The 70530-nt window shown below is 61.0% G+C and overlaps 3 protein-coding genes across 5 annotated transcripts; 1 reads left to right on the forward strand and 2 right to left on the reverse strand.

The window, feature by feature from the left end:
* Nucleotides 1-792: 792 nt before the first annotated feature.
* Nucleotides 793-5946, forward strand: LRRC61 (leucine rich repeat containing 61). 3 transcript variants are annotated; one of them, XM_054058471.1, is made up of 2 exons: nt 793-851; nt 4612-5941. In XM_054058471.1, exon 2 carries the CDS (start codon nt 4687-4689, stop codon nt 5497-5499), a length of 813 nt encoding a protein of 270 aa, XP_053914446.1. In that variant the 5' UTR covers nt 793-851; nt 4612-4686; the 3' UTR covers nt 5500-5941. The 3 variants fall into 3 exon arrangements, with proteins under 3 accessions (XP_053914446.1, XP_053914447.1, XP_053914445.1); XM_054058472.1 differs by lacking the exon at nt 793-851 and adding an exon at nt 1061-1177; XM_054058470.1 differs by lacking the exon at nt 793-851 and adding an exon at nt 3361-3661 and having other exon boundaries at nt 4612-5946.
* A 3347-nt stretch (nt 5947-9293) lies between these two features.
* Nucleotides 9294-19729, reverse strand: RARRES2 (retinoic acid receptor responder 2). The gene is made up of 7 exons (XM_054058479.1): nt 19264-19729; nt 14553-14657; nt 13023-13127; nt 11697-11824; nt 9850-9950; nt 9760-9797; nt 9294-9530 (listed from the first exon to the last, which is right to left on the reverse strand). Exons 1-4 carry the CDS (start codon nt 19429-19431, stop codon nt 11711-11713), a joined length of 492 nt encoding a protein of 163 aa, XP_053914454.1. The 5' UTR covers nt 19432-19729; the 3' UTR covers nt 9294-9530; nt 9760-9797; nt 9850-9950; nt 11697-11710.
* Nucleotides 19730-23377: 3648 nt separating this feature from the next.
* On the reverse strand, nt 23378-31873 carry ZNF467 (zinc finger protein 467). The gene is made up of 4 exons (XM_054058457.1): nt 31483-31873; nt 28397-28496; nt 25619-25876; nt 23378-24691 (listed from the first exon to the last, which is right to left on the reverse strand). Exons 2-4 carry the CDS (start codon nt 28473-28475, stop codon nt 23661-23663), a joined length of 1368 nt encoding a protein of 455 aa, XP_053914432.1. The 5' UTR covers nt 28476-28496; nt 31483-31873; the 3' UTR covers nt 23378-23660.
* Nucleotides 31874-70530: the final 38657 nt, after the last annotated feature.

Here is a 70530-nt window from a genome sequence, read left to right on the forward strand (position 1 = left end):
GGCGGGAAGGAAGGGGTTAAAACGGAGGGAAGGGGTTAAAAGGCGGGAAAGGGGGAGGAAGGGGATAAAAGGTGAAGGTGGGGTGGGAGAGAAGGGGTTAAAATGGAGGGGTAAAGGGGGGTTAAAGGGGGTGGGGCGGGAAGGAAGGGGTTAAAAGGCGGGAAAGGGTTAAAAGGGTGGGGGTGGAGTGGATAGGAAGGGGTTAAAAGGCGGGAAAGGGGTTAAAAGGCAGGAGTTGAGCGGGAGGGAAGGGGTTAAAAGGCGGGAGGGGAGTGGATAGGAAGGGGTTAAAGTGCGGGAAGGGGTTAAAAGGGGTTGAAGGGGAGGAAGGGGTTAAAATGAAGGGGTAAAGGAGGGGTTAAAAGGCGGGGGCGGGGCGGGAGGGAAGGGGTTAAAAGGCGGGAAAGGGGTTAAAAGGGATTAAAAGGGGTTAAAAGGTGGGGGTGGAGCGGGAAGGAAGGGGTTAAAAGGCGGGAAAGGGGTTAAAAGGGATTAAAAGGGGTTAAAAGGTGGGGGCGGGGCGGGAAGGAAGGGGTTAAAAGGCGGGAAAGGGGTTAAAAGGGATTAAAAGGGGTTAAAAGGTGGGGTGGGGCGGGAGGGAAGGGGTTAAAGGGCGGGAAAGGGTTAAAAGGCGGGAGCGGGGCGGGAGGGAAGGGGTTAAAGGGGGGAGAAGGGGTTAACGGGGGCTGAAGGGGCGGGAAGGAAGGGGTTAACGGGCGGGGGGGGGCACCCGCTCCTCCCCCCTCCCCCCTCCCTTTTCCCCCCTCATTCCCCCCTCCCCTCCCCCCCCTCCGGTGACACTCACGGCGCTCTGGCGGTGTCGCCGCCGCCTCCGTCCCCGTCTCTTCCCGGTGGGTGTGCGGTGTCCCCCGTCCCGTCCCGGGCTGTCCCTCTCCCCTCCCCCCCCTACGTCCCGCTGTCGCTGTCGCTGTCGCTGTCGCTGTCGCTGTCGCTGTCGCTGTCGCTGTCGCTGTCGCTGCGATCGCGGCCCCGCAGGAGCCCCTCCCCTCCCTTCCCCCCCCCCCTCGTCTTCTGCCCCTTCCGGCGCCACTTCCGGGTCGGCACCATCGAGACGGCGGTGCGGGGATAGAGCGGCGCCATTGAGACGGCGGTGCGGGGACAGAGCGGCGCCACTGAGACGGCGGTGCGGGGATAGAGCGGCGCCATCGAGACGGCGGTGCGGGGATAGAGCGGCGCCACCGCGGAGGGAGGGGGAGGGAGTGGGGCGGTCTGGGCTCGATCCGGATCAACGAGGCGCGGGCGGACCCTGTCCCCATCCGGGCGTGATCCGGATTGAGGTCCCGGTTGGATCCGGATCCCCATCGGGGGCTGATTCGGATCAGAGTCCCTGTTCAATACGGATCCCGATCTGGGTTTGATCCGGATCACAGTCCCGGTTCACTCTGGATCCCGATCTGAGTTTGATTTGGATCGTGGTCCCAATTGAATCTGGATCCCAATCTGGGTTTGATCCGGATCCTGATTTGGACTTGATTCGGATCATGGTCCCGGTTTGATCCAGATCCGGATCTGAGTTTGACTTGGATCACGGTCCTGGTTCAATCCAGATCCCAATCTGGGCTTGATTTGGATCACAGTCCGGGTTTGATCCAGATTGAGGCCCAGGTTCAATCTGGATCCTCATCTGGGTTTGATTTGGATCATGGTCCTGGTTCAGTCTGGATCTCAATTTGGGTTTGATTTGGATCACAGTCCCGGTTCAATCTGGATCCCAATCCGGGTTTGATCCGGATCCTGATTTGGACTTGATTCGGATCATGGTCCCGGTTCAATACAGATCCCGATCTGGGTTTGATCCAGATCACGGTCCAGGTTTGCTCTGGGTCCTGATCGGGGTTTGATTTGGACCACGGTCCCGGTTCAATCCGGATCCCAATCTGGTCTTGATTTGGATCACAGTCTGGGTTTGATCCGGATCATGGTCCCAGTGCAATCCAGATCCCAATCTGAGTTTGATCCAGATTGAGGTCCAGGTTCACTCTGGATCCTGATCTGGGTTTGATTCAGATCACAGTCCTGGTTTGATCCAGATCCCAATCTGGGTTTGATCCAGATCCCAGTCTGGGATTGATCTGGATCACAGTCCCGGTTCGCTCTGGATCCTGATCTGGGTTTGATTCGGATCACAGTCCCGGTTCAATGTGGATCTCAATTTGGGTTTGATCCGGATCCTGATTTGGACTTGATTCGGATCATGGTCCCGGTTCAATACAGATCCCGATCTGGACTTGATTTGGATCACAGTCCGGGTTTGATCCAGATCCCAATCTGGGTTTGATCCGGATCACAGTCCCGGTTTGCTCTGGATCCTGATCTGAGTTTGATTTGGATCATGGTCCCAATTCAATCTGGATCCCAATCTGGGTTTGATCCTGATCACAGTCCCGGTTCGATCCGAATCGCTCTGGGTTTGATCCGGATCACAGTCCTGGTTCGATCCGAATCGCTCTGGGTTTGATCCGGATCACAGTCCCGGTTTGATCCGAATCGCTCTGGGTTTGATCCGGATCACAGTCCCGGTTTGATCCGAATCGCTCTGGGTTTGATCCGGATCACAGTCCTGGTTTGATCTGAATCGCTCTGGGTTTGATCCGGATCACAGTCCCGGTTTGATCCGAATCGCTCTGGGTTTGATCCGGATCACAGTCCCGGTTCGATCCGAATCGCTCTGGGTTTGATCCGGATCACAGTCCCGGTTTGATCCGAATCGCTCTGGGTTTGATCCGGATCACAGTCCTGGTTTGATCCGAATCGCTCTGGGTTTGATCCGGATCACAGTCCTGGTTTGATCCGAATCGCTCTGGGTTTGATCCGGATCACAGTCCCGGTTCGATCCGAATCGCTCTGGGTTTGATCCGGATCACAGTCCCGGTTTGATCCGAATCGCTCTGGGTTTGATCCGGATCACAGTCCCGGTTCGATCCGAATCGCTCTGGGTTTGATCCGGATCACAGTCCCGGTTCGATCCGAATCGCTCTGGGTTTGATCCGGATCACAGTCCCGGTTTGATCCGAATCGCTCTGGGTTTGATCCGGATCACAGTCCCGGTTCGATCCGAATCGCTCTGGGTTTGATCCGGATCACAGTCCCGGTTTGATCCGAATCGCTCTGGGTTTGATCCGGATCACAGTCCCGGTTTGATCCGAATCGCTCTGGGTTTGATCCGGATCACAGTCCCGGTTCGATCCGAATCGCTCTGGGTTTGATCCGGATCACAGTGCCGGTTCGATCCGAATCGCTCTGGGTTTGATCCGGATCACAGTCCCGGTTTGATCCGAATCGCTCTGGGTTTGATCCGGATCACAGTCCCGGTTCGATCCGAATCGCTCTGGGTTTGATCCGGATCACAGTCCCGGTTCGATCCGAATCGCTCTGGGTTTGATCCGGATCACAGTCCTGGTTTGATCCGAATCGCTCTGGGTTTGATCCGGATCACAGTCCCGGTTCGATCCGGATCCCCATCTGCCTTTAATCCGGATTGAGGTCCCGCTTCGCTCTGGATTCGCTCTGAATTCGCTCCGCATTCCGCTCCGCTTTGGCTGTTGATTTGGGGTCGATTCCCCTTTAAGAGGGGGGGGCGGACTATTATGGGATGGCGGCTCGGCGGGGGCGGAGCCTGAGGGGCCGCCGGGACCGGGACGTGAGTGGGGGGGGAGGGGAGGAGGGACCCCCGACCCACAGCGCCCTCTGCCCCACAGCGCCCTCTGCCCCACATCACCCTCTGCCCCACAGCCCCCTCTGCCCCACAGCGCCCTCTGCCCCACATCATCCTCTGCCCCACAGCGCCCTCTGCCCCACAGCGCCCTCTGCCCCACATCACCCTCTGCCCCACAGCATCTTCTGCCCCACAGCTCCCCATGGTTGGGGGGTGGTGGGACCCCATGGCCACGTCCCCCACGTGTCCCCCACCCCAGAGGTCCCCATGGATAGGGGGTGGTGGGACCCCATGGGCACATAGAGGTGGTGGTGGGTCCCCATGGCCACGTCCCCCACGTGTCCCCACACCCCACAGCTCCCCATGGCCACATAGAGATGGTGGTGGGACTCCATATCCATGTAGAGGTGGTGGTGGGTCCCCATGGTCACATCCCACATATGTCCCCACACCCCAGAGGTCCCCATGGATGGGGGGTGGTGGGACCCCATGGCCACATCCCCCACGTGTCCCCACACCCCAGAGGTCCCCATGGCGACGGGGGTTGGTGGGACCCTATGGCCACGTAGAGGGGGTGGTGGGTCCCCATGGCCACATCCCATGTGTGTCCCCACACCCCAGAGGTCCCCATGGCCACGTAGAGGAGGTGGTGGTGGGTCCCCATGGCCACGTCCCCCATGTGTCCCCACACCCCAGAGGTCCCCATGGCCACATAGAGGTGGTGGTGGGTCCCCATGGCCACATCCCCCACCCCAGAGGTCCCCATGGCCACGTAGGGGTGGTGGTGGGACTCCATATCCACGTAGAGGAGGTGGTGGTGGGTCCCCATGGCCACATCCCCCACGTGTCCCCACACCCCGATCTCCTCGCGCTCTCCCACCCCACAGCCGATGCTCCACGAAGGCCCAACCCTGTGTCCATCTCCTCCCCTCAAGGTGTGGAAGCCGAGGAGATCCGTGTCCATCTCCTCCCCTCAAGGTGTGGAAGCCGAGGAGATCCATCCACCAGGAATGGAGCCCCACGGCGACACCGCCGAGGAGAAGGAGAAGGAGGAGGACGAGGAGGAGGAAGAAGAAGGGGTGACCATCACAGCTGAGCTCCTCAAGGCCACCACGGGCGACTTCACCCTGGAGTCCATCCTCCTCCTGAAGCTCCGCGCCCGCGGCATCGTCCGCTTGGGCTCTTTGGGCCATTGCACCAACCTGGAATGGTTGGACCTCTCCAGGAACTCCATTGTCCGCTTGGACCCTTTGGCCACCCTCAAGTCCCTCTCGGTCCTCAACGTGGCCCACAACCGCGTGGTCAACCTGGAACCCCTACGATGGTGTCCCAACCTGCAGAGCCTCAACGTGGCCGGGAACCCCCTGAAGGACCTCCAGCAGCTTCGGTGCTTGATGGGACTCCAACGCTTGGAGAACCTTCGCCTTCGTGACCCCACGGCGCCTCTGGAGAACCCTCTTTGCTCGGCGTCCACCTATCGGTCCACCTTGGTGGAGATGTTCCCCAACCTCAAAGCCATCGATGGAGAACGCATCTCTGGACGTGGAGAAGAGCTCTTGGGGCTCTGGGAAGATCTGGAGAGCTTCTCGGGATCTTCTGGAGGAGATGAGGTGGAACGTTGCGGTGGGGTTGAACCGTGGGTGGAAGCGGAGTTCTGGGAGCCGCGGCTGAGCCGGAGGAGGTCCATCGTGGAAGAAGCCTACAGGCAGTTTGGAGAAGTGGTGGAGGAGTGCCGGGAGCTGAGCAGAAGCGCCGAGGACACCATCGCGCGCGCCCGGAGGGCACTGAGCGGCTCCTCAGAGCCCAACTCCTACGTCTTCTGAGCTCCGGGAGAGGGGGAGAGTCACCACCATCATCATCAGCGTCAGCGTCATCGTCATCTTGACCTGGGCCTGCCTGGAGGGACCATGAGGGACCATGAGGGACACTGAGGGACACTGAGGGACCACAAGGAACCATGAGGAACCATGAGGGACACTGAGGAACCATGAGGGACCATGAGGGACACTGAGGAACCATGAGGAACCATGAGGGACACTGAGGAACCATGAGGGACACTGAGGAACCATGAGGGACCATGAGGGACACTGAGGAACCATGAGGGACACTGAGGAACCATGAGGGACCATGAGGGACACTGAGGAACCATGAGGGACACTGAGGAACCATGAGGGACCATGAGGGACACTGAGGAACCATGAGGGACCATGAGGGACCATGAGGGACACTGAGGAACCGTGAGGGACACTGAGGAACCATGAGGGACCATGAGGAACCATGAGGAACACTGAGGAACCATGAGGGACACTGAGGAACCATGAGGGACCATGAGGGACACTGAGGAACCATGAGGGACCATGAGGAACCATGAGGAACCGTGAGGAACCCTGAGGAACCACGAGGAACCATGAGGAACCATGAAGAACCATGAGGGACACTGAGGGACCATGAGGAACCATGAGGAACCACGAGGAACCATGAGGAACCACGAGGAACCATGAGGAACCATGAAGAACCATGAGGGACACTGAGGGACCATGAGGAACCATGAGGAACCACGAGGAACCATGAGGAACCATGAGGGACCATGAGGAACCCTGAGGAACCATGAGGAACCATGAGGGACACTGAGGAACCACGAGGAACCATGAGGAACCGTGAGGAACCACAAGGAACCTTGAGGAACCCAACCTCTCCTGCAGGCTGGAGGAACCCTGAGGGACATTGAGGAACCACGAAGAACCATGAGGAATCATGAGGGACACTGAGGAACCACAAGGAACCATGAGGAACCGTGAGGAACCACAAGGAACCTTGAGGAACCCAACCTCTCCTGCAGGCTGGAGGGACACTGAGGAACCATGAAGGACTGTGAGGAACCATGAAGAACCACGAGGAACCACGAGGAACCCTGAGGGACACTGAGGAACTGTGAGGAACCATGAAGAACCCTGAGGAACCATGAGGAACCATGAGGGACACTGAGGAACCACAAGGAACCTTGAGGAACCACGAGGAACCCAACCTCTCCTGCAGGCTGGAGGAACCCTGAGGGACATTGAGGAACCACGAGGAACCATGAAGAACCCTGAGGAGCCACGAGGAACTGTGAGGGACACTGAAGAACCATGAGGAACCACGAGGAACCATGAGGAACCCTGAGGAACTGTGAGGAACCTTGAGGAACCCAACCTCTCCTGCAGGCCGGAGGAACCCTGAGGGACATTGAGGAACCATGAAGGACTGTGAGGAACCATGAAGAACCATGAGGAACCACGAGGAACCATGAGGGACACTGAGGAACCGTGAGGAACCCAACCTCTCCTGCAGGCTGGAGGAACCCTGAGGAACCATGAAGAACCCTGAGAAACTGTGAGGAACCACAAGGAACCATGAGGGACACTGAGGAACCACGAGGAACCATGAGGAACCCTGAGGAACTGTGAGGAACCATGAAGAACTGTGAGGGACTCTGAGGAACCCTGAGGAACTCTGAGGACCCCAACATCTCCTGGAGGCTCTGGGCTGCTGGAGGAGCCGTGAGGAACCCTGAGGAACCATGAAGAACTGTGAGGGACTGTGAGGAACTGTGAGGAACCACGAGGAACTGTGATGAACCTTGAGGAACCCAACCTCTCCTGCAGGCTGGAGGAACCCTGAGGAATCACGAGGAACCCTCCATCTCCCGGAGGCTCTGGGATGCTGGAGGAACCGTGAGGAACTGTGAGGAACCCTGAGGAACTGTGAGGAACCCTGAGGAACTACAAGGAACCATGAAGAACCATGTGGAACTGTGATGAACCCTGAGGAACCCAACCTCTTCTGCAGGCTGGAGGAACCCTGAGGAACCCTGAGGGACCATGAGGAACCCAACATCTCCTGGAGGCTCTGGGATGCTGGAGGAACCCTGAGGAACCCTGAGGAACCCTGAGGACCCCAACATCTCCTGGCGGCTCTGGGCTGCTGGAGGAACCCTGAGGAACCACGAGGAACCCTGAGGACCCCAACATCTCCTGGTGGCTCTGGGCTGCTGGAGGAACCCTGAGGAACCCTGAGGAACCCTGAGGAACCCTGAGGACCCCAACATCTCCTGGCGGCTCTGGGCTGCTGGAGGAACCCTGAGGAACCCTGAGGAACCCTGAGGACCCCAACATCTCCTGGCGGCTCTGGGCTGCTGGAGGAACCCCGAGGAACCCTGAGGACCCCAACATCTCCTGGAGGCTCTGCGCTGCTGGAGGAACTCTGAGGAACCCTGAGGAACCCTGAGGACCCCAACATCTCCTGGTGGCTCTGGGCTGCTGGAGAAGCCGTGAGGAACCCTGAGGAACCCTGAGGAACCCTGAGGAACCCCGAGGACCCCAACATCTCCTGGTGGCTCTGGGCTGCTGGAGGAGCCCTGAGGAACACTGAAGAACCCCGAGGAACCCTGAGGAACCCTGAGGACCCCAACATCTCCTGGCGGCTCTGGGCTGCTGGAGGAGCCCTGAGGAACCCTGAGGAACCCTGAGGACCCCAACATCTCCTGGCGGCTCTGGGCTGCTGGAGGAGCCCTGAGGAACCATCCTGAAGGTCACTCTCCTTTGCTCCATCGCTCTGAAGGCTCCAAGATGGAAATGGGTCCTCCGAGTCCCCTCTGGAGCCGCAGTGGGAGCGGAGATGTCCTTTGGAGGACACCTCGAGCGCAGGAGAAGAGAGTGGAGCTGAGGGACCTTCGTGAGGACCTGGGGGTGCGGTGGGGACCCGGTGCGGTGGGGCAGTAAAGATGTGTTGTCCTCCAAACCCCTCTCAGATGTGTCCTCCTGAGCAAGCGGGGAGGGTCTCGGCTCCACCCGTGGTCCCGGTGTCCTCTTCTCCTGGGGGGGTGGAGGTGACCTCCAGAGGTGGAGGAACGTAGGGACGGAACCCACCACAGATGTCCCAACCCCGGGGTGAGAAGAACCGAGGAGACAACAGCGGCCACAGCTGAGCTTTACTGGGGGGGGGGGGGGGGCAGTGGGGGAGGAGCATCTCCAGGAACGTCCCAGGAGGAGCATCTCCAGGGGCTTCTCCAGGAGCATCCCATGAGGAGCATCTCCAGGAACGTCCTGAGAGGAGCATCTCCAGGAGCTTCTCCAGGAGCATCCTGGGAGGAGCATCTCCAGGAGCTTCTCCAGGAGCATCCTGAGAGGAGCATCTCCAGGAGCATCCTGAGAGGAGCACCTCCAGGACCATCCCATGAGGAGCACCTCCAGGAGCTTCTCCAGGACCGTCCTGGGAGGAGCATCTCCAGGATCGTCCCATGAGGAGCATCTCCAGGAGCACCTCCAGGACCATCCCATGAGGAGCACCTCCAGGACCATCCTGTGAGGAGCACCTCCAGGACATCCTGTGAGGAGCATCTCCAGGACTGTCCTGAGAGGATCATCTCCAGGAGCACCTCCAGGACCATCCCGTGAGGAGCACCTCCAGGACTGTCCCATGAGGAGCACCTTCAGGACCATCCTGTGAGGAGCATCTCCAGGATTGTCCCAGGAGGAGCATCTCCAGGACCATCCTGAGAGGATCATGTCCAGGAGCTTCTCCAGGACCATCCCATGAGGAGCATCTCCAGGACCATCCTGAGAGGATCACCTCCAGGAGCACCTCCAGGAGCATCCCATGAGGAGCACCTCCAGGAGCATCCCGTGAGGAGCACCTCCAGGACCATCCTGGGAGGAGAACCTCCAGGAGCTTCACCAGGACCATCCTGAGAGGAGCATCTCCAGGAACGTCCTGAGAGGAGCACCTCCAGGACCATCCCATGAGGAGCACCTCCAGGACCATCCCATGAGGAGCACCTCCAGGACCATCCCGTGAGGAGCACCTCCAGGAGCTTCTCCAGGACCGTCCTGGGAGGAGCATCTCCAGGATCGTCCCATGAGGAGCATCTCCAGGAGCTTCTCCAGGACCATCCTGAGAGGATCATCTCCAGGAGCACCTCCTGAGAGGATCATCTCCAGGACCTCCAGGAGCACCTCCAGGACCATCCCGGGAGGAGCATCTCCAGGAGCATCCTGAGAGGATCATCTCCAGGAGCTTCTCCAGGACCATCCCATGAGGAGGACCTCCAGGACCATCCTGAGAGGATCATCTCCAGGAGCTTCTCCAGGACCATCCCGTGAGGAGCACCTCCAGGACCATCCCGTGAGGAGCACCTCCAGGACCATCCCGGGAGGACGTGGAGTTGGGGGGCAGTAAGCGGTGGGGCCGGATGGGTCCCCTGAGGCCGCGTCCATCTCCTGACGCTGGTGGTGACCTGGAGAGAAGAGAGGACACAGCGAAGGGTTGGAGGTCCCACAGCTTTGGGTGGCGTTGGGTTGGGTTGGAGGGACCTCCAAAGCCATTGAGCTCCAAGCAGGGCCACCTCTGAGGTTGCTCCACCTCCATCCAACGTGGCCTTCAGCCCCACCAGGAGTGGGCTCTGGAGGTTCTCCTGGATGACCACTTGGAAGGGTGGAACCGTGGGGTGGGGTTGGGTTGGAGAAGACCTCAAAGCCCCCCCCCAACCCCACCGCGTCCTCGAGGACCACAACCACACGGCTTTTGGAGTCCTCCAGGGTTGGAGACTCCACCACCACCACCACCACCACCCTGGACGGTGATGGACAACGCCTTCCATGAAGAAACCTTTCCTGATGTCCCACCTGAAGCTCCCCCGGTGCCACCTGAGGTCCTTTCTTCTCATCCCACCCCTCCTCGTTCCTCGGAGAAGACCCAACGCCCACCTCCCCACAACCTCCTTTCCAGACGGAGGAGGTCCCCCCTCAAGGTCCTCTTCTCCAGGGTGGACACCTCTGAGATCCCTCAGCTGCTCCTCAGAACCTCAGAAGGTTCTCTTCTCCAGAACCTTCTCCAGAACCTTCTCCAGAACCTTCTCGGGACATTTGGTCCTCTTCTCCAGAGTGGACACCTCTGAGGTTCCTCAGCTGCTCCTCAGAACCCCTCTTCTCCAGAACCTTCTCCAGAACCTTCTCCAGAACCTTCTCCAGAACCTTCTCTGGACATTCGGTCCTCTTCTCCAGAGTGGACACCTCTGAGGTCCCTCAGCTGCTCCTCAGAACCCCTCTTCTCCAGAACCTTCTCCCAAACCTTCTCCAGAACCTTCTCCAGAACCTTCTCTGGACGTTCAGTCCTCTTCTCCAGGGTGGACACCTCTGAGGTCCCTCAGCTGCTCCTCAGAACCCCTCTTCTCCAGAACCTTCTCCAGAACCTTCTCCAGAACCTTTTCTGGACATTGGGTCCTCTTCTCCAGGGTGGACACCCCTGAGGTCCCTCAGCTGCTCCTCAGAACCCCTCTTCTCCAGAACCTTCTCCAGAACCTTCTCCAGAACCTTCTCCTGAACCTTCTCTGGACATTCGGTCCTCTTCTCCAGAGTGGACACCTCTGAGGTCCCTCAGCTGCTCCTCATAACCCCTCTTCTCCTGAACCTTTCCAGAACCTTCTCCAGAACCTTCTCCTGAACCTTCTCTGGACATTCAGTCCTCTTCTCCAGAGTGGACACCTCTGAGGTCCCTCAGCTGCTCCTCAGAACCCCTCTTCTCCAGAACCTTCTCCAGAACCTTCTCCAGAACCTTTTGTGGACATTTGGTCCTCTTCTCCAGAGTGGACACCTCTGAGGTCCCTCAGCTGCTCCTCAGAACCCCTCTTCTCCAGAACCTTCTCCAGAACCTTCTCCGGACGTTCTCCACCCCCTCAGAGTCCATCTTGGAGTGAGGGATCCAAAACTCAACCCAAGATTTGAGGTTGGACACCACTGAAGTCCACAGAGGACAATCCCTCCTCTGCTCTTGGTGGTCACTCCGAGCCAAGAAGTCCTCGGCCCCCTTTGACCACCTGGACCGGAGGTTCCTCGGTGGTTCTTGAGGTTGAGGAGAGTCCTCGGAGAGGCCCCGAGGAGACGCTCTGCCCTTAAGTGGAGGTCCATCTCCATCCCACCAGGACCTTTGGCTCTGGGTCTCCACCCAACCCCACCGGTGGTGGTGGTGGTGGTGGTCCACCTACCGGGAGGTCCTCTTCTAGGCCGGGAGCCCTTTGGAGAAGGCGAACATTCCGGGCAGGTAGAGCGACTCCGAGGCTTTGCCGGCGTCCTCCACCGCGCGGCACTCGGCCTCATCGCGCTGCCGCAGCTCCTGAGGGACCACCAGGAGGTCCCACCACCACCCCAGGAAGGTTCCAGCACCCACCATGAGGTCCCACCACCCCACCAGGACCTCCCACCACCTCACGAGGTCCCAACACCCACCATGAGGGTCCCACCACCCACCATGAAGGTTCCACCACCCCATGAAGGTCCCCACACCCACCACGAGGTCCCACCACCACCCCATGAAGGTTCCACCACCCACCATGAGGTCCCACCACCCCACCAGGACCTCCCACTGCCCCACCAGGACCTCCCACCACCTCACAAGGTCCCAACACCCACCATGAGGGTCTCAGCACCACCCCATGAAGGTCCCACCATCCACCACAAGGTCCCAATACCCACCACGAGGTCCCACCACCACCCCATGAAGGTTCCAGCACCCACCACGAGGTCCCACCACCCCACCAGGACCTCCCACCGCCCCACCAGGAGGTCCCACCACCTCACGAGGTCCCAACACCCACCATGAGGGTCCCACCACCACCCCATGAGGGTCCCACCACCACCCCATGAAGGTCCCACCACCCACCATGAAGGTCCCACCACCACCCCATGAAGGCCCCACCACCCCATGAAGGTCCCCGCACCCACCGCAAGGTCCCACCACCACCCCATGAAGGTCTCCATACCCACCACGAGGTCCCACCACCCACCATGAGGTCCCCACCACCCACCGTGAGGTCCCACCACCACCCCATGAAGGTCCCAGCACCCACAATGAGGTCCCACCACCCACCACGAGGTCCCACCACCACCCCATGAAGGTCCCACCATCCACCATGAGGGTCCCAGCACCACCCCATGAAGGTTCCACCACCCACCATGAGGTCCCACCACCCACCACGAGGTCCCACCACCACCCCATGAGGGTCCCATCACCCACCATGAGGTCCCACCACCCCACGAGGACCTCCCATCACCCCATGAGGACCTCCCACCGCCCCACGAGGACCTCCCACCACCCCATGAGGTCCCAACACCCACCATGAGGGTCCCACCATCCACCATGAAGGTTCCAGCACCCACCAAAGGTCCCACCACCACCCCATGAAGGCTCCCGCATCCACCATGAGGTCCCACCACCCACTATGAGGTCCCACCACCACCGCCGCCCCATGGAGGTCCCCCCGAGGTGGCGGTGGGCGCTGAGGTCCCCCGTGGGGCGCTGAGGTCCATCTCACCTTGACGGCCAAGTGGTGGCTTGGGCCACAGTTGTGGTATTTGTCCACCACTTTGGGGACATCGCTGGGGTCAAACTTGTAGCAGACCAGGCAGGACGGCTTCCTCTGGGGACACCGGGGACCTTCACCACCACCACCACCACGAGGTCCCAACCTCGGGGGCACCAAAGACCTCCAACCAGGGCCACCTCCCATGGGATGGAGCTCTGAGCTCCGTCCATCCTGACCTTCAGCACCCACCAGGAGGTCCCACCACCACCCCATGAAGGTTCCAGCAACCACCACGAGGTCCCACCACCACCCCATGAAGGTTCCACCACCCCATGAGGTCCCACCACCCACCATGAGGGTTCCAGCACCCACCACGAGGTCCCATCACCACTCCATGAAGGTCCCACCACCCACCACGAGGTCCCACCACCACCCCATGAAGGTCCCACCACCCCATGAAGGTCCCAGCACCACCCCATGAGGTCCCACCACCACCCCATGAAGGTCTCAGCACCACCCCATGAAGGTTCCACCACCCCATGAAGGTCCCCGCACCCACCATGAGGTCCCACCACCCACCATGAGGGTTCCAGCACCCACCACGAGGTCCCATCACCCACCATGAGGTCCCACCACCACCCCATGAGGGTCCCATCACCCACCACGAGGTCCCACCACCACCCCATGAAGGTTCCACCACCCCATGAAGGTCCCACCACCCACCATGAGGTCCCACCACCACCCCATGAGGGTCTCACCACCCACCACGAGGTCCCAGCACCCACCATGAGGTCCCACCACCACCCCATGAAGGTCCCACCACCCCATGAAGGTCCCCACACCCACCACAAGGTCCCACCACCACCCCATGAGGGTCTCAGCACACACCATGAGGTCCCACCACCACCCCATGAGGGTTCCAGCACCACCACATGAAGGTCCCAGCATCCACCATGAGGTCCCACCACCCACCACGAGGTCCCACCACCACCCTATGAAGGTTCCAGCACCCACCATGAGGTCCCACCACCACCCCATGAAGGTCCCATCACCCACCATGAGGTCTCACCACCACCCCATGAGGTCCCACCACCACCCCATGAAGGTTCCACCACCCCATGAAGGTCCCCGCACCCACCATGAAGGTCCCACCACCACCCCATGAAGGTCTCAGCACCCGGATGGGCTCTGGGAGGTTCTGGTTGACCATAAGTTGGACTCATGGACGAGCAGGACCTCCCCTTTTGGCCTCTTTGAACCTCCTGAGGTCCTCCAGCCCCACCTCTCCCTCCTGTCCAGGTCCCCCCTGAGATGCCACCGCACCCCTCTGGTGGGACCACCGCCCCTCTCACCTTGAGGGTCACCTACAAACCCTCCCATCTTCTGGAGAGGTCATCAATGACTCTATTGAAGAGCGTTGGTCCACATATGGACCATGGAGGGCCACCACCGGTGACGGATCCCCGTGTGGCCGTTGAGCTCTTGGCCGGTGGCCCGAGGGGACGGACGGGAGGACAACCGCTGGTGGCCCCGACTCACCCGGTTCTCCAGAGCTCTGCAGTTGTGGCGCTGCGGTGACCTCTTCCTGCAGGTCGTCTGCACCAGGGTGACCTTCAACTGCACAAACGTCCCCGAGGAGTCCTCCTGGGGGGGACACAAAGGAGGACACCTCACCAACCGAGAGGGACCTCTGGAGAGCCCCTTGGGGAGAACCTCCTTGAGAACCTCCATGAGAACCTCTTTGAGAACCTCCATGAGAACCTCTTTGAGAACCTCCTTGAGAACCTCCTTGAGAACCTCTTTGAGAACCTCCATGAGAACCTCCTTGAGAACCTCTTTGAGAACCTCTTTGAGAACCTCCTTGAGGACCTCCATGAGAACCTCCATGAGAACCTCCATGAGAACCTCTTTGAGAACCTCTTTGAGAACCTCCTTGAGAACCTCCATGAGAACCTCTTTGAGAACCTCCTTGAGAACCTCCATGAGAACCTCCTTGAGAACCTCTTTGAGAACCTCCATGAGAACCTCCTTGAGAACCTCTTTGAGAACCTCCATGAGAACCTCCTTGAGAACCTCCTTGAGAACCTCTTTGAGAACCTCTTTGAGAACCTCCTTGAGAACCTCCTTGAGAACCTCCTTGAGAACCTCCTTGAGAACCTCCACAGTGGCCCCAACTGAAGGCCTTTGGTGCCCTCAGAACCTCCTGAAGAACATCTGAGGAACCATCTCGGCGGTTCCACCAACACCGGGATGAGGGGAGGAGGGGCAAAACCCACCTTCTCCTGAGGACCCACCCCAAACTGGGGACCCCCAAAGCCCAATCTGGGTCCTCTCCTCCCTCTGGGACCCTCTGTCACCACCCAACCCCACCCCAAGCTCATGGTCACCATCTCCTCCACCTTCAGCCTCTCCAGGAGGTCCAAAGCCCCCCAGAACCCCCCTGAGACCCCATTTTAGGACCCCCAAACCCCCCCTTTAGGACCCTCTACCACCATCCAACCCCACCCCAAGATCACGGTCACCATCTCCACCCCTTCCAGGAGGTCCAAAGCCCCCCAGAACCCCCCTGGGACCCCATTTTATGCCCTCCAAACCCCCCTTTAGGACCCTCCACCACCACCCAACCCCACCCCAAGCTCATGGTCACCATCTCCCCCACCTTCCCCCATCCCCACCTCCTCCAGGAGGTCCAAAGCCCCCCAGAACCCCTCTGAGACCCCATTTTAGGACCCCCAAACCCTCTCTTTAGGACCCAACCCCACCCCAAGCTCATGGTCACCATCTCCTCCACCCTCAGCCTCTCCAGGAGGTCCAAAGCCCCCCAGAACCCCCTGAGACTCCATTTTAGGTCCCCCCAAACCCCCTCTTTAGGACCCAACCCCACCCCAAGCTCATGGTCACCATCTCCTCCACCTTCCCCCACACCCACCTCCTCCAGGAGGTCCAAAGCCCCCCAGAACCCCCCTGAGACCTCATTTTAGGTCCCCCCCAAACCCCCTCGATAGGACCCAACCCCACCCCAAGCTCATGGTCACCATCTCCCCCACCTTCAGCCTCTCCAGGAGGTCCAAAGCCCCCCAGAACCCCCCTGAGACCCCATTTTAGGACCCCCAAACCCCCCTTTAAGACCTTCTACCACCATCCAACCCCACCCCAAGCTCATGGTCACCATCTCCCACACTTTTCCCCTTCCCCACCTCCTCCAGGAGGTCCAAAGCCCCCCAGAACCCCCCCGAGACCCCATTTCAGGACCCCCAAACCCCCCCCTTTAGGACCCTCCGTCACCACCCAACCCCACCCCAAGCTCATGGTCACCATCTCCTCCACCCTCAGCCTCTCCAGGAGGTCCAAAGCCCCCCAGAACCCCCTGAGACCCCATTTCAGGACCCCCAAACCCCCCTTTAAGACCCTCCACCACCACCCAACCCCACCCCAAGCTCATGGTCACCATCTCCTCCACCTTCCCCCATCCCCACCTCCTCCAGGAGGTCCAAAGCCCCCCAGAACCCCCTGAGACTCCATTTTAGGTCCCCTCAAACCCCCTCTTTAGGACCCAACCCCATCCCAAGCTCATGGTCACCATTTCCTCCACCTTCAGCTTCTCCAGGAGGTCCAAAACCCCCCAGAACCCCCCTGAGACCCCATTTTAGGTCCCTCAAACCCCCCTTTTAGGACCCTCCACCACCATCCAACCCCACCCCAAGCTCATGGTCACCATCTCCTCCACCTTCAGCCTCTCCAGGAGGTCCAAAGCCCCCCAGAAGCCCCCTGAGACCCCATTTTAGGACCCCCAAACCCCCCTTTAAGACCTTCTACCACCATCCAACCCCACCCCAAGATCATGGTCACCATCTCCCACACTTTTCCCCTTCCCCACCTCCTCCAGGAGGTCCAAAGCCCCCCAGAAGCCCCCCTGAGACCCCATTTTAGGCCCTCCAAACCCCCTCTTTAGGACCCAACCCCACCCCAAGCTCATGGTCACCATCTCCCCCACCTTCAGCCTCTCCAGGAGGTCCAAACCCCCCCAGAACCCCCCTGAGACCCCATTTTAGGACCCCCAACCCCCTCTTTAGGACCCAACCCCACCCCAAGCTCATGGTCACCATCTCCCCCACCTTCCCCCATCCCCACCTCCTCCAGGAGGTCCAAAGCCCCCCAGAACCCCCCCGAGACCCCATTTTAGGACCCCCAAACCCCCCCTTTAGGACCCAACCCCACCCCAAGCTCATGGTCACCATCTCCTCCACCTTCCCCCATCCCCACCTCCTCCAGGAGGTCCAAACCCCCCCAGAACCCCCCTGAGACCCCATTTTATGCCCCCCAAACCCCCCCTTTAGGACCCTCTGTCACCACCCAACCCCACCCCAAGCTCATGGTCACCATCTCCTCCACCCTCAGCCTCTCCAGGAGGTCCATGGTCATCCAGAACCCCCCTGAGACCCCATTTTAGGTCCCCCCCAACCCCCCTCTATAGGACCCAACCCCACCCCAAGCTCATGGTCACCATCTCCCCCACCCTCAGCCTCTCCAGGAGGTCCAAAGCCCCCCAGAACCCCCCTGAGAACCCATTTTAGGCCCTCCAAACCCCCTCTTTAGGACCCTCCACCACCACCCAACGCTCATGGTCACCATCTCCTCCACCTTCAGCCTCTCCAGGAGGTCCAAACCCCCCAGAACTCCCCTGAGACCCCATTTTAGGCCCCCCCCAACCCCCCTCTTTAGGACCCAACCCCACCCCAAGCTCATGGTCACCTTCTCCTCCGCCTTCAGCTTCTCCAGGAGGTCCAAAGCCCCCCAGAACCCCCCCGAGACCCCATTTTAGGACCCCCAAACCCCCCCTTTAGGACCCTCTACCACCATCCAACCCCACCCCAAGCTCATGGTCACCATCTCCACCCCTTCCAGGAGGTCCATGGTCATCCAGAAGCCCCCTGAGACCCCTTTTAGGACCCCCAAACCCCCTCTTTAGGACCCAACCCCACCCCAAGCTCATGGTCACCATCTCCCCCACCTTCCCCCATCCCCACCTCCTCCAGGAGGTCCAAAGCCCCCCAGAACCCCTCTGAGACCCCATTTTAGGACCCCCAAACCCTCTCTTTAGGACCCAACCCCACCCCAAGCTCATGGTCACCATCTCCTCCACCTTCAGCCTCTCCAGGAGGTCCAAACCCCTCCAGAACCCCCCTGAGACCCCATTTTAGGACCCCAAACCCCCTCTTTAGGACCCAACCCCACCCCAAGCTCATGGTCACCATCTCCCCCACCTTCCCCCATCCCCACCTCCTCCAGGAGGTCCAAAGCCCCCCAGAACCCCCCTGGGACCCCATTTTAGGACCCCCAAACCCCCCCTTTAGGACCCTCCACCACCACCCAACCCCACCCCAAGCTCATGGTCACCATCTCCCCCACCTTCAGCCTCTCCAGGAGGTCCAAAGCCCCCCAGAACCCCCCCGAGACCCCATTTCAGGACCCCCAAACACCCCCTTTAGGACCCTCCACCACCACCCAACCCCACCCCAAGCTCATGGTCACCATCTCCTCCACCCTCAGCCTCTCCAGGAGGTCCAAAGCCCCCCAGAAGCCCCCCTGAGACCCCATTTTATGTCCTCCAAACCCCCCCTTTAGGACCCTCCACCACCATCCAACCCCACCCCAAGCTCATGGTCACCATCTCCCCCACCTTCCCCCATCCCCACCTCCTCCAGGAGGTCCAAAGCCCCCCAGAACCCCCCTGAGACCCCATTTTATGCCCCCCAGATCCCCCCTTTAGGACCCTCCACCACCATCCAACCCCACCCCAAGCTCATGGTCACCATCTCCTCCACCTTCAGCCTCTCCAGGAGGTCCAAAGCCCCCCAGAACCCCCCTGAGACCCCATTTTAGGCCCTCCAAACCCCCTCTTTAGGACCCAACCCCACCCCAAGCTCATGGTCACCATCTCCCCCACCTTCCCCCATCCCCACCTCCTCCAGGAGGTCCAAAGCCCCCCAGAACCCCCCTGAGACCCCATTTTAGGTCCTCCCCAACCCCCCTCTTTAGGACCCAACCCCACCCCAAGCTCATGGTCACCATCTCCCCCACCTTCAGCCTCTCCAGGAGGTCCAAAGCCCCCCAGAACCCCCCCGAGACCCCATTTTAGGCCCCCCCCAACCCCTCTCTTTAGGACCCAACCCCACCCCAAGATCTTGTCCACTCCCTTGGAGGTCCCCCACCCCCCTGGAGGTCCCCCACCCCCCTGGAGGTCCCTCACCCTCTCCACGGCTCCTTCCACCGTTTGCTCCTTGAAGACGAAGCTCCCGCTGTTGCGTCCGTTGAAATACTCCACCACTTCGCGGAGGACCCTTCGCTGCAGCGGCGTTTGCCCGGCGCCCACCAGGGCCACCAAAGCCACCGAGAAGAAGACCACCGAGAACTTCATCCCTTTCCCCTTTCGGGTTGACCCTTGGAGAACGTCACCGATCGATGGTTTGGTCTTTCATTAACCGATGTCCTGGGATCTGCGCCGGCTTTGATGTCTCCTCCTCCTTCTCCTCCTCTCCCCGTGGTGGCCCCTTCGGCATGGCCGGAGGGAGGAGGGGTTGGACACCGCCGTGAGGAACGTCAACATCACCCCACGGGGGTCAACCACAGCTTCATCCGGCGCCGAAAGACCTTCTGGGGGACCTCAAGGGGGATAAAGTCCCCCCACCTTGGGGCCAAATCATGTCCGGCGTGGCTCGAGGTTCATGCGGTGGTGGGAGGTCTCCACCTCATGGGGTTCTTGGGTGGTTGGAGGGGGAGATTTGGGACAGCCCTGAAGGGGTTGGAGAGGGGGGAAAAAGATGGAGAAGGAACACCGGTGGGGTTTCTCCGATGGGATTCGTAACGTGAGGAAACCACTGCGGTGGTCTTCCCACCGGGGGAGACCTTCTACCATGGATTGATGGAGTCCACCTCGTGGGATCACAGCATGGGGTGGGTTGGAAGGACCTCAAAGCCCATCCCTTTGGGTGGAACTGGAGGGGCTTTGAGGTCCTTCCAACCCAACCCATGGTTCTACGATTCCAATGGGATATCAACCAGAACCCCCAGATCCCATCCCTGGAGGGGTTGAAGGCCACCATGGATGGACCTTGGAGCAACCTCATCCATGGGAGGTGTCCCGGGATGATCTTTGAGGTCCTTCCAACCCAACCCATGGTGGCCATGGGCCGGATGAGCCGTGAGGAACGTCAACATCGCCCCATGGGGGTCAACCACAGCTTCATCCGGCGCCGAAAGACCTTCTGGGGGACCTCAAGGGGGATAAAGTCCCCCCACCTTGGGGCCAAATCATGTCCGGCGCCGCTCGAGGTTCATGCGGTGGTGGGAGGTCACCACCTCATGGGGTTCTTGGGTGGTTGGAGGGGGAGATTTGGGGCAGCCCTGAAGGGGTTGGAGAGGGGGGAAAAAGATGGAGAAGGAACACCGGTGGGGTTTCTCCGATGGGATTCGTAACGTGGGGAAACCACAGCGGTGGTCTTCCCACCGGGGGAGACCTTCCACCATGGATTGAGGGAGTCCACGTCGTGGGATCACAGCATGGAACCATGGGGTGGGTTGGAAGGACCTCAAAGCCCATCCCTTTGGGTGGAACTGGAGGGGCTTTGAGGTCCTTCCAACCCAACCCATGGTTCTACGATTCCAATGGGACATCAAACAGAACCCCCTGATCCCATCCCTGGAGGTGTTGAAGGCCACGTTGGACGGTTCTTGGAGCCCCTGATCCCGTGGGAGGTGTCCCTGGTTGGAACTGGATGAGCTTTGAGATCCCTTCCAACCCAACCCATCCCATGGTTCCATGATTCCAACTTTCTGTCAATCACAACCCCCAGATCCCATCCCTGGAGGTGTCCAAGGCCACCATGAATGGAGCTTTGGAGCAACCTGAGCCATGGGAGGTATCCCAGGATGATCTTTGAGGTCCTTCCAACCCACCCCATGGTTCTATGATTCCAATGGGACATCAAACAGAACCCCCAGATCCCATCCCTGGAGGCATTGAAGGCCACATTGGACGGTTCTTGGAGCCCCTGATCCAGTGGGAGGTGTCCCTGGTTGGAACTGGATGAGCTTTGAGGTCCCTTCCAACCCAACCCATCCCATGGTTCCATGATTCCATGGTGCCACCAACCACAACCCCCAGATCCCATCCCTGGAGGTCTTGAAGGCCATGTTGGACGGAGCTTGAAGCAACCTCATGGCACGGAAGGTGTCCCTGCTTGGACCCGGATGACCTTTGAGGTCCCTTCCAACCCACCCCACCCCACAGCTCCATGATTCCAACGTACCACCAACCGGATCCCACCCCTGGAGGTGTTGAAGGCCACGTCGGATGGACCTTGGAGCCCCTCATCCAGTGGGAGGTGGCCCTGCTTGGCCTTTGAGGTCCCTTCCAACCCACCCGCGCCGACGGTTCCACCATTTCCCCACCGAGCTCCCTCCCGGTGATGCCACCCCACCTCACGCCCCCTTTGGTCCTTCCCAAACTGGGCCAAAAGTCGCTTTATTGCCCCTTCCCCCTTCATCCCAACCTCAGTACCACCACGCCGGCGTCTCCGGTGACCGACGCCGCGCCGGGACCACCTCCTTTCTCCTCAACCATGAGTTGAAGCTCCCCGTGATCCCTCCACCGCCGCTCCCGCTGCGGCCACCACTCATCCTCACGGCTTGAAGACCACTTCCCAACCCAACGTTGGCCATCGTTGACCGGCGCCGCAGCCAACGGCTCTCCGTAAGAGCTCCACGGCACCGTCCCCACCTCGGAGGTGGACAGCGGTGAGCGCCGACGCCCAACTCTACGGCGGGACGGCGCCGTGGGTGCTTTGGTGAGCATCACTGAGCATCACTGTATGGTGAGGAACCATCACTGTAGGATGAGGATGGGATGGAGGAACCATCACTGTAGGATGAGGATGGGATGGAGGAACCATCACTGAATGGTGAGGAACCATCACTGTATGATGGGGATGGGATGGAGGAACCATCACTGAATGGTGAGGAACCATCACTGTATGATGGGGATGGGATGGAGGAACCATCACTGAATGGTGAGGAACCATCACTGTAGGATGAGGATGGGATGGAGGAACCATCACTGTAGGATGGGGATGGGATGGAGGAACCATCACTGTAGGATGGGGATGGGATGGAGGAACCATCACTGTAGGATGAGGATGGGATGGAGGAACCATCACTGAAAGGTGAGGAACCATCAATGTATGATGGGGATGGGATGGAGGAACCATCACTGTAGGATGGGGATGGGATGGAGGAACCATCACTGTAGGATGAGGATGGGATGGAGGAACCATCACTGTAGGATGGGGATGGGATGGAGGAACCATCACTGTAGGATGAGGATGGGATGGAGGAACCATCACTGTAGGATGGGGATGGGATGGAGGAACCATCACTGTAGGATGAGGATGGGATGGAGGAACCATCACTGTAGGATGGGGATGGGATGGAGGAACCATCACTGTAGGATGAGGATGGGATGGAGGAACCATCACTGTAGGATGGGGATGGGATGGAGGAACCATCACTGTAGGATGAGGATGGGATGGAGGAACCATCACTGTAGGATGAGGATGGGATGGAGGAACCATCACTGAATGGTGAGGATGGGATGGAGGAACCATCACTGTATGGTGAGGATGGGATGGAGGAACCATCACTGTACGTCCACACCGGGCACCGCCCCCACGCCGGGACCACCTCCTTTCTCCTCAACCATGAGTTGAAGCTCCCCGTGATCCCTCCAACGCCGCTCCCGCTGTGGCCACCACTCATCCTCACGGCTTGAAGACCACTTCCCAACCCAACGTTGGCCATCGTTGACCGGCGCCGCAGCTCAACGGCTCTCCGTAAGAGCTCCACGGCACCGTCCCCACCTCGGAGGTGGAAAGCGGTGAGCGCCGACGCCCAACCCTACCGCGGGACGGCGCCGTGGGTGCTTTGGTGAGCATCACTGAGCATCACTGTATGGTGAGGAACCATCACTGTAGGATGAGGATGGGATGGAGGAACCATCACTGTATGGTGAGGAACCATCACTGTAGGATGAGGATGGGATGGAGGAACCATCACTGTAGGATGAGGATGGGATGGAGGAACCATCACTGAAAGGTGAGGAACCATCAATGTATGATGGGGATGGGATGGAGGAACCATCATTGTAGGATGAGGATGGGATGGAGGAACCATCACTGAATGGTGAGGATGGGATGGAGGAACCATCACTGTAGGATGAGGATGGGATGGAGGAACCATCACTGTATGATGGGGATGGGATGGAGGAACCATCACTGAATGGTGAGGATGGGATGGAGGAACCATCACTGTAGGATGAGGATGGGATGGAGGAACCATCACTGTACGTCCACACCGGGCACCGCCCCCACGCCGGGACCACCTCCTTTCTCCTCAACCATGAGTTGAAGCCCCCCGTGATCCCTCCACCGCCGCTCCCGCTGCGGCCACCACTCATCCTCACGGCTTGAAGACCACTTCCCAACCCAACGTTGGCCATCGTTGACCGGCGCTGCAGCCAACGGCTCTCCGTAAGAGCTCCACGGCACCGTCCCCACCTCGGAGGTGGAAAGCGGTGAGCGCCGACGCCCAACTCTACGGCGGGACGGCGCCGTGGGTGCTTTGGTGCCGCAGGAGATGCGTTTTCCGGCTGAAGGCCTTCGCGCATTGGGCGCAGGCGAAGGGGCGGTGCCCGGTGTGGACGGCCTGGTGCCGCGCCAGGTTGGTTTTGGAGCTGAAGCTCTTGGCGCACTGCCCGCAGGCGTGCGGCCGCGTCCCGGTGTGCACCGCCTGGTGCCGCGCAAGGTGCGATTTACGGCCGAAGCGGCGCCCGCACAGCTCGCAACCGAACGGCCGCGTCGTCGCCGCCGCGCCGTGACCTTTCCCGGCAGGCGACGAATCATGGCGGCGCCAACCCGAGGGGCGCTCGGCGCTCACCGCAACGCCAACGCCGTTATGGCTCAACGGTTCAAGGCAAGAAAAAGGTTTGGCGTCCAAACACGGCGGATCGAACCGCCGGCACGCGGCCGCCATCGCGTCGGCGAAGGCCTCAGTGCGCGCCGGCGTCGGTTTGGCGTCGTCGGCATCGGCCGCGCGGTGGAGGCGCTGATGGCGCAGGAGATGCTGTTTGTGGGCGAAGCGCCGCCCGCAGCGGGCGCAGCCGAAGGGGCGTTCGCCGGTGTGGGTACGGTGATGCCGGACCAGGTGGGTCTTCTTCCGGAAGCGCCGCCCGCACTGCGCGCAGGGGAAGGGCCGTTCGCCCGTGTGCGTCTTCTGGTGGGAGCGGAGGTGGATCTTCTGGCGGAAGCGGCGCCCGCATTCGGCGCAGGGGAAGGGCCGCTCGCCCGTGTGCACCCGCAGGTGCCGCGTCAGGTGGGCCTTCTTCCCAAAGCGCTTCCCGCACGTCCCGCAGGAGAACGGGCGCGGCGGAGACGCCGACGGGAGGACGTCGACGAGGTCCCGGTTGGCCAACGGAGGCCATGGCGGCGCCGAGAAGGCGGAGAAAGAGAGGTCGGAGGAGAGCAAAGGCTCCGCTTTGAAGGCGGTGAGAGGAGGAGGAGGAGGAGGAGGAGGAGGAAACTCCTCGGAGTCGTCTTCAACCTTCACCGTGCGAACCAGGGTGGGATCTGCGGAGATACGCGGAGATGGGGATGGGATGGAGGAACCATCACTGAATGGTGAGGAACCATCACTGTAGGATGGGGATGGGATGGAGGAACCATCACTGTAGGATGAGGATGGGATGGAGGAACCATCACTGTAGGATGGGGATGGGATGGAGGAACCATCACTGTATGGTGAGGATGGGATGGAGGAACCATCACTGTATGGTGAGGATGGGATGGAGGAACCATCACTGTAGGATGAGGATGGGATGGAGGAACCATCACTGAATGGTGAGGATGGGATGGAGGAACCATCACTGTAGGATGAGGATGGGATGGAGGAACCATCACTGTAGGATGGGGATGGGATGGAGGAACCATCACTGTAGGATGAGGATGGGATGGAGGAACCATCACTGTAGGATGAGGATGGGATGGAGGAACCATCACTCTATGATGAGGATGGGATGGAGGAACCATCACTGTAGGATGAGGATGGGATGGAGGAACCATCACTGTATGGTGAGGAACCATCACTGTAGGATGGGGATGGGATGGAGGAACCGTCGCTGAATGGTGAGGAACCATCACTGTAGGATGGGGATGGGATGGAGGAACCATCACTGTAGGATGGGGATGGGATGGAGGAACCATCACTGTAGGGTGAGGATGGGATGGAGGAACCATCACTGAATGGTGAGGATGGGATGGAGGAACCATCACTGAATGGTGAGGAACCATCACTGAATGGTGAGGATGGGATGGAGGAACCATCACTGTAGGATGAGGATGGGATGGAGGAACCATCACTGTAGGATGAGGATGGGATGGAGGAACCATCACTGTAGGATGAGGATGGGATGGAGGAACCATCACTGTAGGATGGGGATGGGATGGAGGAACCGCTGGGGACCTCTTGACCCAACCCCACCCCAAGTCCGCCCTCACCTGAGCAGCTTTGCTCCGGTTCCTCTCCGTTGCCCTCAGAGATGTCCTCCACCTTGGGGACCAGGAGCAGCCCTGGGGAGACCGAGGGGGCAAAGCCGGGGTCTCCTTCAGCTCCAGAGCGGCTCCCGGACCTCATGGAGACCTCGGAGACCACGAGAGGTCCACGGCGGTGCCCACCTGAGCCGGCACAGCCCGGCGCCTCCACCTCCTCCGTCCACTCGGCCAACAGGGACGGCTCCAGCTTGGCCACGGGGGGACCTGGGGGGGACGGGACCTTCCATGGATCCACCCTCTCCAGAACCCTCTGGAGACCCTTCCTGCTCTCCATCCATGGATCCAACCTCTCCAGAACCCTCTGGAGACCCTTCCTGCTCTCCATCCATGGATCCAACCTCTCCACACCCCTCTGGAGACCCTTCCCTCTCTCCATCCATGGATCCAACCTCTCCACACCCCTCTGGAGACCCTTCCTCTTCTCCATCCATGGATCCAACCTCTCCAGAACCCTCTGGAGACCCTTCCTCTTCTCCATCCATGGATCCAACCTCTCCACACCCCTCTGGAGACCCTTCCCTCTCTCCATCCATGGATCCAACCTCTCCACACCCCTCTGGAGACCCTTCCTCCTCTCCATCCATGGATCCAACCTCTCCACACCCCTCTGGAGACCCTTCCTCTTCTCCATCCATGGATCCAACCTCTCCACACCCCTCTGGAGACCCTTCCTCTTCTCCATCCATGGATCCAACCTCTCCACACCCCTCTGGAGACCCTTCCCTCTCTCCATCCATGGATCCAACCTCTCCACACCCCTCTGGAGACCCTTCCTCTTCTCCATCCATGGATCCAACCTCTCCACACCCCTCTGGAGACCCTTCCCTCTCTCCATCCATGGATCCAACCTCTCCACACCCCTCTGGAGACCCTTCCTCTTCTCCATCCATGGATCCAACCTCTCCAGACCCTCTGGAGACCCTTCCCGCTCTCCACCCATGGATCCAACCTCTCCACACCCCTCTGGAGACCCTTCCTCTTCTCCATCCATGGATCCAACCTCTCCAGACCCCTCTGGAGACCCTTCCTCTTCTCCATCCATGGATCCAACCTCTCCAGAACCCTCTGGAGACCCTTCCTCTTCTCCATCCATGGATCCAACCTCTCCAGACCCCTCTGGAGACCCTTCCTCTTCTCCACCCATGGATCCAACCTCTCCAGAACCCTCTGGAGACCCTTCCTCTTCTCCACCCATGGATCCAACCTCTCCACACCCCTCTGGAGACCCTTCCTCTTCTCCACCCATGGATCCAACCTCTCCACACCCCTCTGGAGACCCTTCCTCTTCTCCATCCATGGATCCAACCTCTCCACACCCCTCTGGAGACCCTTCCTCTTCTCCATCCATGGATCCAACCTCTCCACACCCCTCTGGAGACCCTTCCTCTTCTCCATCCATGGATCCAACCTCTCCAGAACCCTCTGGAGACCCTTCCTCTTCTCCACCCATGGATCCAACCTCTCCACACCCCTCTGGAGACCCTTTCTGCTCTCCATCCATGGATCCAACCTCTCCACACCCCTCTGGAGACCCTTCCTCTTCTCCACCCATGGATCCAACCTCTCCACACCCCTCTGGAGACCCTTCCTCTTCTCCACCCATGGATCCAACCTCTCCAGAACCCTCTGGAGACCCTTCCCACCCTCCATCCATGGATCCAACCTCTCCACACCCCTCTGGAGACCCTTCCTCTTCTCCATCCATGGATCCAACCTCTCCACACCCCTCTGGAGACCCTTCCTCTTCTCCATCCATGGATCCAACCTCTCCACACCCCTCTGGAGACCCTTCCCGCTCTCCATCCATGGATCCAACCTCTCCACACCCCTCTGGAGACCCTTTCTGCTCTCCATCCATGGATCCAACCTCTCCACACCCCTCTGGAGACCCTTCCTCTTCTCCATCCATGGATCCAACCTCTCCACACCCCTCTGGAGACCCTTCCTCTTCTCCACCCATGGATCCAACCTCTCCAGACCCCTCTGGAGACCCTTCCTCTTCTCCATCCATGGATCCAACCTCTCCACACCCCTCTGGAGACCCTTCCTCTTCTCCATCCATGGATCCAACCTCTCCAGAACCCTCTGGAGACCCTTCCTCTTCTCCATCCATGGATCCAACCTCTCCACACCCCTCTGGAGACCCTTCCTCTTCTCCATCCATGGATCCAACCTCTCCACACCCCTCTGGAGACCCTTTCTGCTCTCCATCCATGGATCCAACCTCTCCAGAACCCTCTGGAGACCCTTCCTCTTCTCCACCCATGGATCCAACCTCTCCAGAACCCTCTGGAGACCCTTCCTCTTCTCCATCCATGGATCCAACCTCTCCACACCCCTCTGGAGACCCTTCCTCTTCTCCATCCATGGATCCAACCTCTCCTCACCCCTCTGGAGACCCTTCCTCTTCTCCATCCATGGATCCAACCTCTCCTCACCCCTCTGGAGACCCTTCCTCTTCTCCATCCATGGATCCAACCTCTCCACACCCCTCTGGAGACCCTTCCTCTTCTCCATCCATGGATCCAACCTCTCCAGAACCCTCTGGAGACCCTTCCTCCCCTGAAGAACCTCAACCCTTCCACCCAAGTTGATGTCCTCCATGATTGGATCCCTCCATCTCCTCACTGGGATCATCGATGAACCTCCAGAGCTCCTCTCCCAGTTCTCCCAGTTCTCCCAGTTCTCCCCATGGTGGGGGTTGAGGACCCCCCCGTGTCCCACCTTGCCCGGCGCCGGGGGGGACCCCGATGGCCGCTGGGACCCCGCGGTGCGACACCACCGCCGGGAAGGTCTCCCTCATGGCACCACCGCCGCCGGAACGCTGTGGGGGGAGAAATGGCTCCCAGTGCTCCCAGTTCATCCCAGTCCATCCCAGTCCCGCCCTTCCCATCGCTCCCAGTTCTCCCCAGTGCTCCCAGTTCTCCCAGTCCATCCCACTCTGCCCTTCCCATCGCTCCCAGTTCTCCCAGTCCATCCCACCCTGCCCTTCCCATCGCTCCCAGTTCTCCCCAGTGCTCCCAGTTCTCCCAGTCCATCCCAGTCCTGCCCTTCCCATCGCTCCCAGTTCTCCCAGTCCATCCCAGTCCCGCCCTTTCCATCGCTCCCAGTTCTCCCCAGTGCTCCCAGTTCTCCCAGTCCATCCCACTCTGCCCTTCCCATCGCTCCCAGTTCTCCCAGTCCATCCCACTCTGCCCTTCCCATCGTTCCCAGTTCTCCCAGTCCATCCCATCCCCGCCCTTCCCATCGCTCCCAGTTCTCCCAGTCCATCCCAGTCCTGCTGTTCCCATCGCTCCCAGTCTCCCCATCGCTCCCAGTTCTCCCAGTCCATCCCACTCTGCCCTTCCCATCGCTCCCAGTTCTCCCAGTCCATCCCACTCTGCCCTTCCCATCGCTCCCAGTTCTCCCAGTCCATCCCAGTCCTGCCCTTCCCATCGCTCCCAGTTCTCCCAGTCCATCCCACTCTGCCCTTCCCATCGCTCCCAGTTCCCCCAGTCCATCCCATCCCCGCCCTTCCCATCGCTCCCAGTTCTCCCAGTCCATCCCACTCTGCCCTTCCCATCACTCCCAGTTCTCCCAGTCCATCCCACTCTGCCCTTCCCATCGCTCCGAGTTCTCCCAGTCCATCCCACTCTGCCCTTCCCATCGCTCCCAGTTCTCCCAGTCCATCCCAGTCCCGCCCTTCCCATCGCTCCCAGTTCTCCCAGTCCATCCCACTCTGCCCTTCCCATCGCTCCCAGTTCTCCCAGTCCATCCCACCCTGCCCTTCCCATCGCTCCCAGTTCTCCCAGTCCATCCCAGTCCTGCCCTTCCCATCGCTCCCAGTTCTCCCAGTCCATCCCAGTCCCGCCCTTCCCATCGCTCCCAGTTCTCCCAGTCCATCCCACCCTGCCCTTCCCATCGCTCCCAGTTCTCCCAGTCCATCCCACTCTGCCCTTCCCATCACTCCCAGTTCTCCCAGTCCATCCCACCCTGCCCTTCCCATCGCTCCCAGTTCTCCCAGTCCATCCCACTCTGCCCTTCCCATCACTCCCAGTTCCCCCAGTCCATCCCACTCTGCCCTTCCCATCGCTCCCAGTTCTCCCAGTCCATCCCACTCTGCCCTTCCCATCGCTCCCAGTTCTCCCAGTCCATCCCAGTCCCGCCCTTCCCATCGCTCCCAGTTCTCCCAGTCCATCCCACTCTGCCCTTCCCATCGTTCCCAGTTCTCCCAGTCCATCCCACTCCCGCCCTTCCCATCGCTCCCAGTTCTCCCAGTCCATCCCACTCCCGCCCTTCCCATCGCTCCCAGTTCTCCCAGTCCATCCCACCCTGCCCTTCCCATCGCTCCCAGTTCTCCCAGTCCATCCCAGTCCTGCCCTTCCCATCGCTCCCAGTTCTCCCAGTCCATCCCAGTCCCGCCCTTCCCATCGCTCCCAGTTCTCCCAGTCCATCCCACTCTGCCCTTCCCATCGCTCCCAGTTCTCCCAGTCCATCCCAGTCCCGCCCTTCCCATCGCTCCCAGTTCTCCCAGTCCATCCCACTCTGCCCTTCCCATCGCTCCCAGTTCTCCCAGTCCATCCCACTCTGCCCTTCCCATCGCTCCCAGTTCTCCCAGTCCATCCCATCCCCGCCCTTCCCATCGCTCCCAGTTCTCCCAGTCCATCCCACTCTGCCCTTCCCATCGCTCCCAGTTCTCCCAGTCCATCCCACTCTGCCCTTCCCATCGCTCCCAGTTCTCCCAGTCCATCCCACTCTGCCCTTCCCATCGCTCCCAGTTCTCCCAGTCCATCCCACCCCGCCCTTCCCATCGCTCCCAGTTCTCCCAGTCCATCCCATCCCTGCCCTTCCCATCGCTCCCAGTTCTCCCAGTCCATCCCACTCTGCCCTTCCCATCGCTCCCAGTTCTCCCAGTCCATCCCACTCTGCCCTTCCCATCGCTCCCAGTTCTCCCAGTCCATCCCACTCTGCCCTTCCCATCGCTCCCAGTGCTCCCAGTCCATCCCACTCTGCCCTTCCCATCGCTCCCAGTTCTCCCAGTCCATCCCATCCCTGCCCTTCCCATCGCTCCCAGTTCTCCCAGTCCATCCCAGTCCTGCCCTTCCCATCGCTCCCAGTTCTCCCAGTCCATCCCAGTCCTGCTCTTGCCATCGCTCCCAGTCTCCCCAGTGCTCCCAGTCCCTCCCACCCCTGCCCTTCCCCTCCCTCCCAGTCCTCCCAGTCCTTTCCTGTCCCTCCCAGTTCCCCCCAGTCCCTCCCACCCCTCCCTTCCTGCCTCCTCCCAGTCCTCCCAGTGTCCCCCAGTCCTCTCCACACTTCCCGCTCCCGCCCTTCCCATCCCTCCCAGTCCTCCCAGTCTCTCCCACCACTGCCCTTCCTGCTCCCTTCCCAGTGCTCCCAGTTCCCCCAGTCCCTCCTACCCCTGCCCTTCCCAGTGCTCCCAGTTCCCCCAGTCCTCCCAGTGCCCCCCAGTCCCTCTCCCACTTCCCATCCCTCCCAGTCCTCCCAGTCCACCCCAGTTCATCCCACTCTCGCCCTTCCCATCCCTCCCAGTCCATCCCTCTCCCAATTCCCATCCCTCCCAGTCCTCCCAGTTCCCCCAGTCCATCCCTCCCAGTCTCTTAACATCCCTCCCAGTCCGTCCCACCTCGTCCCAGTTCCCCCCCCGCCACTCCCCGGGGGTCGCGGTTCCTCTGCTCCTCTTTCTGATCCCAGGTTGGTCCTGAACTCGATCCGGATCCCAGTCCGGATCCTCACTCTTCCCCCCAAACCAGGTTCCCATCCCAATCCCGATCCGGATCCCGGTTGCGACCCCAGTGCTGCTCCCGAACCCAATCCGGATCCCAGAGCTGCTCCGGAATCCACTCCTGAACCCAATCCGGATCCCAGAGCTGCTCCCGAATCCACTCCTGAACCCAATCCGGATTCCAGAGCTGCTCCCGAATCCACTCCTGAACCCAATCTGGATCCCAGAGCTGCTCCCGAATCCACTCCTGAACCCAATCCGGATTCCAGAGCTGCTCCCGAATCCACTCCTGAACCCAATCCGGATCCCAGAGCTGCTCCCGAATCCACTCCTGAACCCAATCCGGATCCCAGAGCTGCTCCCGAATCCACTCCTGAACCCAATCCGGATTCCAGAGCTGCTCCTGAATCCACTCCTGAACCCAATCCGGATCCCAGAGCTGCTCCCGAATCCACTCCTGAACCCAATCTGGATCCCAGGGCTGCTCCCAAATCCGGTCCGGAACCCAATCCGGATCCCAGTGCTGCTCCCGAACCCAATCCGGATCCCAGAGCTGCTCCCGAATTCAGTCCGGAACCCAATCCGGATCCCAGAGCTGCTCCGGAATCCAGTCCTGAACCCAATCCAGATCCCAGTGCTGCTCCCGAATCCAGTCCTGAACCCAATCCAGATCCCAGTGCTGCTCCCAAACCCAATCCGGATCCCAGAGCTGCTCCGGAATCCACTTCTGAACCCAATCCGGATCCCCGTGCTTCTCCGGAACCCAATCCGGATCCCAGTGCTGCTCCTGAATCCACTCCTGAACCCAATCCGGATCCCAGAGCTGCTCCTGAATCCACTCCTGAACCCAATCCGGATCCCAGTGCTGCTCCCGAACCCAATCCGGATCCCAGTGCTGCTCCTGAATCCACTCCTGAACCCAATCCGGATCCCAGAGCTGCTCCAGAATCCACTCCTGAACCCAATCCGGATCCCAGAGCTGCTCCGGAATCCACTCTCGAACCCAATCCGGATCCCAGTGCTGCTCCCGAATCCAGTCCTGAACCCAATCCGGATCCCAGAGCTGCTCCCGAATTCAGTCCGGAACCCAATCCGGATCCCAGAGCTGCTCCGGAATCCACTCTCGAACCCAATCCGGATCCCAGAGCTGCTCCCGAATCCAGTCCTGAACCTAATCTGGATCTTGGTCCCAGTGCCACTCCTGAATCCAATCCGGATCCAAGTGCTGCTCCCAAACCAAATCCGGATCTCGGTCCCAGTGCTGCTCCCGAACCCAGTCCTGAACCCATTCTGGATACGGATCTCGGTCCCAGTGCTACTCCTGAGCCCAATCCGGATTCTGGTGCCGCTCCCAAACTCCGTTCAAATCCCAGTGCTGCTCCTGGTCCTGAATCCAATCCGGATCCCGGTCCCGGTGCCGCTCCCGAACCCAATACTGAACCCAATCCGGATCCCGGTCCTCCTCCCAGTCCCAAACCCAATCCGGATCCCAGTTCTGCTCCCAGTCTGGATCCGGATCTCAGTCCCAGTGCCACTCCTGAGCCCAATCCCGATCCCGGTGCCGCTCCCGATCCCCGTTCAGATCCCGGTGCTGCTCCCCGGTCCCGAACCCAACCCGGATCCCGGTCCCGGCGCTGCTCCCGAACCCAATACTGAACCCAATCCGGATCCCGGTGCCGCTCCCAGTCCGGATCCGGATCCCGGTGCCTCTCCCGGTTTCTTTCTCGGTTCCGTTCCCGGTGTCTCTCCCGTTTCCTCTCCCGGTTCCGTTCCCGGTTTCTCTATTCTCGGTTCCGTTCCCGGTGTCTCTCCCGTTTCCTCTCCCGGTTCCGTTCCCGGTTTCTCTATTCTCGGTTCCGTTCCCGGTGTCTCTCCCGGTGTCTCTCCCGGTTCCTCTGTTCCCGGTTCCGTTCCCAGTTCCGTTCCCGGTGTCTCTATTCCCGGTGTCTCTCCCGCTGTCTCTCCTGGTTTCTCTATTCCCGGTTCTGTTCCCGGTTCCTCTCCCGGTGTCTCTATTCCCGGTTCCTCTCCCGGTTCCTCTATTCTCGGTTCCTTTCCCGGTTTCTCTATTCCCGGTGTCTCTCCCGGTTCCGTTCCCGGTGTCTCTCCCGGTTTCTCTATTCCCGGTTCCTCTCCCGGTTCCTGTATTCCCGGTGTCTCTATTCCCGGTGTCTCTCCCGGTGCCGTTCCCGGGGTCCCTCTCTTCCCGGTCCCTCTGTTCCCGGTGTCTCTCTTTTCCTCTCCCGGTCCCTCTCTTCCCGGTGTCTCTCCCTCTCCCGGTGCCGTTCCCAGGGTCCCTCTCTTCCCGGTCCCCCCGTTCCCGGTGTCTCTCTTTTCCTCTCCCGTTTCCTCTCCCGGGGTCCCTCCGTTCCCGGTTCCGCTCTCTGCGGTTCTCTTCGCGCTCCTCCCGCTCCGGCCCCGCCCCCCGCGGTGGCCGCCGGTCCCCCTCCCCCCATCCCGGTCCCTCCCCCTCCCCCCATCCGCCCCCCCCCCCGCCGCCCATCCCCCCCTCCCGGTCCCTCCCCCTCCCCCGTTCCCATATCCCCCCCCGCCCCCTCCCGGTTCCCTCCCGGTTCCACCCCTCCCATCCCGGTCCCCCCCACCCCCTCCTGTGTCGTCCCCCCCCCCCCCCCCCCCGCTCCCCATATCTCCCCACCCCCCCCCTCCGGTCCCCCCATCCCCCTCCCGGTCCCCCCCCCCCCCAGTCTCATCCCCTCCCATCCATAACCCCCCCCAATCCATAACCCAACCCCCCCAATCCCCCCATCCCCCTCCCTCTCCCCCCCATCCATACCCTCCCCCCTCCATAACCCCCCCAAACCCCCCAACCCCCCCATCCCCCTCCTGTCCCCCCAATCCATAACCCCCCCATCCATAACCCCCAATCCCCCTCCCTGCCCCCCCCACCCATACCCCCCCATCCATAACCCCCCCAATCCCCCCAATCTCCCTCCCTGTCCCCCCCAATCCATAACCCTCCCAATCCCCCTCCCTGCCCCCCCACCCATACCCCCCCATCCATAACCCCCCCAATCCCCCCAATCTCCCTCCCTGCCCCCCCCATCCATACCCCCCCCAATCCCCCCAATCCCCCTCCCTGCCCCCCCCCCATCCATACTCCCCCTCCCCGGTCCCCCTGTCCCCCCCCATCCATACCCCCCCCATCCATAACCCCCCCCAATCCCCCTCTCTGCCCCCCCCAATCCATCCTCTCCCCCTCCCCCCGGTCCCCCTGTCCCCCCCCCATCCCCTTTCCTGTCCCCTCCCCCCCGGTCCCCCTGTCCCCCCCATCCATACCCCCCCATCCATACTACCCCCCCATAATCCCCCCCGGTCCCCCTGTCCCCCCCCATCCCCTTCCCTGTCCCCCCCCCATCCATACCCCCCCATCCATACTCCCCCCATAATTCCCCCCCCATCCTCTTCCCTGTCCCCCCCCCATCCATAATCCCCCCCCCCCGGTCTCTCTGTCCCCCCCCATCCCCTTCCCTGTCCCCCCCATCCATACCCCCCCACCCATACCCCCCCATCCATAATCCCCCCCCATAATTCACCCCCCATCTGTCCCCCTGTCCCCCCCATCCATAATCTCCCCCCTATCCCCCCCCGGTCTCCCTGTCCCGCCCATCATACCCCCCCCCCATAATTCCCCCCTCAGTCCCCCTTTTACCCCCCATCCATATCCCCTCCCCCCATCCATACCCCCCCCCAATCCATAATCCTCCCCCCCCCCCCCCCCCCGGCTGGAAGCGGACACAGGGACACAGGGACATTGGACACAGGGACACAGGGACACAGGGACAAAGGGACACGGGGACGTTAAGCTATGGGGACAGTGGGGACATAGGACATGGGAAAAGGGACACAGGGACACAGGGACATGGGGACATGGGACACAGGGACATGGGACAAGGGACACACGGACACAGGGACATGGGGACATGGGACACAGGGACATGGGACAAGGGACACACGGACACAGGGACATGGGGACATGGGACACAGGGACATGGGACAAGGGACACACGGACACAGGGACACGGGGACATGGGACACAGGGACACGGGCACACGGGGACACAGGGACATGGGGCACCAGGCATGGGGACAGCAGGGACTGGGACATGGGACACACGGACACAGGGACACAGGGACAGGGGACATTGGGCATGACCATGGGACAAGGGACACAGCGACACGGGGACACGGGGACACAGGGACACAGGACATGGGACACAGGGACGTGAGACACTGGACATGGGACAGGGGACACAGGGACAGGGGACACAGGGATAAGGGACATTGGACATGGGGACACTGGACAGGGGACACAGGGACACTGGGGTGCCAGGCATGGGGACACGGGACACTGGGACATGGGGACACCATGGATGGAGGTGGTGGTGTGGGGACACCGGGGACAGAGGACAGGGACATGGGGGTCACCACCACAGGGATGAAGGTGGTGTGGGGACACTGGGGGACACTGGGGGAATATTGGGGACAATGGGGGGACAATGGGGGGACAGTGGGGGGACTCTGGGGGCAATGGGGGGAATGGGGGACACTGGGGGGACACTGGGGGACACTGAGGGATATTGGGGGAAACTGGGGGACACTGGGGGACACTGGGGGGACACTGGGGGATAGTGGCGGACACTGGGGGATAGTGGGGGGACACTGGGGGATACTGGGGGACACTGGGGGATAGTGGGGGGACACTGGGGGATATTGGGGACACTGGGGGGATACTGGGGGACACTGGGGGACACTGGGAGACAATGGGGGACACTGGGGGACACTGGGGGACACTGGGGGGGACAGTGGGGGGACAGTGGGGGGACACTGGGGGACATTGGGGGACACTGGGGGACACTGGGGGACAGTGGGGGGACACTGGGGGACATTGGGGGACACTGGGGGACACTGGGGGACAGTGGGGGAAAATGGGGGGGACTGGGGGGGCCTGGGGGGGACATGGGGACACTGGGGAGACACTGGGGGGAATGGGGGGATACTGGGGGGACACTGGGGGATGTGGGGGGACACTGGGGGACACTGGGGGACAATGGGAGGACACTGGGGGGCATGGGGGGACAGTGGGGGACACTGAGGGGACACTGGGGGTGACTGAGGGACACTGGGGGGACATTGGGGGGCACTGGGGGACACTGGGGGACACTGGGGGGACACTGAGGGACAATGGGGGACACTGGGGGGACACTGAGGGGACACTGGGGGAGACTGGGGGGACACTGGGGGACACTGGGGGTATATTGGGGACACTGAGGGGACACTGGGGGGACACTGGGGGACAGTGGGGGGACAGTGGGGGGACAGTGGGGGACACTGGGGGACACTGGGGGACACTGAGGGGACACTGGGGGACAGTGGGGGGACACTGGGGGGATATTGGGGACACTGGGGGGACACTGGGGGACACTGGGGGACACTGAGGGGACACTGGGGGACACTGGGGGATACTGGGGGACACTGGGGGACAGTGGGGGACACTGGGGGGGACTGGAGGGGACACTGAGGGGATACTGGGGGGACACTGGGGGGACACTGGGGGGACAGTGGGGGGATATTGGGGACACTGGGGGTCACTGGGGGACACTGGGGGACACTGAGGGGACACTGGGGGACACTGGGGGATACTGGGGGACACTGGGGGACACTGGGGGACACTGGGGGGACTGGAGGGGACACTGAGGGGATACTGGGGGGACACTGGGGGGACACTGGGGGGACAGTGGGGGGATACTGGGGGGACAGTGGGGACACTGGGGGATACAGGAGGGACACTGGGGGGACACTGGGGGGACAGTGGGGGGATACTGGGGGGACAGTGGGGACACTGGGGGATACTGGAGGGACACTGGGGGGACACTGGGGGGACAGTGGGGGGATACTGGGGGGACAGTGGGGACACTGGGGGACACTGGAGGGACACTGGGGGGACACTGGGGGGACAGTGGGGGACACTGGGGGACACTGGGGGGACATTGGGGGACACTGAGGTGACACTGGGGGGATATTGGGGGACAGTGGGGGACACTGAGGGGACTGAGGGACATTGGGGGACACTGGGGGGAATGGGGGACACTGGGGGACACTGGGGGACACTGGGGGGACAGTGGGGGATATTGGGGGACAGTGGGGGACATTGGGGGACACTGGGGGATATTGGGGGACACTGAGGGGACACTGGGGGACACTGGGGGACACTGGGGGATATTGGGGGACACTGAGGGGACACTGGGGGACACTGGGGGACATTGGGGGACACTGGGGGATATTGGGGGACACTGAGGGACACTGGGGGACACTGGGGGGACATTGGGGGACACTGGGGGATATTGGGGGACACTGGGGGACACTGGGGGACATTGGGGGACACTGAGGGGACACTGGGGGACACTGGGGGACACTGGGGGACATTGGGGGACACTGAGGGGACATTGGGGGACACTGAGGGGACACTGGGGGACACTGGGGGACATTGGGGGACACTGAGGGGACATTGGGGGACAGTGGGGGGGTCGGAGGGGGCGGTGCCCGGGACAGTGTCCCCTCCCGGATGCAGGATGTGTCCCCGCTGTCACCGCCGGGAGGGGACGCGGTGGCTTTTGTCCCCTCCGCTGCGCCAATCGCTGTCCCCACAGCTGTCCCCGAGGGGACCCCCTTAAAAGAGGGGATCCACCGGGGGGGGACAGAGGGGACACGGGGACAGCGGTGAGAGAGCACCGGGAGGGGGGACTGGGGGGGACTGGGGGATACTGGGAGGGACACTGGGGGGGACTGGGGGGGACACTGGGGGACAGTGGGGGGGAATGGGGGGGACAGTGGGGGACATGGGGGACACTGGGGGGGACACTGGGGGGGACTGGGGGGGACTGGGGACACTGGGGGGACACTGGGGGGAATGGGGGGACACTGGGGGACAGTGGGGGGATATTGGGGGACACTGGGGGACACTGGGGGGACACTGGGGGGCACTGGGGGGATACTGGGGGGACACTGGGGGACACTGGGGGGACACTGGGGGGAATGAGGGGGACACTGGGGGACAGTGGGGGGATATTGGGGGACACTGGGGGACAGTGGGGGACAGTGGGGGACAGTGGGGGACACTGGGGGACACAGGGAGACACTGGGGGATACTGGGGGACACTGGGGGACACTGGGGGGACAGTGGGGGGACACTGGGGGACACTGAGGGGACAGTGGGGGACACTGGGGGGACATTGGGGGGCAGTGGGGGGATATTGGGGGACACTGGGGGGACACTGGGGGGACACTGGGGGGCACTGGGGGACACTGGGGGACACTGTGTGGATATTGGGGGACACTGGGGGGACAGTGGGGACACTGGGGGACACTGGGGGGACACTGAGGGACACACTGGGGGACACTGGGGGGACACTGGGGGACACTGGGGGACACTGGGGGGACACTGAGGGGACACTGGGGGACACTGGGGGGACACTGGGGGGACACTGGGGGGCACTGGGGGACACTGGGGGACACTGTGTGGATATTGGGGGACACTGGGGGGACAGTGGGGACACTGGGGGACACTGGGGGGACACTGAGGGACACACTGGGGGACACTGGGGGGACACTGGGGGACACTGGGGGACACTGGGGGGACACTGAGGGGACACTGGGGGACACTGGGGGGACACTGGGGGACACTGGGGGACACTGTGTGGATATTGGGGGACACTGGGGGACACTGGGGGACACTGGGGGGACACTGGGGGGACACTGGGGGGAATGGGGGGGACACTGGGGGACAGTGGGGGGATATTGGGGGACACTGGGGGGACACTGGGGGGACACTGGGGGGATACTGGGGGGACAGTGGGGACACTGGGGGACACTGGAGGGACACTGGGGGGACACTGGGGGACACTGGGGGGACAGTGGGGGACAGTGGGGGACACTGGGGGACACTGGGGGGACATTGGGGGACACTTAGGTGACACTGGGGGGATATTGGGGGACAGTGGGGGACACTGAGGGGACTGAGGGACATTGGGGGACACTGGGGGGAATGGGGGGACACTGGGGGGACACTGGGGGACACTGGGGGGACAGTGGGGGATATTGGGGGACAGTGGGGGACATTGGGGGACACTGGGGGATATTGGGGGACACTGAGGGGACACTGGGGGACACTGGGGGGACATTGGGGGACACTGGGGGATATTGGGGGACACTGAGGGGACACTGGGGGACACTGGGGGACATTGGGGGACACTGAGGGGACACTGGGGGACACTGGGGGACACTGGGGGGACATTGGGGGACACTGAGGTGACACTGGGAGACACTGGGGGGACAGTGGGGGGTATTGGGGACACTGGGGGGAATGGGGGGACACTGAGGGGACACTGGGGGGACACTGGGGGACACTGGGGGGACACTGAAGGGACAGTGGGGGATATTGGGGGACAGTGGGGGACATTGGGGGGACATTGGGGGACACTGGGGGGACATTGGGGGACACTGAGGGGACAGTGGGGGGGCACTGGGGGGACACTGGGGGACACTGGGGGGGACTGGGGGACAATAAGGGACACTGGGGGATATTGGGGGACAATAGGGGACACTGGGGGACACTGGGGGACACTGGGGGGACAGTGGGGGACACTGGGGGATATTGGGGGACACTGAGGTGACACTGGGAGACACTGGGGGACACTGGGGGGACATTGGGGGACACTGAGGGGACACTGGGGGGACACTGGTGGGACACTGGGGGACAGTGGGGGGACACTGGGGGGATATTGGGGACACTGGGGGGACACTGGGGGACACTGGGGGACACTGAGGGGACACTGGGGGACAGTGGGGGACACTGGGGGGGACTGGGGGGGACACTGAGGGGATACTGGGGGGATACTGGGGGACACTGGGGGGACAGTGGGGGACATGGGGGGACAGTGGGGGGATACTGGGGGGACAGTGGGGACACTGGGGGACACTGGGGGACACTGGGGGACAGTGGGGGGGACAATAAGGGACACTGGGGGATATTGGAGGACACTGAGGGGACACTGGGGGGACAGTGGGGGATATTGGGGGACAGTGGGGGGGTCGGAGGGGGCGGTGCCCCGGACAGTGTCCCCTCCCGGATGCAGGATGTGTCCCCGCTGTCACCGCCGGGAGGGGACGCGGTGGCTTTTGTCCCCTCCGCTGCGCCAATCGCTGTCCCCACAGCTGTCCCCGAGGGGACCCCCTTAAAAGAGGGGATCCACCGGGGGGGGACAGAGGGGACACGGGGACAGCGGTGAGAGAGCACCGGGAGGGGACACTGGGGGACACTGGGGGATACTGGGAGGGACACTGGGGGGGACTGGGGGGATATTGGGGGGACTGGGGGACACTGGGGGGACACTGGGGGGGACTGGGGGGGACTGGGGGGGACACTGGGGGGACAGTGGGGGGATATTGGGGGACACTGGGGGACGCTGGGGGGACACTGGGGGGGACTGGGGGGGACTGGGGGATACTGGGGGGGACTGGGGGGACAGTGGGGGGGCAGTGGGGGACAGTGGGGACACTGGGGGCACTGGGGGACAGTGGGGGACAGTGGGGGACACTGAGGGGACACTGGGGGGACACTGGGGGGACATAGGGGACACTGGGGGACACTGGGGGCACAGTGGGGGGGTACTGGTGGGACACTGGGGGGACTCTGGGGGGGCACTGGGGGACAGTGGGGGACAGTGGGGGATATTGGGGGACACTGGGGGACACTGGGGGGACACTGGGGGACACTGGGGGGACAGTGGGGGACAGTGGGGGATATTGGGGGACACTGGGGGACACTGGGGGGACAGCGGGGGACACTGGGGACACTGGGGGGACAGTGGGGGGGTACTGGGGGGACACTGGGGGACGGGGGGGACACTGGGGTGGCACTGGGGGGCAGTGGGGGACAGTGGGGGATATTGGGGGACACTGGGGGACACTGGGGGGACACTGGGGGGACAGTGGGGGACACTGGGGGGACAGTGGAGGGAGACGTGGGGGTACTGGGGAACACTGGGGGGACACTGGGGGACATTGGGGACAGTGGGGGGACACTGGGGGACATTGGGGGACAATGGGGGGACAATGGGGGGGACTGGGGGACATGGGGACAGTGGGGGACACTGCGGGACACTGGGGGGACACTGGGGGACATTGGGGGCACACTGGGGGGATACTGGGGGGACAGTGGGGGGACACTGGGGGACACTGGGGGACAATGGGGGGACAATGGGGGGACAATGGGGGGGACTGGGGGACATGGGGACAGTGGGGGACACTGCGGGACACTGGGGGGACACTGGGGGACATTGGGGGACACTGGGGGGACACTGAGGGGACACTGGGGGACACTGGGGGACACTGGGGGACACTGGGAGGGACACTGGGGGACAGTGGGGGACACTGAGGGGACAGAAGGGGGACACTGAGGGGGACTGGGGAACACTGAGGGGGACAGTGGGGGACACTGGGGGGACACTGGGGACATGGGGACATGGGGACACTGGGGGACACTGGGGGTACACTGAGGGGACAATGGGGGACACTGAGGGGTCACTGGGGGACAGTGGGGGGCACTGGGGGACACTGGGGGACATTGGGGGACACTGGGGGGACACTGGGGGACAGTGGGGGACACTGGGGGGACACTGGGGGACACTGGGGGATATTGGAGGACACTGGGGGGGACTGGGGGACACTGGGGGACACTGGGGGGGACTGGGGGGGAATGGGGGACAGTGGGGGACACTGGGGCGGACTGGGGGACACTGGGGGCACTGGGGGGATATTGGGGGACACTGAGGGGACACTGAGGGGACACTGGGGGGACACTGGGGGGGACTGGGGGGGTATTGGGGACACTGGGGGGGACTGGGGGGACACTGGGGGGATACTGGGGACACTGGGGGACAGTGGGGGACAGTGGGGGGACACTGGGGGATATTGGGGACACTGGGGGACACTGGGGGGGACTGGGTGACACTGCGGGACACTGGGAGACAGTGGGGGGCACTGGGGAGCACTGGGGGACACTGGGGGGACACTGGGAGGATATTGGGGACACTGGGGGGACACTGGGGGACACTGGGGGATACTGGGGGACACTGGGGGACACTGGGGGGATATTGGGGGACACTGGGGGGACACTGGGGGGACAGTGGGGGACACTGGGAGACAGTGAGGGACACTGGGGGGATATTGGGGGACACTGGGGGGACACTGGGGGGACACTGGGGGACACTGGGGGACACTGGGGGGATACTGGGGGGCACTGGGGGGGACTGGGGGGACACTGGGGGACACTGAGGGGACACTCTGGGGCCGCTCCGTTGGTCGCAGGGCAGTGGCAGCCGTGGGGTCACGATGGGACACAGCGGTGTCACCACCGGAGGTCCCCGTGGCCGTAGGCGGTGGCCGTGGGTGTCCCCGTGGGCCACCTGGGGGCTCCTCGTGGTGGCCACGGCGGCGGCGGCCACCGGGTGAGACCGGGGGGGACACGGGGTGACAGACGGGGGGGGGACGGGGACACCGGGGGGGTGGTGGCACCAGGGGTGATGATCTTGGGTGGGTGGTGGTGGCATGGGGACATGGGTGGGTGGTGACACCATGGGTTGGTGGCCCCATGGGTGATGCTCTTGGGTTGGTGGGATGGGGTTGGAGGACACGGATGGGTGGTGGCCCCGGGGTTGGTGGCACTAGGGGGGATGATCTTGGGTTGGTGGTGGTGGCATGGGGACATGGGTGGGTGGTGACACCAGGGCTGGTGGCCCCATGGGTGACAATGTGGCAGATGGTGGTGGGACGGGGACATGGATGTGTGGTGACACCATGGGTGACAATGTGGCAGATGTCAGTGGGATGGGGACACAGATGGGTGGTGGCCCCATGGGTGATGATCTTGGGTTGATGTTGGTGGGATGGGGACATGGATGAGTGGTGGCACCATGGGCTGGTGGCCCCATGGGTGACGATGTGGCAGATGGTGGTGGGATGGGGACACGGGAGGGTGGTGACACCATGGGTGATGCTCTTGGGTTGGTGTTGGAGGGATTGGGACATGGATGAGTGGTGGCCCCATGGGTGACGATGTGACAGATGTTGGTGGGATGGGGACACGGGAGAGTGGTGGCCCCATGGATGATGATCTTGGGTGGGTGTTGATGGGATGGTGGCCCCATGGATGATGCTCTTGGGTTGGTGGGATGGGGTTGGAGGACACGGATGGGTGGTGGCCTCGGGGTTGGTGGCACCAGGGGGGATGATCTTGGGTTGATGTTGGTGGGATGGGGACACGGGTGAGTGGTGGCCCCATGGATGATGATCTTGGGTTGGTGGTGGTGGGATGGGGACAGGGATGGGTGGTGGCCCCAGGGGTGATGATGTGACAGATGGTGGTGGGATGGGGACACGGATGGGTGGTGGCCCCATGGGTGATGATGTTGGGTTGGTGTTGGTGGGATGGGGACATGGATGGGTGGTGGCCCCATGGACTATGCTGTTGTGACAGATGTTGGTGGGATGGGGACATGGATGGGTGATGGCCCCATGGCTGATGCTCTTGGGTGGGTGGGATGGGGTTGGAGGACACGGATGGGTGGTGGCCCCGGGGTTGGTGGCCCCAGGGGTGATGCTCCTGGGTGGCTGTTGGTGGGATGGTGTTGTCCCCGCGGGTGACGCAGACATTGGTGCGAGCGGACGGTGGAGGTGACCGTGGAGGAGGAGGTGACACCGCGGCTGGAGGACACCGTGCCGTGCTCCGTCCTGGCCCGCGCCAACATGGCCGGGTGGCGCCACCACCGCCAGCGCACGCGGCACCACCGCCACCTCTGCCACATCTACCGGTGAGGGACACCATGGAGGGGACACCGGGGGGACATCATGGAGGGGGACATCATGGAGGGGACACCATGGAGGGGACACCATGGAGGGGACATCATGGAGGGGGACACCATGGAGGGGACATCATGGAGGGGACATCATGGAGGGGACACCATGGAGGGGACACCATGGAGGGGGCATCATGGAGGGGGACACCATGGAGGGGACATCATGGAGGGGACACCATGGAGGGGACACCATGGAGGGGACATCATGGAGGGGACACCATGGAGGGGGACATCATGGAGGGGACACCATGGAGGGGACACCATGGAGGGGGACACCATGGAGGGGACCCCATGGAGGGGACATCATGGAGGGGTCCCCATGGAGGGGGACATCATGGAGGGGACATCATGGAGGGGACACCATGGAGGGGACACCATGGAGGGGTCCCCATGGAGGGGGACACCATGGAGGGGACATCATGGAGGGGTCCCCATGGAGGGGACACCATGGAGGGGACACCATGGAGGGGACATCATGGAGGGGACACCATGGAGGGGACGGTGGTGGTGGTTCCTCGCAGGGCGGCGCAGAGGATCTCAGTGCAGAGGAACCGCACCGAGCGGAGCTGCTGCCCCGGCTGGGGGGGAGAGAGCTGCGCCCAAGGTGGGGGACACCACCGGGACATCCAGGGGGACACCATGGGGGCATCTCCTGCCACCATGGGGTCACCATGAGGCCTTCTTGGCCACCTTGAGGGCATCCCTGACACCATGAGGCCACCATGAGGCCATCTTGGCCACCTTGAGGCCACCATGAGGCCATCTCGGCCACCTTGAGGGCATCTCTGCCACCATGAGGCCACCATGAGGCCATCTCGGCCACCTTGAGGCCATCTTGGCCACCTTGAGGGCGTCTCCTACCACCATGAGGCCACCATGAGGCCATCTTGGCCACCATTGGGCCATCTCCTACCACCATGAGGCCATTTTGGCCTCCTTGAGGGCATCTCCTACCACCATGGGGCCATCTTGGCCACCATGAGGGCATCTCCTACCGCCATGGGGCCACCATGAGGCCATGTTGGCCACCATGAAGCCATTTCCTACCACCATGGGGCCATCTTGGCCACCTTGAGGCCATCCCCTACCACCATGAGGCCATCTTGGCCACCATGAGGGCATCTCTGCCACCATGAGGCCACCATGAGGCCATCTTGGCCACCTTGAGGGCATCTCTGCCACCATGAGGCCACCATGAGGCCATGTTGGCCACCACAAGGCCATCTTGGCCACCATGAGGCCATTCTTGGCCACCTTGAGGGCATCTCCTACCACCATGAGGCCATCTTGGCCACCATAAGGCCTTCTCCTACCACCATGGGACCATCACAAGACCATCTTGGCCACCATGAGGCCATCCCTGACACCATGGGGCCACCATGAGGCCATCTCCTACCACCATGGGGCCATCTTGGCCACCATGAGGGCATCTCTGCTACCATGAGGCCACCATGAAGCCATCTTGGCCACCATGAGGCCATCTCCTGTCACCATGCGCCACCACGAGCCCATCTCCTCCACCACAGGGCCACCACAAGGCCATCTTGGCCACCATGGGGCCACCATGAGACCATCTCCTCCACCACGAGCCCATCTCCTCCACCATGGAGCCACCACAAGGCCATCTTGGCCACCATGGGGCCACCATGAGGCCATCCCGGCCACCATGGGGCCATCTCCTCCCCCATGGGGCCACCACGAGCCCATCTCCTCCACCATGGGGCCATCTCCTACCACCATGGGGCCACCACAAGGCCATCTTGGCCACCATGGGGCCACCATGAGGCCATCCCGGCCACCATGGGGCCATCTCCTCCCCCATGGGGCCACCACGAGCCCATCTCCTCCACCATGAGGCCACCATGAGCCCATCTCCTCCACCATGGGGCCATCTCCTACCACCATGGGGCCACCACAAGGCCATCTTAGCCACCATGAGGCCACCACGAGCCCATCTCCTCCCCCATGGGGCCACCATGAGCCCATCTCCTCCCCCATGGGGCCACCATGAACCCATCTCCTCCACCATGGGGCCACCATGAACCCATCTCCTCCACCATGAACCCATCTCCTCCCCCATGGGGCCACCATGAACCCATCTCCTCCCCCATGGGGCCACCATGAACCCATCTCCTCCCCCATGGGGCCACCATGAACCCATCTCCTCCACCATGGGGCCACCACAAGGCCATCTTGGCCACCATGGGGCCACCACGAGCCCATCTCCTCCACCATGGGGCCACCACAAGGCCATCTTGGCCACCATGGGGCCACCACGAGCCCATCTCCTCCACCACGAGCCCATCTCCTCCCCTATGGGGCCACCACGAGCCCATCTCCTCCACCATGGGGCCACCATGAGCCCATCTCTTCCACCATGGGGCCACGACGAGCCCATCTCCTCCCCCACGAGGCCACCACAAGGCCATCTCCTCCCCCATGGAGCCACCACAAGGCCATCTTGGCCACCATGAGGCCACCATGAGGCCATCTTGGCCACCATGGGGCCATCTCCTACCACCATGGGGCCACCACGAGCCCATCTCCTCCACCATGAGGCCACCACGAGCCCATCTCCTCCCCCATGGGGCCACCAGAAGGCCATCTTGGCCACCATGAGGCCACCACGGGCCCATCTCCTCCACCATGGGACCACCACAAGGCCATCTCCTCCACCATGAGGCCACCATGAGGCCATCTCCTCCACCATGGGGCCATCTCCTACCACCATGGGGCCACCATGAGCCCATCTCCTCCACCATGAGGCCACCACGAGCCCATCTCCTCTACCACGGGGCCACCACAAGGCCATCTTGGCCACCATGAGGCCACCATGAACCCATCTCCTCCACCATGGGGCCATCTCCTCCCCCATGGGGCCACCACAAGGCCATCTTGGCCACCATGAGGCCACCTCGAGCCCATCTCCTCCACCATGAGGCCATCTCCTACCACCATGGGGCCACCACGAGCCCATCTCCTCCCCCATGGGGCCACCACAAGGCCATCTTGGCCACCATGAGGCCACCATGAGCCCATCTCCTCCCCCATGGGGCCACCACGAGCCCATCTCCTCCACCACGAGCCCATCTCCTCCCCCATGGGGCCACCATGGACCCATCTCCTCCACCATGGGGCCACCACAAGGCCATCTTGGCCACCATGAGGCCACCATGAGGCCATCTCCTCCACCATGGAGCCACCACAAGGCCATCTTGGCCACCATGAGGCCACCATGAGGCCATCTCCTCCACCATGGGGCCATCTCCTACCACCATGGGGCCACCACGAGCCCATCTCCTCCCCCATGGAGCCACCACGAGGCCATCTTGGCCACCATGGGACCACCACGAGCCCATCTCCTCCACCACGAGCCCATCTCCTCCACCATGGAGCCACCACGAGCCCATCTCCTCCACCATGGGGCCACCACAAGGCCATCTTGGCCACCATGAGGCCACCATGAGGCCATCTCCTCCACCATGGGGCCATCTCCTACCACCATGGGGCCACCACGAGCCCATCTCCTCCCCCATGGAGCCACCACAAGGCCATCTTGGCCACCATGAGGCCACCATGAGCCCATCTCCTCCCCCATGGGGCCACCACAAGGCCATCTTGGCCACCATGGGGCCACCACAAGGCCATCTTGGCCACCATGAGGCCACCATGAGCCCATCTCCTCCCCCATGGGGCCACCACAAGGCCATCTTGGCCACCATGGGGCCACCACGAGCCCATCTCCTCCACCATGGGGCCACCACGAGCCCATCTCCTCCACTATGGGGCCACCATGAGGCCATCCTGGCCACCACAAGGCCATCTCCTCGCCGCGTTGGAGCAGACGGTTGGTGGTGGCCCTGACGAGGTCCTCCTCCTCCGCCGTTGCCGTTCCTGCTCAGCCGTGGAGGCCGTGGGGCGCTGCTTCTCCTCGTGGCAGTGCCGCGACGGCGCCGCCGGGAGCCGCAACGCTTCGGCGATGCCGTTGGGCGACTGCTGCCGCCACCGCTGGGGCCACAGCTGGAGGAGGGTCCCCACCGCGCCCTGCGTCCCCTGCCCCACCCCGGCCGGTCAGTCCCACCACGTGGAGGCATCTCAGGGGGGTTCTGGAGGACATCAACTCCATCTCCTCCCCCATGGGGCCACCATCAGCCCATCTCCTCCCCCATGAACCCATCTCCTCCCCCATGGGGCCACCACGAGGCCATCTCCTCCACCATGGGGCCACCATGAACCCATCTCCTCCACCATGAACCCATCTCCTCCCCCATGGGGCCACCACGAGCCCATCTCCTCCCCCATGGGGCCACCACGAACCCATCTCCTCCCCCATGGGGCCACCATGAGCCCATCTCCTCCACCATGAACCCATCTCCTCCACCATGAATCCATCTCTTCCACCATGGGGCCACCATGAACCCCACCATGGGTTCTCCTCCACCATGAACCCATCTCCTCCCCCATGGGGCCACCATGAGCCCATCTCCTCCACCATGAACCCATCTCCTCCCCCACGGGGCCACCATGAACCCATCTCCTCCCCCATGGGGCCACCACGAACCCATCTCCTCCCCCATGGGGCCACCACGAACCCATCTCCTCCCCCATGGGGCCACCATGAACCCATCTCCTCCCCCATGGGGCCACCATGAGCCCATCTCCTCCCCCATGGGGCCACCACGAACCCATCTCCTCCACCATGAACCCATCTCCTCCCCCATGGGGCCACCATGAGCCCATCTCCTCCCCCATGGGGCCACCACGAACCCATCTCCTCCACCATGAACCCATCTAATCCCCCATGGGGCCACCATGAACCCATCTCCTCCACCATGAACCCATCTCCTCCCCCATGGGGCCACCATGAACCCATCTCCTCCACCATGGGGCCACCACGAACCCATCTCCTCCCCCATGGGGCCACCACGAGGCCATCTCCTCCCCCATGGGGCCACCATGAACCCATCTCCTCCCCCGTGGGGCCACCATGAACCCATCTCCTCCACCATGAACCCATCTCCTCCCCCGTGGGGCCACCACGAACCCATCTCCTCCACCATGAACCCATCTCCTCCCCCATGGGGCCACCACGAGCCCATCTCCTCCACCATGGGGCCACCACGAACCCATCTCCTCCACCACGAACCCATCTCCTCCCCCATGGGGCCACCATGAACCCATCTCCTCCCCCATGGGGCCACCACGAGCCCATCTCCTCCTCCATGAACCCATCTCCTCCCCCGTGGGGCCACCACGAGGCCACCTCCCGCCCCGTGAGGAGCTCGCGGGTTGTCCCGGTGTCCGCAGGTGGTCCGTGGTCGGCGTCGGCGCTGCGGCGTCGCCGGGGGCGGTCGGGGCGGTGCCTCGCGTGGGCCGGGACGCGGTTCCGCACCTTCGATGGGACCCATTTCCACCTCCATGGAGGCTGCAGTTACACTTTGGCCGCGGCCACCGACGGCACCTGGGACATCAGCATCGGCCCCGGGGACCACAGGGTATCTCCAGAGGGTCCTCACGGGGGGGGAACCGTGGGGTGGGTGGGGTGGGATGGGACCTTCATGGCCAGAGGGGTCCTCCTGTGGGTTGAGGAGCTCCAAGAACCGTCCAAGGTGGCCTTCAACACCTCCAGGGGTGGGATCTGAGGAGGTTCTGGTTGGTGGCACCTTGGAATGATGGAACCATGGGATGGGTTGGGTTGGAAGGGACTTCAAAGCCCATCCAGGTCCAACCAGGGACACCTCCCATGGGATGAGGGGCTCCAAGGTCCATCCAAGGTGGCCTTCAACCCCTCCAGGGGTGGGATCTGAGGGGGTCTCATTGGTGGCACCTTGGAATGATGGAACCATGGGATGGGTTGGGTTGGAAGGGACCTCAAAGCCCACCCAGGTCCAACCAGGGCCACCTCCCATGGGATGAGGGGCTCCAAGAACCGTCCAACGTGGCCTTCAACCCCTCCAGGGGTGGGATCTGAGGGTTGTGGGTGACAGAAAGTTGGAATCATGGAACCATGGGATGGGTTGGGTTGGAAGGGACTTCAAAGCCCATCCAGTTCCAACCAGAGACATCTCCCATGGGATCAGGGGTTCCAAGGTCCATCCAACGTGGCCTTCAACCCCTCCAGGGGTGGGATCTGAGGGGGTCTCATTGGTGGCACCTTGGAATGATGGAACCATGGGATGGGTTGGGTTGGAAGGGATCTCAAAGCCCACCCAGGTCCAACCAGGGACACCTCCCATGGGATGAGGAGCTCCAAAGCTCCATCCAACGTGGCCTCCAAGCCCTCGGGGCTCCGCTCCGTCTCATGTTCTGCGGCTGCAGGTGCTGCACATGACCTTCGGGATGGACACCGTGGTGGTCCACGGCCGCAACGTCTCCGTGAACGGAGCGGTGGTGCCGGAGGGACAACCCCACCTGCAGAGCGGTGAGGCCGTTCTTCTCCAACCGTCCCCACGTCCCCCCGTGTCCCCACACCTCCTCCATCCCCACGGTGGTGTCCCCCCATCCCCACGTCCCCCCGTGTCCCCACATCCTCCTGTGTCCCCACACCTCCTCCATCCCCGTGGTGGTGTCTCTCCATCCCCACGTCCCCACGTCCCCACGTCCCCCCATGTCCTCCCATCTCCTCCATGCCCACGGTGGTGTCTCTCCGTCCTCACGGTGGTGTCCCCCCATCCCCATGTCCCCACATCCCCAATCTCCCCACATCTCCTCCATCCCCACGGTGGTGTCTCTCCGTCCTCATGGTGGTGTCCCCCCATCCCCACGTCCCCCCGTTTCCCCCCATCTCCTCCATCCCCACAGTGGTGTCCCCCCATCCCCACGTCCCCACATCCCCCAATGTCCCCACATCCCCCAATGTCCCCACACCTCCTCCATCCCTGTGGTGGTGTCCCCCCATCCCCACGTCCCCATGTCCCCACGTTCCCCCTTGTCCCCACACCTCCTCTATCCCCACGGTGGTGTCCCCCCATCCCCATGGTGGTGTCCCCCCATCCCCACGTCCCCACACCTCCTCCATCCTCTCGGTGGTGTCCCCCCATCCCCACATCCCCCAATGTCCCCACGTCCCCCTGTGTCCCCCCACCTCCTCCATCCCCTCGGTGGTGTCCCTCCATCCCCACGTCCCCACATCCCCCCATGTCCCCCCACCTCCTTCATCCCCACAGTCCTGTCCCCCCATGGCCACGGTGGTGTCCCCCCATCTCCTCAGTGATGTCCCCCCATCCCCACGTCCCCCATCTCCTCCATCCTCACAGTGGTGTCCCCCCATCCCCACGTCCCCCCACGTCCCCACACCATCTCCATCCCCACGGTGGTGTCCCCCCATCCCCATGTCCCCACATCCCCCAATGTCCCCACGTCCCCCCGTGTACCCCCACCTCCTCCATCCCCTTGGTGGTGTCCCCCCATCCCCACATCCCCACGTCCCCACATCCCCCTGTGTCCTCACACCTCCTCCATCTCCTCGGTGGTGTCCCCCCATCCCCACATCCCCCCATGTCCCCACATCTCCTCCATCCCCACGGTGGTGTCTCCCAATCCCCGTGGTGGTGTCCCCCCATCCCCACGTCCCCACGTCCCCCAATGTCCCCACACCTCCTCCATCCCCACGGTGGTGTCCCCCCATCCCTACATCCCCACGTCCCCATATCCCCCCGTGTACCCCCACCTCCTCCATCCCCTCGGTGGTGTCCCCCCATGGCCACGGTGGTGTCCCCCCATCTCCTCGGTGGTGTCCCCCCATCCCCATGTCCCCACGTTCCCACATCCCCCCGTGTCCCCCCACCTCCTCCATCCCCTCGGTGGTGTCTCTCCATCCTCACGGTGGTGTCCCCCCATTCCCACGTCCCCCATCTCCTCCATCCCCACGGTGGTGTCCCCCCATCCCCGGTGGTGTCCCCCCATCCCCACGTCCCCCCATCCCCTCGGTGGTGTCCCCCCATCTCCTCGGTGGTGTCTCCCCATCCCCACGTCCCCCATCTCCTCCATCCCCTCGGTGGTGTCCCCCCATCTCCTCGGTGGTGTCCCCCCATCCCCACGTCCCCACATCCCCCAATGTCCCCACGTCCCCCCGTGTCCCCCCACCTCCTCCATCCCCTTCGCGGTGGTGTCCCCCCATCCCCACGTCCCCCCATCCCCACGTCCCCACGTCCCCCCGTGTCCCCACACCTCCTCCATCCCCTCGGTGGTGTCCCCCCATCCCCACGTCCCCCCATGTCCCCCCACCTTCTCCATCCCCACGGTGGTGTCTCTCCATCTCCTTGGTGGTGTCCCCCCATCCCCACGTCCCCCATCTCCTCCATCCTCACGGTGGTGTCCCCCCATCCCCACGTCCCCACGGTGGTGTCCCCCCATCCCCACGGTGGTGTCCCCCCATCTCCTGGGTGGTGTCCCCCCATGGCCACGGTGGTGTCCCCCCATCTCCCGGGTGGTGTCCCCCCACGGCCACGTCCCCGCAGGGGTCGGGGTCTCCTGGCCGGGCGATTGGGTGGCGGTGGTGAGCGGCGCGGGCGTGGCCGTCACCTCGGACGGCGTCGACGCCGTCACCGTCGCGGTGGGCGCTGAGCTCTGGGGCGGCACTTGGGGGCTCTGTGGCTCCTACAACGATGACCCTTCGGGTAAGAGACCCTCCGGGGGACCTCCCGTGGTGTCCCCTCCGGTGCCACCGCTCTCCGTGTCCTCCTCCAGATGATTTCCTGCAGCCCGGAGGGGCCGTGGCCACCTTGGCCTCCGTCTTCGGAAACTCCTGGAAGGTTCCGGATCAGGAGGTACTCCATGGGCTGTGACGGCTCTGTCCGATGCGTCCTAAGGTGTCCCCAACTGTCCCCACGCCATCTCCAGCCCCGTGGTGGTGTCCCCCATCTCCCATCTCCACATCCCGTGTCCCTTTGAGGTTCTCCTCCCTTTGAGGTTCTCCTCCCTTTGAGGTTCTCCCCTTTGAGGTTCTCCTCCCTTTGAGGTTCTCACCTTTGAGGTTCTCCCACCTTTGAGGTTCTCCCCCTTTGAGGTTCTCCTCCCTTTAAGGTTCTCCTCCCTTTGAGGTTCTCCCACCTTTGAGGTTCTCCTCCCTTTGAAGTTCTCCCACCTTTGAAGTTCTCCCCCTTTGAGGTTCTCCATCCTTTGAGGTTCTCCCCCTTTGAGGTTCTCCTCCCTTTGAGGTTCTCCTCCCTTTGAGGTTCTCCCTCCTTTGAGGTTCTCCCCCCTTTGATGTTCTTCCCCACCTTTGAGGTTCTCCATCCTTTGAGGTTCTCCCCCCTTTGAGGTTCTTCCACCCTTTAAGGTTCTCCTCCATTTGAAGTTCTCCTCCCTTTGAGGTTCTCCCACCTTTGAGGTTCTCCATCCTTGAGGTTCTCCCTCTTTGAGGTTCTTCCACCCTTTAAGGTTCTCCTCCATTTGAAGTTCTCCTCCCTTAGAAGTTCTCCCCCCTTTGAGGTTCTCCTCCCTTTGAAATTCTCCTCCCTTTCAGGTTCTCCAACCTTTGACGTTCTTCCCCTTTGAGGTTCTCCCCTCTTTGAGGTTCCCCCCATTTGAGGTTCTCCTCCCTTTGAGGTTCTTCCCCACCTTTGAGGTTCTCCATCCTTTGAGGTTCTCCCCACTTTGAGGTTCTTCCACCCTTTAAGGTTCTTCCACCCTTTAAGGTTCTCCTCCTTTGAGATTCTCCATCCTTTGAGGTTCTCCCTCTTTCAGGTTCTCCACCCTTTGAGGTCCTCTCCATCTTTGAGGTTCTCCCTCCTTTGAGGTTCTCCCACTTTGAGGTTCTCCTCCCTTTGAGGTTCTCCTCCCTTTGAGGTTCTCCCCATTTGAGGTTCTCCACCATTTGAGGTTCTCTCCCCTTTGAGGTTCTCCATCCTTTGAGGTTCTCCCCCTTTGAGATTCTCCCCCCTTTGATGTTCTTCCCCTCTTTGAGGTTCTCCTTCCTTTGAGGTTCTCCCTCTTTGAGGTTCTTCCAACCTTTGAGTTTCTTCCCTCCTTTGAGATTCTCCTCCCTTTGAGGTTCTCCCCCCTCTGAAGTTCTCCCCCTTTGAGGTTCTCCCCCCTGAGGTCCACCCTTCTCCTCAGCCGTCCTGCGCGGAGGCGGTGGAGCTCCTTTGCTCCCTGGACAACGTCTCCCGGCACGAGGCCGACCTCACCTGCTCCAAACTCCTCGCTGAGCCCTTCCGGCAGTGCCACCAAGAGGTGAGGGGGACCTCCCCCCCTTGGTCCTCCCCGAGGGCCACCGGAAGGTCCCAACGCCACCGTCTGCGTGGGCGCAGGTGGACCCCGGTGGGTTCCACACAGCGTGTGTGGAGCTGCGGTGCCACCACGACCGCGAGCAGTGGCCCAGAGCCGTCTGTGAGACCTTCGCCGCCTACGCCCGAGAGTGCGCCCACAGCCAAAGGCCCCTCCGGTGGCGCCACCGCGGCTTCTGCGGTACAGAACCCTCCGGAGAACCCCAACGTGGGCCGAGGGGGACCCCAACGCGGGGACAACCAATGGTCAAAGGGAACCCCAACGCGGGGACAACCGAGGGTTGAGGAGAACCCCAATATGGGGACAACCAAGGGTTGAGGAGAACCCCAACGCGGGGACAACCAAGGGTTGAGGAGAACCTCAACATGGCCAAAGGGAACCCCAACATGGGGACAACCAAGGGTTGAGGGGAACCTCAACGTGGGGACAACCAAGGGTTGAGGGGAACCTCAATGTGGGGACACTCAAGGGTTGAGGGGAACCCCAACGTGGGGACAACCAAGGGTTGAGGAGAACCTCAATGTGGGGACAACAAAGGGTTGAGGAGAACCTCAATGTGGGGACAACAAAGGGTTGAGGGGAACCTCAACATGGGGACAACCAAGGGTTGAGGGGAACCCCAACATGGGCCGAGGGGGACCCCAACAGGGGGACTACCAAGGGTTGAGGGGAACCTCAACGTGGGGACAACAAAGGGTTGAGGAGAACCCCAACGTGGGGACAACCAAGGGTTGAGGGGAACATCAATGTGGGGACAACCAAGGGTTGAGGAGAACCTCAACGTGGGGACAACCAAGGGTTGAGGGGAACATCAATGTGGGGACAACCAAGGGTTGAGGGGAACCTCAACGTGGGGACAACAAAGGGTTGAGGGGAACCTCAACGTAGGGACAACCAAGGGTTGAGGAGAACCTCAACGTAGGGACAACCAAGGGTTGAGGAGAACCCCAACATGGCCAAAGGGAACCCCAATATGGGGACAACCAAGGGTTGAGGGGAACCCCAATGTGGGGACAACCAAGGGTTGAGGAGAACCCCAACATGGCCAAAGGGAACCCCAATATGGGGACAACCAAGGGTTGAGGGGAACCCCAACGTGGGGACAACCAAGGGTTGAGGAGAACCTCAACATGGGGACAACCAAGGGTTGAGGAGAACCTCAACATGGCCAAAGGGAACCCCAACGCGGGGACAACCAAGGGTTGAGGGGAACCCCAATGTGGGGACAACCAAGGGTTGAGGGGAACCCCAATGTGGGGACAACCAAGGGTTGAGGGGAACCTCAATGTGGGGACAACAAAGGGTTGAGGAGAACCTCAACGTGGCCAAAGGGAACCCCAACGTGGGGACAACCAAGGGTTGAGGGGAACCTCAATGTGGGGACAACAAAGGGTTGAGGGGAACCTCAATGTGGGGACAACAAAGGGTTGAGGGGAACCCCAACGTGGGGACAACCAAGGGTTGAGGGGAACCCCAACATGGGGACAACAAAGGGTTGAGGGGAACCTCAATGTGGGGACAACAAAGGGTTGAGGAGAACCTCAATGTGGGGACACTCAAGGGTTGAGGGGAACCTCAACGTGGGGACAACAAAGGGTTGAGGGGAACCTCAATGTGGGTCCTCAACGTGGGGACAACCAAGGGTTGAGGAGAACCTCAACATGGCCAAAGGGAACCCCAACGCGGGGACAACCGAGGGTTGAGGGGAACCCCAATGTGGGGACAACCCAGGGTTGAGGGGAACCTCAACGTAGGGACAACAAAGGGTTGAGGAGAACCTCAACATGGGGACAACCAAGGGTTGAGGGGGACCCCAACATGGGCCGAGGGGGACCCCAACAGGGGGACTACCAAGGGTTGAGGGGAACCTCAATGTGGGGACAACCAAGGGTTGAGGAGAACCCCAACGTGGGGACAACCAAGGGCCAAAGGGAACCCCAATGTGGGGACAACCAAGGGTTGAGGGGAACCCCAACGTGAGGACAACAAAGGGTTGAGGAGAACCTCAACGTGGGGACAACCAAGGGTTGAGGGGAACCCCAACGTGGGGACAACCAAGGGTTGAGGAGAACCTCAACATGGCCAAAGGGAACCCCAATATGGGGACAATCAAGGGTTGAGGAGAACCTCAATGTGGCCAAAGGGAACCCCAATATGGGGACAACCAAGGGTTGAGGGGAACCCCAACGTGGGGACATCCAAGGGTTGAGGGGAACCTCAATGTGGGGACAACCAAGGGTTGAGGAGAACCTCAATGTGGGGACAACCAAGGGTTGAGGAGAACCCCAACGTGGCCAAAGGGAACCCCAACATGGGGACAACCAAGGGTTGAGGGGAACCTCAATGTGGGGACAACAAAGGGTTGAGGGGAACCCCAATGTGGGGACACTCAAGGGTTGAGGAGAACCCCAACATGGGGACAACCAAGGGTTGAGGGGGACCCCAATGTGGGGACAACCAAGGGTTGAGGAGAACCCCAACGTGGGGACAACCCCAAAATCACATGTAGGACCCCTCATTCCTGCACCCCAAAAGCTCCTCATTGTCCCCTTTGGCCTTGGGACCCCAAAACCTTCTCCTGGTGCCCCATAACCAAGCGAGCCCCAAAACCCTATGTTGCCCTCTTCAGCCCTGAGGACCCCAAAACCTTCTCTTGGTGCCCCTCACCTGGTTGAACCCCAAACCCTCCTGTAGTCCCCCTCCTTCCTGTCCCCCCTAAATCCCCTCCTCGCCCCCCTCGTCCCTGAGCACCCCAAAACCTTCTCCTGGTGCCCCATAACCAAGAGAACCCCAAAACCTTATCTCGCCCCCCTCATCCCTGAGGACCCCAAAACCTTCTCCTGGTGCCCCTCAACTCGTTGAACCCCAAACCCTACGTTGCCCCCTTCGGCCTTGAGGACCCCAAAACCTTCTCCTGGTGCCCCATAACCAAGCGAACCCCAAATCCTTATCTCGCCCCTCTCGTCCCTGAGCACCCCAAAACCTTCTCCTGGTGCCCCTCACCTGCTTGAACCCCAAACCCTCATGTGGGACCCCTCAATCCTGGGACCCCAAAACCTTCTCCTGGTGCCCCATAACCAAGCGAACCCCAAACCCTATGTTGCCCTCTTCAGCCCTGAGGACCCCAAAACCTTCTGCTGATGCCCCTCAACTTGATGAACCCCAAAACCTCGTGTGGGACCCCTCATTCCTGCACCCCAAAAGCTCCTCCTTGTCCCCATCAACCCTGAGCACCCCAAAACCTTCTCCTGGTGCCCCTCAACCTGATGAACCCCAAACCCTCATGTGGGACCCCTCAGCCCTGGGACCCCAAAACCTTCTCCTGGTGCCCCTCAACTGCTTGAACCCCAAACCCTCATGTGGGACCCCTCAATCCTGGGACCCCAAAACCTTCTCCTGGTGCCCCATAACCAAGTGAACCCCAAAACCTTCTCCTGATGCCCCTCAACTTGATGAACCCCAAAACCCTATGTTGCCTCCTTCAGCCCTGAGGACCCCAAAACCTTCTCCTGGTGCCCCTCAACTCATTGAATCCCAAACCCTCATGTGGGACCCCTAAGTCCTGGGACCCCAAAACCTTCCCCTGGTGCCCCATAACCAAGTGAACCCCAAAACCTTCTCCTGGTGCCCCTCAACTCGTTGAACCCCAAACCCTACGTTGCCCCCTTTGGCCTTGAGGACCCCAAAACCTTCTCCTGGTGCCCCATCACCAAGCGAACCCCAAACCCTTATCTCGCCCCGCAATCCCCTTTCCCCCCGCAGGGCGGCGCTGTGGCGCGGGGCAGTTCTTCTCCGACTGCGTCTCCTCGTGTCCGCTGAGTTGCGACGGCGGCGTCGGTGGTGGCATCGGTGGCGTCGGTGGCGTCGGCGGCGGCGTCGGTGGCGTCGGTGGTGGCATCGGTGGTGTCGGTGGTGGCATCGGTGGTGGCATCGGTGGCGTCGGTGGCGTCGGTGGTGGCATCGGTGGTGGCACCGAGGACCCCTCGTGCCACGACGACTGCGCCGGCGGCTGCGAGTGCGCCGCGGGGCTGTTCCGCCGCGGCGAGCGCTGCGTCCCCCGCGCCGCGTGTCCGTGCCACCACCGGCAGCGCCCGTACCGCCCCGGGCAGAGCCTCCGCCACCGCTGCAACCGATGGTGAGAGAGCACCCGAGGGGCCCATCCGGTGGACAAAGGGGGGGGGGGGGAGGGGGAGGGGCCAGAAGTGGTGATTCCGGGACGGAGGTGGGGTCTCCAGAGCTTGGGGGGGTGTCTACAGAGCTTGGGGTGGTGGGTCCAGAGCTTCAAGTGGTGATTCCAGAGCTTGGAGTGGTCTCTTGGCTTTGGAGTGGTGGTTCCAGACCTTGGGGTGGTGGTTCCAGAGCTTGGGGTGGTGTCTACAGGGCTTGGGGTGGTGTCTATGGAGCTTGGAGTGGTGGTTCCAGAGTTTGGAGTGGTGGTTCCAGACCTTGGGGTGGTGGTTCCAGAGCTTGGGGTGGTGTCTACAGGGCTTGGGGTGGTGTCTATGGAGCTTGGGGTGGTGTCTACAGGGCTTGGGGTGGTGTCTACAGGGCTTGGGGTGGTGGTTCCAGAGTTTGGGGTGGTGTCTACAGAGCTTGGGGTGGTGATTCCAGAGCTTGGGGTGGTGTCTTGGCTTTGGAATGGTGGTTCCAGACCTTGGGGTGGTGTCTACAGGGCTTGGGGTGGTGGGTCCAGAGCTTGGAGTGGTCTCTTGGCTTTGGAGTGATGATTCCAGAGTTTGGAGTGGTGTCTTCAGAGCTTGGGGTGGTGGTTCCAGAGCTTGGGGTGGTGTCTACAGAGCTTGGAGAGGTCTCTTGGCTTTGGAGTGGTGTCTACAGACCTTGGGATGGTGGTTCCAGAGCTTGGGGTGGTGTCTTCAGAGCTTGGGGTGGTGTCTACGGAGCTTGGGGTGGTGGTTCCATAGCTTGGAGTGGTGTCTCCATGGCTTGGAGGGTTCTCTAAGTCTTGGAGTGGTGTCTCCAGACCTTGGAGTGGTGTCTCCAGACCTTGGGGTGGTGTCTTCAGAGCTTGGAGTGGTGTCTCCATGGCTTGGAGGGTTCTCTAAGTCTTAGAGTGGTGTCTCCAGACCTTGGAGTGGTGTCTCCAGACCTTGGGGTGGTGATTCCAGAGCTTGGAATGATGGTTCCAGAGTTTGGAGTGGTGGTTCCAGAGCTTGGAGAGGTCTCTTGGCTTTGGAATGGTGGTTCCAGACCTTGGGGTGGTGTCTTCAGACCTTGGGGTGGTGTCTACAGAGCTTGGAATGGTGGTTCCAGACCTTGGAGTGGTGGGTCCAGAGCTTGCAGTGGTGTCTCCAGAACTTGGAGTGGTGATTCCAGAGCTTGGAGTGATGTCTCCATGGCTCGGAGGGTTCTCTAAGTCTTAGAGTGGTGGTTCCAGAGTTTGGAGTGGTGGTTCCAGAGCTTGGGGTGGTCTCTTGGCTTTGGAATGGTGGTTCCAGAGCTTGAAGTGGTGTCTACGGAGCTTGGGGTGGTGTCTACAGAGCTTGGAGTGGTGGTTCCAGACCTGGGAGTGGTGTCTTCAGAGCTTGGGGTGGTGTCTCCATGGCTTGGAGAGGTCTCTTGGCTTTGGAATGGTGTCTCCAGACCTTGGAGTGATGATTCCAGACCTTGGAATGGTGTCTCCAGACCTTGGAGTGGTCTCCATGTCTTCCCATGGTGTCTCCACCATCCCCAAAAGCCTTCTCCACCCATTCCACCCATTCCACCATGGACCCAACTGAGCCTTCGGGGTGGGACGTCCACCTTCAGCGCCTCCTCCGTGGCCTTTTCCACCACGGTGACCTCATTGTCCCCCCTCAGCACGTGTCATGGTGGCCACTGGCTCTGCTCCCACCGCCGCTGCCCGGCCGAGTGCTTCGTCCTCGGTGGACGCCACTACGTCACCTTTGACCACCGGAGCTTCTCCTTCGTGGGCCACTGCGCCTACACCCTCGTGGAGGTAATGGTGGCCACCACGGTGGAGACCACGGTGGGGGAGAACCTGGAGGAGGACATTATGGGGAGAACCTCGAGGAGGTCCTTATGGGGAGAACCTGGAGGAGGTCATGGTGGGGAGAACCTGGAGGAGGTCATTATGGGGAGAACCTGGAGGAGGTCATGGTGGGGAGAACCTGGAGGAGGTCATTATGGGGAGAACCTGGAGGAGGTCATTATGGGGAGAACCTGGAGGAGGTCATTATGGAGGAGAACCTGGAGGAGGTCATTATGGGGAGAACCTGGAGGAGGTCATTATGGGGAGAACCTGGAGGAGGTCATTATGGGGAGAACCTGGAGGAGGTCATTATGGGGAGAACCTGGAGGAGGTCATTATGGGGAGAACCTGGAGGAGGTCATTATGGGGGAGAACCTGGAGGAGGTCATTATGGGGAGAACCTGGAGGAGGTCATTATGGAGGAGAACCTGGAGGAGGTCATTATGGGGAGAACCTGGAGGAGGTCATTGTGGGGAGAACCTGGAGGAGGTCATTGTGGGGAGAACCTGGAGGAGGTCATTATGGAGAGAACCTGGAGGAGGTCATTGTGGGGAGAACCTGGAGGAGGTCATTATGGGGGAGAACCTGGAGGAGGTCATTATGGGAGAACCTGGAGGAGGTCATGGTGGGGAGAACCTGGAGGAGGTCATTATGGGGAGAACCTGGAGGAGGTCATTATGGGGGAGAACCTGGAGGAGGTCATTATGGAGAGAACCTGGAGGAGGTCACGGTGGGGAGAACCTGGAGGAGGTCATTATGGGGAGAACCTGGAGGAGATCATTATGAGGAGAACCTGGAGGAGGTCATTATGGGGGAGAACCTGGAGGAGGTCCTTATGGGGGAGAACCTGGAGGAGGTCATTATGGGGGAGAACCTGGAGGAGGTCATTATGGGGAGAACCTGGAGGAGGTCATTATGAGGAGAACCTGGAGGAGGTCACGGTGGGGAGAACCTGGAGGAGGTCACGGTGGGGAGAACCTGGAGGAGGTCATTGTGGGGAGAACCTGGAGGAGGTCATTATGGGGAGAACCTGGAGGAGGTCATTATGAGGAGAACCTGGAGGAGGTCACGGTGGGGAGAACCTGGAGGAGGTCATTATGGGAGAACCTGGAGGAGGTCATTGTGGGGAGAACCTGGAGGAGGACATTATGGGGAGAACCTGGAGGAGGTCATTATGGGAGAACCTGGAGGAGGTCATTATGGGGAGAACCTGGAGGAGGTCACGGTGGGGAGAACCTGGAGGAGGTCATTATGGGGAGAACCTGGAGGAGGTCATTATGGGGGAGAACCTGGAGGAGGTCATTATGGGAGAACCTGGAGGAGGTCATTATGGGGAGAACCTGGAGGAGGTCACGGTGGGGAGAACCTGGAGGAGGTCATTATGGGGAGAACCTGGAGGAGGTCATTATGGGAGAACCTGGAGGAGGTCATTATGGGAGAACCTGGAGGAGGTCATTATGAGGAGAACCTGGAGGAGGTCATTATGGGAGAACCTGGAGGAGGTCATTATGGGGAGAACCTGGAGGAGGTCATTATGGGGAGAACCTGGAGGAGGTCATTATGAGGAGAACCTGGAAGAGGTCATTATGGGGAGAACCTGGAGGAGGTCATTATGGGGAGAACCTGGAGGAGGTCATTATGGGGAGAACCTGGAGGAGGTCATTATGAGGAGAACCTGGAGGAGGTCATTATGGGGAGAACCTGGAGGAGGTCATTATGGGGGAGAACCTGGAGGAGGTCACGGTGGGGAGAACCTGGAGGAGGTTATTATGGGGAGAACCTGGAGGAGGTCATTGTGGGGAGAACCTGGAGGAGGTCATTATGGGGAGAACCTGGAGGAGGTCATTATGAGGAGAACCTGGAGGAGGTCACTATGGGGAGAACCTGGAGGAGGTCATTATGAGGAGAACCTGGAGGAGGTCATTATGGGAGAACCTGGAGGAGGTCATTATGGGGAGAACCTGGAGGAGGTCATTATGGGAGAACCTGGAGGAGGTCATTATGGGGAGAACCTGGAGGAGGTCATTATGGGAGAACCTGGAGGAGGTCATTATGGGGAGAACCTGGAGGAGGACATTATGGGGGAGAACCTGGAGGAGGTCATGGTGGGGAGAACCTGGAGGAGGTCATTATGGGGGAGAACCTGGAGGAGGTCATTATGGGGAGAACCTGGAGGAGGTCACGGTGGGGAGAACCTGGAGGAGGTCATTATGGAGAGAACCTGGAGGAGGTCATTATGAGGAGAACCTGGAGGAGGTCATTGTGGGGAGAACCTGGAGGAGGTCATTATGAGGAGAACCTGGAGGAGGTCATTATGGGGGAGAACCTGGAGGAGGTCATTATGAGGAGAACCTGGAGGAGGTCATTGTGGGGAGAACCTGGAGGAGGTCATTATGGGGAGAACCTGGAGGAGGTCATTATGGGGGAGAACCTGGAGGAGGTCATTATGAGGAGAACCTGGAGGAGGTCATTGTGGGGAGAACCTGGAGGAGGTCATTGTGGGGAGAACCTGGAGGAGGTCATTATGAGGAGAACCTGGAGGAGGTCACGGTGGGGAGAACCTGGAGGAGGTCATTATGGGGAGAACCTGGAGGAGGTCACGGTGGGGAGAACCTGGAGGAGGTCATTATGGGGAGAACCTGGAGGAGGTCATTATGAGGAGAACCTGGAGGAGGTCATTATGGGGAGAACCTGGAGGAGGTCATTATGAGGAGAACCTGGAGGAGGTCACGGTGGGGAGAACCTGGAGGAGGTCACGGTGGGGAGAACCTGGAGGAGGTCATTATGGGGAGAACCTGGAGGAGGTCATTATGGGGAGAACCTGGAGGAGGTCATTATGGGAGAACCTGGAGGAGGTCATTATGGGGAGAACCTGGAGGAGGTCATTATGAGGAGAACCTGGAGGAGGTCATTATGGGGAGAACCTGGAGGAGGTCATTATGGGAGAACCTGGAGGAGATCATTATGGAGGAGAACCTGGAGGAGGTCATTATGGGGAGAACCTGGAGGAGGTCATTATGGGGAGAACCTGGAGGAGGTCATTATGGGGAGAACCTGGAGGAGGTCATTATGGGGAGAACCTGGAGGAGGTCATTATGAGGAGAACCTGGAGGAGGTCACGGTGGGGAGAACCTGGAGGAGGTCACGGTGGGGAGAACCTGGAGGAGGTCATTATGGGGAGAACCTGGAGGAGGTCATTATGGGAGAACCTGGAGGAGGTCATTATGGGGAGAACCTGGAGGAGGTCATTATGGGGAGAACCTGGAGGAGGTCATTATGAGGAGAACCTGGAGGAGGTCACGGTGGGGAGAACCTGGAGGAGATCATTATGAGGAGAACCTGGAGGAGGTCATTATGGGGGAGAACCTGGAGGAGGTCATTATGGGGGAGAACCTGGAGGAGGTCATTATGGGAGAACCTGGAGGAGGTCATTATGGGAGAACCTGGAGGAGGTCATTATGGGGAGAACCTGGAGGAGGTCATTATGGGGAGAACCTGGAGGAGGTCATTATGGGGAGAACCTGGAGGAGGTCATTATGGAGGAGAACCTGGAGGAGGTCATTATGGGGAGAACCTGGAGGAGGTCATTATGGGGAGAACCTGGAGGAGGTCATTATGGGAGAACCTGGAGGAGGTCATTATGAGGAGAACCTGGAGGAGGTCATTATGGGGGAGAACCTGGAGGAGGTCATTATGGGGGAGAACCTGGAGGAGGTCATTATGGGGAGAACCTGGAGGAGGTCATTATGGGGGAGAACCTGGAGGAGGTCATTATGGGGGAGAACCTGGAGGAGGTCATTATGGGGAGAACCTCGAGGAGGTCATTATGGGAGAACCTGGAGGAGGTCATTATGGGGAGAACCTGGAGGAGGTCATTATGGGGGAGAACCTGGAGGAGGTCATTATGGGGGAGAACCTGGAGGAGGTCACGGTGGGGAGAACCTGGAGGAGGTCATTATGGGGGAGAACCTGGAGGAGGTCATTATGGGGAGAACCTGGAGGAGGTCATTATGGGGAGAACCTGGAGGAGGTCATTATGGGGAGAACCTGGAGGAGGTCATTATGGAGGAGAACCTGGAGGAGGTCACGGTGGGGAGAACCTGGAGGAGGTCATGGTGGGGAGAACCTGGAGGAGGTCATTATGAGGAGAACCTGGAGGAGGTCATTATGGGGAGAACCTGGAGGAGGTCATTATGGAGAGAACCTGGAGGAGGTCATTATGGGGGAGAACCTGGAGGAGGTCATTATGGGGGAGAACCTGGAGGAGGTCATTATGGGGAGAACCTGGAGGAGGTCATTATGGGGAGAACCTGGAGGAGGTCATTATGGGGGAGAACCTGGAGGAGGTCATTATGGGGAGAACCTGGAGGAGGTCATTATGGAGAGAACCTGGAGGAGGTCATTGTGGGGAGAACCTGGAGGAGGTCATTATGGGGGAGAACCTGGAGGAGGTCATGGTGGGGAGAACCTGGAGGAGGTCATTATGGGGAGAACCTGGAGGAGGTCATTATGGGGAGAACCTGGAGGAGGTCATTATGGGGGGAACCTGGAGGAGGTCACGATGGGGAGAACCTGGAGGAGGTCATTATGGGGAGAACCTGGAGGAGGTCATTATGGGGAGAACCTGGAGGAGGTCATTATGGGGGAGAACCTGGAGGAGGTCATTATGGGGGAGAACCTGGAGGAGGTCATGGTGGGGAGAACCTGGAGGAGGTCATGGTGGGGAGAACCTGGAGGAGGTCATTATGGGGAGAACCTGGAGGAGGTCATTATGGGGGAGAACCTGGAGGAGGTCATTATGGGGAGAACCTGGAGGAGGTCATTATGGAGGAGAACCTGGAGGAGGTCATTATGGGGAGAACCTGGAGGAGGTCATTATGGGGGAGAACCTGGAGGAGGTCATTATGGAGGAGAACCTGGAGGAGGTCATTATGGGGAGAACCTGGAGGAGGTCACGGTGGGGAGAACCTGGAGGAGGTCACGGTGGGGAGAACCTGGAGGAGGTCATTATGGGGAGAACCTGGAGGAGGTCATTATGGGGAGAACCTGGAGGAGGTCATTATGGGGAGAACGTGGAGGAGGTCATTATGGGGAGAACCTGGAGGAGGTCATTATGGGGGAGAACCTGGAGGAGGTCATTATGGGGGAGAACCTGGAGGAGGTCATTATGGAGGAGAACCTGGAGGAGGTCATTATGGGGAGAACCTGGAGGAGGTCATTATGGGGAGAACCTGGAGGAGGTCATTGTGGGGGAGAACCTGGAGGAGGTCATTATGGGGGAGAACCTGGAGGAGGTCATTATGGGGGAGAACCTGGAGGAGGTCATTATGGGGAGAACCTGGAGGAGGTCATTGTGGGGGGAACCTGGAGGAGGTCATTGTGGGGAGAACCTGGAGGAGGTCATTGTGAGGAGAACCTGGAGGAGGTCATTATGGGGGAGAACCTGGAGGAGGTCATTATGGGGAGAACCTGGAGGAGGTCATTATGGGGGAGAACCTGGAGGAGGTCATTATGGGGAGAACCTGGAGGAGGTCATTATGGGGAGAACCTGGAGGAGGTCATTATGAGGAGAACCTGGAGGAGGTCATTATGGGGAGAACCTGGAGGAGGTCACGGTGGGGAGAACCTGGAGGAGGTCATTATGGGGAGAACCTGGAGGAGGTCATGGTGGGGAGAACCTGGAGGAGGTCATGGTGGGGAGAACCTGGAGGAGGTCATTATGGGGAGAACCTGGAGGAGGTCATTATGGGGAGAACCTGGAGGAGGACATTATGGGGAGAACCTGGAGGAGGTCATTCTGGGGAGAACCTGGAGGAGGTCACGGTGGGGAGAACCTGGAGGAGGTCATTATGAGGAGAACCTGGAGGAGGTCATTATGGGGAGAACCTGGAGGAGGTCATTATGGGGAGAACCTGGAGGAGGTCATTGTGGGGAGAACCTGGAGGAGGTCATTGTGGGGAGAACCTGGAGGAGGACATTGTGGGGAGAACCTGGAGGAGGTCATTATGGGGAGAACCTGGAGGAGGTCATTATGGGGAGAACCTGGAGGAGGTCATTGTGGGGAGAACCTGGAGGAGGTCATTATGGGGAGAACCTGGAGGAGGTCATTATGGGGAGAACCTGGAGGAGGACATTATGGGGAGAACCTGGAGGAGGTCATTATGGGGAGAACCTGGAGGAGGTCATTATGGGGAGAACGTGGAGGAGGTCACGGTGGGGAGAACCTGGAGGAGGTCATTATGGGGAGAACCTGGAGGAGGTCACGGTGGGGAGAACCTGGAGGAGGTCATTATGGGGAGAACCTGGAGGAGGTCGCGGTGGGGAGAACCTGGAGGAGGACATTATGGGGGAGAACCTGGAGGAGGTCATTATGGGGAGAACCTGGAGGAGGTCATTATGAGGAGAACCTGGAGGAGGTCATTATGGGGAGAACCTGGAGGAGGTCATTATGGGGAGAACCTGGAGGAGGTCATTATGGGGAGAACCTGGAGGAGGTCATTATGAGGAGAACCTGGAGGAGGTCATTATGGGGGAGAACCTGGAGGAGGTCATTATGGGGAGAACCTGGAGGAGGTCATGGTGGGGAGAACCTGGAGGAGGTCATTATGGGGAGAACCTGGAGGAGGTCATTATGGGGAGAACCTGGAGGAGGTCATGGTGGGGAGAACCTGGAGGAGGTCATTATGGGAGAACCTGGAGGAGGTCATTATGGGGAGAACCTGGAGGAGGTCATTATGGGAGAACCTGGAGGAGGTCATTATGGGGAGAACCTGGAGGAGGTCATTATGGGGAGAACCTGGAGGAGGTCATTATGGGGAGAACCTGGAGGAGGTCATTATGGGAGAACCTGGAGGAGGTCATTATGGGGAGAACCTGGAGGAGGTCATTATGGGAGAACCTGGAGGAGGTCATTATGGGGAGAACCTGGAGGAGGTCATTATGAGGAGAACCTGGAGGAGGTCATTATGGGGAGAACCTGGAGGAGGTCATTATGGGGAGAACCTGGAGGAGGTCATTATGGGGGAGAACCTGGAGGAGGTCATTATGGGGAGAACCTGGAGGAGGTCACTATGGGGAGAACCTGGAGGAGGTCATTATGGGGGAGAACCTGGAGGAGGTCATTATGGGGGAGAACCTGGAGGAGGTCATTATGGGAGAACCTGGAGGAGGTCATTATGGGGAGAACCTGGAGGAGGTCATTATGGGGAGAACCTGGAGGAGGTCATTATGGGAGAACCTGGAGGAGGTCATTATGGGGAGAACCTGGAGGAGGTCATTATGGGGAGAACCTGGAGGAGGTCATTATGGGGGGAACCTGGAGGAGGTCACGGTGGGGAGAACCTGGAGGAGGTCATTATGGGGAGAACCTGGAGGAGGTCATTATGGGGGAGAACCTGGAGGAGGTCATTATGAGGAGAACCTGGAGGAGGTCATTATGGGGAGAACCTGGAGGAGGTCATTATGGGAGAACCTGGAGGAGGTCATTATGGGGAGAACCTGGAGGAGGTCATTATGGGAGAACCTGGAGGAGGTCATTATGGGGAGAACCTGGAGGAGGTCATTATGGGAGAACCTGGAGGAGGTCACGGTGGGGAGAACCTGGAGGAGGTCATTATGGGGAGAACCTGGAGGAGGTCATTATGGGGGAGAACCTGGAGGAGGTCATTATGGGGGAGAACCTGGAGGAGGTCATTATGGGGGAGAACCTGGAGGAGGTCATTATGGGGAGAACCTGGAGGAGGTCATTATGGGGAGAACCTGGAGGAGGTCATTATGGGGGAGAACCTGGAGGAGGTCATTATGAGGAGAACCTGGAGGAGGTCATTATGGGGAGAACCTGGAGGAGGTCATTATGGGAGAACCTGGAGGAGGTCATTATGGGGGAGAACCTGGAGGAGGTCATTATGAGGAGAACCTGGAGGAGGTCATTATGGGGAGAACCTGGAGGAGGTCATTATGGGGAGAACCTGGAGGAGGTCATTATGGGGAGAACCTGGAGGAGGTCACGGTGGGGAGAACCTGGAGGAGGTCATTATGGGGAGAACCTGGAGGAGGTCATTATGGGGGAGAACCTGGAGGAGGTCATTATGGGGGAGAACCTGGAGGAGGTCATTATGGGGAGAACCTGGAGGAGGTCATTATGGGGAGAACCTGGAGGAGGTCATTATGGGGGGAACCTGGAGGAGGTCACGATGGGGAGAACCTGGAGGAGGTCATTATGGGAGAACCTGGAGGAGGTCATTATGGGGGAGAACCTGGAGGAGGTCATTATGGGGAGAACCTGGAGGAGGTCACGGTGGGGAGAACCTGGAGGAGGTCATTATGGGGGAGAACCTGGAGGAGGTCATTATGGGGGAGAACCTGGAGGAGGTCATTATGGGGAGAACCTGGAGGAGGTCACGGTGGGGAGAACCTGGAGGAGGTCATTATGGGGAGAACCTGGAGGAGGTCATTATGGGGGAGAACCTGGAGGAGGTCATTATGGGGGAGAACCTGGAGGAGGTCATTATGGGGGAGAACCTGGAGGAGGTCATTATGGGGGAGAACCTGGAGGAGGTCATTATGGGGAGAACCTGGAGGAGGTCATTATGGGGGAGAACCTGGAGGAGGTCATTATGGGGAGAACCTGGAGGAGGTCACGGTGGGGAGAACCTGGAGGAGGTCATTATGAGGAGAACCTGGAGGAGGTCATTATGGGGAGAACCTGGAGGAGGTCATTATGGGGAGAACCTGGAGGAGGTCATTATGGAGGAGAACCTGGAGGAGGACATTATGGGGAGAACCTGGAGGAGGTCATTATGGGGAGAACCTGGAGGAGGTCATTATGGGGGAGAACCTGGAGGAGGTCATTATGGGGAGAACCTGGAGGAGGTCATTATGGGGGAGAACCTGGAGGAGGTCATTATGAGGAGAACCTGGAGGAGGTCATTATGGGGGAGAACCTGGAGGAGGTCATTATGGGGGAGAACCTGGAGGAGGTCATTATGGGGAGAACCTGGAGGAGGTCATTGTGGGGAGAACCTGGAGGAGGTCATTATGGGGGAGAACCTGGAGGAGGTCATTATGGGGAGAACCTGGAGGAGGTCATTATGGGGAGAACCTGGAGGAGGTCATTATGGAGGAGAACCTGGAGGAGGACATTATGGGGAGAACCTGGAGGAGGTCATTATGGGGAGAACCTGGAGGAGGTCATTATGGGGAGAACCTGGAGGAGGTCATTATGAGGAGAACGTGGAGGAGGTCATTATGGGGAGAACCTGGAGGAGGTCACGGTGGGGAGAACCTGGAGGAGGTCATTATGAGGAGAACCTGGAGGAGGTCATTATGAGGAGAACCTGGAGGAGATCACGGTGGGGAGAACCTGGAGGAGGTCATTATGAGGAGAACCTGGAGGAGGTCATTATGGGGAAAACCTGGAGGAGGTCATTATGGGAGAACCTGGAGGAGGTCATTATGGGGGAGAACCTGGAGGAGGTCACTATGGGGAGAACCTGGAGGAGGTCATTATGGGGAGAACCTGGAGGAGGTCATTATGGGGAGAACCTGGAGGAGGTCATGGTGGGGGAGAACCTGGAGGAGGTCATTATGGGGGAGAACCTGGAGGAGGTCATTATGGGAGAACCTGGAGGAGGTCACGGTGGGGAGAACCTGGAGGAGGTCATTATGGGGAGAACCTGGAGGAGGTCATGGTGGGGGAGAACCTGGAGGAGGTCATTATGGGGAGAACCTGGAGGAGGTCATTATGGGAGAACCTGGAGGAGGTCATTATGGGGGAGAACCTGGAGGAGGTCACTATGGGGAGAACCTGGAGGAGGTCATTATGGGGAGAACCTGGAGGAGGTCATTATGGGGAGAACCTGGAGGAGGTCATGGTGGGGGAGAACCTGGAGGAGGTCATTATGGGGAGAACCTGGAGGAGGTCATTATGGGGAGAACCTGGAGGAGGTCATTATGAGGAGAACCTGGAGGAGGTCATTATGGGG

The sequence above is a fragment of the Cuculus canorus genome, chromosome 2 (genome assembly GCF_017976375.1).
Source record: "Cuculus canorus isolate bCucCan1 chromosome 2, bCucCan1.pri, whole genome shotgun sequence".
NCBI classification, from domain to species: domain Eukaryota; kingdom Metazoa; phylum Chordata; class Aves; order Cuculiformes; family Cuculidae; genus Cuculus; species Cuculus canorus.

Bases quoted from the DNA above. Each gene is read 5' to 3' on its own strand.
- LRRC61 (XM_054058470.1), top strand. From the start codon at position 3,614: ATGGCGGCTCGGCGGGGGCGGAGCCTGAGGGGCCGCCGGGACCGGGAC. The intron at 3,662-4,611 runs GTGAGTGGGGGG...CCTCCCCTCAAG, and splicing joins GGGGCCGCCGGGACCGGGAC to GTGTGGAAGCCGAGGAGATC.
- RARRES2 (XM_054058479.1), bottom strand. From the start codon at position 19,431: ATGAAGTTCTCGGTGGTCTTCTTCTCGGTGGCTTTGGTGGCCCTGGTG. The intron at 14,658-19,263 runs GTGAGGGACCTC...TGTCCCCCCCAG, and splicing joins TGGAAGGAGCCGTGGAGAGG to GAGGACTCCTCGGGGACGTT. The intron at 13,128-14,552 runs GTGAGTCGGGGC...CGGTGTCCCCAG, and splicing joins GCAGAGCTCTGGAGAACCGG to AGGAAGCCGTCCTGCCTGGT.
- ZNF467 (XM_054058457.1), bottom strand. From the start codon at position 28,475: ATGAGGGAGACCTTCCCGGCGGTGGTGTCGCACCGCGGGGTCCCAGCG. The intron at 25,877-28,396 runs GTGGGACACGGG...CGTCCCCCCCAG, and splicing joins CCCCCCCGGCGCCGGGCAAG to GTCCCCCCGTGGCCAAGCTG. The intron at 24,692-25,618 runs GTGAGGGCGGAC...GTATCTCCGCAG, and splicing joins ACCGGAGCAAAGCTGCTCAG to ATCCCACCCTGGTTCGCACG.